General features: G+C 40.6%; 1 protein-coding gene across 3 annotated transcripts; it reads left to right on the top strand.

Annotated features, from left to right (window-relative positions):
• Positions 1-33,559: 33,559 nt before the first annotated feature.
• LOC308073827 (poly(rC)-binding protein 3) lies at positions 33,560-57,031 on the top strand (the record flags this gene model as incomplete). 3 transcript variants are annotated; one of them, XM_080413006.1, is made up of 12 exons in its annotated part: positions 33,560-33,634; positions 36,444-36,467; positions 37,140-37,172; positions 38,577-38,693; positions 39,742-39,873; positions 41,594-41,722; positions 42,922-42,996; positions 45,802-45,843; positions 48,809-48,884; positions 52,173-52,225; positions 53,579-53,748; positions 56,995-57,031. In XM_080413006.1, the coding sequence occupies 12 exons, from the start codon at positions 33,560-33,562 to the stop codon at positions 57,029-57,031; spliced, it is 963 nt and encodes a 320-aa protein (XP_080269132.1). The 3 variants fall into 3 exon arrangements, with proteins under 3 accessions (XP_080269132.1, XP_080269131.1, XP_080269130.1); XM_080413005.1 differs by having other exon boundaries at positions 48,806-48,884; XM_080413004.1 differs by having other exon boundaries at positions 42,922-43,065.
• Positions 57,032-72,089: the final 15,058 nt, after the last annotated feature.

Genomic DNA, 72,089 nt, shown 5'->3' with positions numbered 1-72,089 from the left:
ATATGTATATGTATATGTATATGTATATGTATATGTATATGTGTATATATATATATATATATATATATAAGTAATACAAATAATAACAATCATTATTATACTTATTATTATACTTATTATTATTATAATGAGTCCGACTGGGGCCTCCTTTGTGTAGAAATTGTGTTTGTTCCTTTTTCCTGCCCTTGACCAGAGGCACTGGCCTTAGAGCTGGAGCTGGTCCCTGGGCATCCGAGTGTATAGTTTAGATGCGTTTAATGCAGAGGACAATTAGTTGTTTGGGTAAATGATTACGTGACTTAAAATTATCTGATTCAGGGCTTGTTGAAATTGAGCAACGGTACACGTTCAGTAGACACAGCGTCAGCCTATAACATATTGTCTAGAAATAATGTGCAGAAAGGAAATTAGGTCTGATTTAGGTAACAGGAGCTGTTGTCTGTACATTTTGCAGATGCTTTCCTGAAGCTAGATTAATTGTAGAAAGAGTTGTATGGCTGCCATACTCATTTGAGAGAATATATGCACACGTAGGGAGAGCTGTGATGTACAAAAAAGCAAAACATAAAATAAAGTTAAAATAATGTAAGCGTTCATTAGGTTCCGTTTTTACACTCTCAGAGTTAAATGAACACTACTATGAACATAATGGCATCTGGATAGACATACAAATGTGTTCAGCTGTAGTCTAGTAGCGTTGAGTGAGGGCAAATTAACAGTATAAACCAGACTCCAGCAGAAGGATGAACCTTGGCGCCCTCTAGTTGAGCAACGGCTAAATACAATCCTGATGTATTGAGAGAGATTGAGCGAGCGGGCGATTGAGAGCGAGAGGGTTTCATGTGTAGTACACATCTCTGAAGAAGGAGAGAGCAAGGATGAAAGAGTGCGAGGGAGATTGGAGAAGTGCGTGCGTGCGTGCGTGCGTGCGTGCGTGCGTGCGTGCGTGCGTGCGTGCGTGCGTGCGTGCGTCCGTGCGTACGTGCGTGCGTGCGTGCGTGCGTGCGTGCGTGCGTGCGTGCGTGCGTGCGTGCGTGCGTGCGTGCGTGCGTGCATACATGTGTGTAGAGAGTTACATCCCTCTGCGGGTATTTGACACAAAAACTGAGATATGAATGAAGGGCGAGTCCTCAAGCGGCAGGGTCAGCGCACTAATCTGGGAGGTGCCAATTGTCCTGGGATATTTGGGGAGACAGTGAGAGGGAGATGGGGGGCGTGGGTTATTAGCCTTTTTACAGATACAGTAGATACTATTAAACATTAATACAATGGTTGGTGTGCTGTGGGGGTCATGCTATGTGGTAATAGAGTGTCACCTCTGGGACCCTCATCCCACCCCCCCCAGCCTCTCCAAGTGCCAAGTGGAGGGCACATCAGATTCCTCTAAGGATGAGGTGTGTGTGTGTGTGTGTGTGTGTGTGTGTGTGTGTGTGTGTGTGTGTGTGTGTGTGTGTGTGTGTGTGTGTGTGTGTGTGTGTGTGCTGCACATGTATTACTATACTTGTGAGGGCCAAATGCCTCTGCGAGCATGGTAGAATTTGAGAAATGGACACAGTCAGGACAAATTTCCTGGTCCTCACAAGAGAAATGGCTGTTTTATGGTTAAGGAAGAGAGATATAGAGATAGGCTTTTAATTAGGAAAATATTCAGGTTAGGGTTAATTTAATGTGTTGTGAACTTAGACAGAACTTAAACTTAAACGTTGATCGGCTATTTTCGGCTCCAGGGTTAGGGTTCTGGTGTCCTCCCCCCAAAACCTTTTAACAGGTAGGCTAAATGTAATTTCCTGTGTTCTGGTGAGTTTTGTGAGTTTGATACTTTTATCAGGCTTGCTTTACTAGCTTTGGAAAATGATGGGTACAATTTCATCCATCCATTAAAATGCTAAAAGTAGGCCTACAGAAATGTATTTAATGACTGAAGCAATGTAAGACCCATCTTTAACCCCCACACCCCCCAAGAGGGGTGTCTGGGGGTCCTCGCCAAGAAACTTTTTAACATAGTAGATGTCATTTCCTGTGTTCTGGGGAATTTTGGGAGTTTGATACCAAAGCAAGGTAGCCTCGCGTGGCCAGACAATATCACACGACACGGGCTAAAGTGCGATGCAATTTTGCAAAGGCAGATTCAGGCTAAAATCAAGGAGAAATGACATGTAGTTGAAATCAAGGAGACTCCTGCAGAATCCAGGAGGGTTGGCAGCCCTGTAAACCGCTATCGCATCATTTTAGTCCGCATGGGCCCCAGTGGAGTCCAGTCCGGGTATGCTAATTGGCCTTTAGGCTATAACGTTGTAAAGTCATGTTTGTCCTACATTGATGACAACATGCCATGATACCTTACACCAGTGGTTCTCAAACCTTTTCAATTCAAGGACCCTCAAATCAATATGTATCTGGCCGCGGACTCCCCTCTGAAAAGGTTTTGTGCCAGGGACCCCCAGAAGAGAAGATGTATGTAAAAACAAAACAAACAAAAAAAAATCTAACATTTTCGATATTTTTGAAAAATCTTCAAAAAAATAGAAGTACAAGCTCGCAGCGTGGCACGAAGTGACGTGCTGTGAGCTTGTATATCTGCAATTTTTTTTATAGCCAACATATAAATGAATAAAGTGTTTAAAATTATTGTTAACTACTTTTGCTGGGTAACCCCTGGGGAGAATGTTTCCAGGACCCCCTGGAACATCTCCAAGACCCCTAGGGTCCCCGGAACCCCATGCTTTTTTGAGAGCCAATGCTTTACACGATGTGTTCACTGTGCAAAGCTTTGTCTCCATGCTTCTTTGTCTCTGGTTGCACTATAATGATATAATGGCAGTCCTTCATTATATCCATTCCCCCCCATAGCCCTGTGCCTTTTCATACATGCACACAACCCCAAAACATTGTCATCACATCATGTGATTCACATGCCCCAGACAGACAAATGGAGGGAAATAGGTCTCTCTCTCTCTCTCTCTCTCTCTCTCTCTCTCTCTCTCTCTCTCTCTCTCTCTCTCTCTGTATTTTTTGTCTTTTGTCTTTCTCAGTGGCCTTAGACTGAGCTTCTCTCTGTAACCCACTCAAACCCACAGCTATGTTACTGTTGGTTTTGGTTGGGAACATACAATCTTTGGATAGGTTAAGTTGTTGGTGAATCTTGTCACTATTCGCTATGCTAAGGCTGTTATTGGATACACTACTGACTGTGTTTTGTTGTGCAGTTATCTTTTTTTGTACAGTGGCCCATTGCCTGATTATGACACACTTCTGCCTCTTAAGCATATGCATGCACTATTGTGTGTAATGTTATCAAAATCAGCCAAGACATTGGTCCTACTCAAAAATGTAGGCTTAGTAGAGACGAGACAGTAGAGGGCAGCATTCCCCTCCTTAACAAATCTCTCTCTCTCTCTCTCTCTCTCTCTCTCTCTCTCTCTCTCTCTCTCTCTCTGTGTTTGTCTGTTTGTTGGAAGTGTGGATTGGTGAGTCTGTGTGACAGGACTGATATGTATACCATAGATTGCAAATACTGTAGTGCCACTCACTTATCTCTGCTGAATGGCAGTACAGATAGACACCAATAGAGGGAGCCGTGACCTTAAAGTACTGTAGTAGTCAAACACATTTCTTCAAACTGTTCATCGTCATAAATGATTCTCTTTCACAGGATCCCATGCCGTTCTCCCCCCGTGCTGTCTAAGAACGAGCCAAGCGCTGACAGTGTTCAATGTAAGAAATATTAAGCATTACATTTATATCACTCAAAATGGTGGCACAAATTGATCAAATTTCATCTCCTCTGAAGTGAAGAGGGCAGTGGGGATTGGGGAATGTTGTGGAATGGGTACAATTTAATTATTATTGCAGTCTAACAGACTGCATGATATGTTTTTTCCATTTCCAATGATATTCTGCATACTAAATATGAAATAGTAATAGAGCACAGTAAAATCCTGTGTTAATTTACCTCTGAGAGTGCAAATGGAACCAAATGGATCCTTCCCCATTTCTAACTCAGAGAGTGTATAAATGGAACCAAATGAAACCATTTTGTTCCATGTATACACTCTCAGAGTTACATTAACACTGATGATTTAACAGTGAAGCTTTGCTTTTCTCTCCCCCACAGAGCCTAGAATCCAGCCTATAAGTTTTACTGACAGATCGGCACAGTTCAGCTGCTTGGAAGTGAACAATAAGTGCTGGCCAAGCACGGAAAAGTAAGTGGAAATGACCGAGAATGGACTGGCATAAGCATAAACCCCATCGACCAAATAGGCTTTTTTTTTTTTTTTACCCCAGCACACATCAGAAAAGTCAATGCATTTTGATGAATGCAATATAACATTATAAGAACCCGAGCCATTATCTTTGTGCTGAGAGACCCTTTGAAGGATTCCAAACCTGACCCTAGGCTACATTCAATCATTAAAGATAGCGTGTACTGTGTTGGCTATGTTCTCCATGCAAAAAAATCTGCCTGGGGATCAGCTCTTGTAATGCAAATGCTGCAATTCTAAGTGTGTTGAATAAACAAAACTTTAGACAACACATTAATCCCCTATCCTGAGCTCAGCCCCCCCACCTACAGTTAAAGGAACACTTTACCCATTTTCAACCTCATCTTCATATGAAGATGGAACTATTTATGTCTACTCGCTCTGCATCTCAGCGGTGGGCTGTGGACAGTTCAGAATCAGATTTGCAAATTTAGCACAACACAGAATCCTCTGCATCAGTATAGGCTAGGATTCTGTGTTGTGCTAAATCTGCAACGGGGATTTGGAAGTAAAACTGCTACAATGTTTAGAAGTCAGATGAGGTGAGGAGACATAGTAGTGCACTCCACAGTGCAATAAAATTCAAACTAAACTTCATGTCTGAGCCCTGAAGCCCTCACTGGCACAACCTGTGTTGCAGTGGTTTTATGGAGGGCAATTCAGTGGCCTTCCTCTAACAACTGAAAACATCCGAAACTCAGGCACAAAATGAAATTCAAAAGGCAGGTATTGTACTGCCTGCCTACTGATAGGCAGGTAGTCATACACATGTAGACAGTCTGAATAAAGGTGAACAAAGTCCAAACAGGGAGAAGGAATAACAAATCCAGTACAAAGGAAGGTCATACTTTGTAGTCTGGTTACAAGGCACTAGGATTAAAACATGAGAAAAGGGGAGAAAATCCAATAACCAGGGAAATAAAACAAGATCGAAAACCAGAGAAACAAACACTAGGAATTATGGCTGGAGAGCAATGAACACACCAGGTACAAGGTAATGCATAATGCAAAGACAATATGTTGGTGTAAATATCATCGCTATCGGACAGAAACCTTGTATGTTCAAAAAATAAAACCGTTACTTCTCAGAAAAAATAACCTGTGTTCCAATGGATCCAATGTAGTTATTATTTATTTACAAGCTCTTGTTAATACTTTTAATTCGGTTCAATATTCATAAAACACACAGACAGACTTTACCACTTTCACTTTCAAAATTCATCAAACATAGTGAAAATAGTAGGGCCTTAATTGACCAAAAAAGTTGAAATATGGAGATGCAAGGTTTCTTTCTGGCAGCAACAATATGCAGGGAGGACAGATTACTCATGTGAGTAATTGGAACCTAAGGTGGGCTGTGGAGAGTTCAGAAACCCGCTTACCAATAATATAATCGGTGGGGATTCCAAGTTAATGGAAACTACACCCTTTCTCTTCCTGGAACGTTAGCACGATGAATTAGAAGCCATTGTTCTTGCGTCAATAAAATAAAAAGTTTGATATCTTTGCTGCCAAAATTACTACCGATGATGTGGGCGCAAACTGTCAAAATATATACATTGTAGGTTAGTAGTAAGCAACTTCGTAACAACCTTGCTGCATATTGGCTGTCTCTCTCTCCCTTGAGCAGTGTGCGCCTGCAGGCTACAAACGCTTAGCCTCGCGTGGCCAGACAATATCACACGACACACTGCTAAAGTACGATGCAATTTTGCAAAGGCAGATTCGTCTGGAACCAGGGTAACAAACGCTAGCACTGCGTTCCGCGTGTGAGATTCCACCGTGCCATAGCCTGAAGGGATTGAACCTTCTGATTGGTTGCGAGGCCGTTTCAGACTGAAACTTAAAAATAAAATGACAGAAAAGGTCATTTCATTACGTCTTTAAACCCTATGCACTACTAGTGTCTTTTCTGTTTTCTGTTATTGTGGGGAAATCTTTCGCAGAAAATAACCAATCGAAAATCTCACAAATGTGAAAATATTAGAAAATTGTTGAAGATTTGCACAAAACAGGGACGCAAGGATTAATGTGGATCAATCACTGAAGAATTTCATATCAATTACAAAAGACCACCTATCCCATTTGCAAAATAATTACTGGTCACCATCTCAAGCATACAAGTTATCCTGAGAAATGATGCTGAGATAAATTCTAGCTGGAGAAATTATTCTACTGGCATGTATGCTTATGTTTCATTATAAATGTTTCCAGCCGTCATCCTCATGATAGTAGATTTAATCATGCAATTAAGGAAAGAAAATCTGCGTTGCCGTGAAGGTGTGTGGTCGATTGTAATCAACATCTGAGAGTAGCCGTTGACTATGGTTATGCTCCATAATGGCTCCTGCCAGCTGTCACATCTATTCCACTTGAGTGATTTTTAGACGGGTGACGAAGTCCCACAGTCTCTATATACAGCTTTGAGGAATTTGGCTTTAGCCCCGCCCCCCTATAAGAGGTTTTGGAAGTGCACGCCCACAATTCAACGTCAGAGACAGAGAGAGAGAGAGAGACTCATTTCAAGCACAGACGCAGACACAAGCACAGGTCAGGCAGGCTGGCTGTTGCTGCCTCGCCTGCCTCAAGCGCGCACACACACACAAGGACTTACCGTTGGGCTAGGGTGGGCTGCAGCCCAGGGCCCCCCAACTGGGGGGGCCTCAGATTTTTTGGGTGAAAAAAAATATAAATGATTATTAATATAAATATATATGTATATGTATATGTATATGTATATGTATATGTATATGTATATGTATATATATATATATATATATATATATATATATATATATATATATATATATATATATATATATATATATATATATTTTTTTTTTTTTTCCCACCATTTAGGGTGGAAAACGGAACGCTCGTCCTAAAACACACTGCCCCATTTTTTTCGCGGACCGCGGCCGCCGGATTAGACCCGGGGCGAGGGTGTTTTGGGACGACGGTTCTTCTTCTATTGCATTTCTGAATGGAGAGGCGCGATGCGAAACAATCATGACTGAAGAAGAGTAGACCCTTCACAGCTAATAGAGAATTTTTAATTTTAAGAATCGGTTCAGAATTTAATGAGTATGTATGGCTATAGTTAAATGTGAAGCTCTTTCTGCTATAAATATGCATCCATATACTACTCCACTTCAAGGAGTACATTTTTTTGGACCGAAATAACCGAATTAAACCCGAAATAAAAAGAAAAACAACCCGCAATATATTTAGATATAGATATAGATATAGATATAGATATAGATAATAATATAGATAGATAGATAGATCTATATAGATAGATAGATAGATAGATAGATAGATAGATAGATCTATATATATATATATATATATATAGATATGAATATATATCTATATCTATTTAGATAGATCTAAATAGATATAGATAGATAGATAGATAGATATAAAATATTATTTATTTTCAAGATCTTTTTGAAAATAGCAGATCTACAAGCTCACTGTGAGCTTGCAGATCGGCTATTTTCAAATAGCCAATGTACTGTAGTATAGGTTTAAAGTGCTAATGTAGTCTAGTCGCCTCTTTCGGGCTTGTTTTCATAGAACTGGCTGCTTATTTCTCTCAACACCTGGCAAACGACGACACACGTCTTGCTGTTTCCTCCGTCTACATAGACGGTACACAGAGCATTGTCAAAGAATTCCACTCTGGAGGTGGAGGTTGCTTTCACTTAGTTGCGGATCCAAGCCCCGCAAACACCGTTCCTGTGTAAACGGACGTCCCGTATTTTCGTTTACAGTATGTACACAAATCAGCCCACACCGTCACAGGCAAACGTGCTTACACTTACAAAGGACTTTCAAATACGGCCCCTGGACACTCACACTGCACCTTAAGACACTTAGAGATGGCGGGCGCATGGGATAGGCCTAACTTCTTCATACCACCAGCACGCAACATCCCACAGAAAACATTCTTTATCACGTTATACAATAAAACAACATAACATTATTAATATAATAGATTACATCATTAATACGAAATGTATTATATTATAATATATCATATACATTATAATACATATTATAATATATGATTATAATATAACATTTTATTACAATAATTAATATAATATATCTCTGCTGTCCAGCAGCAACCAACTAACTCCACAATGCTCATTTTTCAGGAAATGAAAAAACAAATATATGTTTTTCAGGAAATGAAGAAATCATTATATTAAAAAAATAAAAAGCAATACTGCCTCATCAAAGTTGGTATAGTGACTTTAAATATTGTCAGATATTTGCATGTGTCATATATTATCACCACTTTACCCAAATCCAGCTCAAGTGGAGTTAGGAGTTTTGTCCAAACAAAGTTAGGTGGAGTTAGGTGTCTGAACAGCTGACAATAGCTCCAATCGCTGCTGAGGGAGAGGTTTCAAATGGGGCTAAATTCCTAAAGGCTAACAATGGATCTTTAAGCTCATAAATTCCTAAAAGCTAACAATGGATCTCCAAGCTCACAATGCATCACAACGTGTGAATTAATGCCCCGATGCTTCATGACACTTATTATATAAGTGTAGGCCTACAATAATAAATAGGACATTAAATATTACAATAACGTCTGCAAAGAGGGGTTCACAGAGTTGGAGTTCCTGTTTCTAAAACGTTGTTGATATTTAGTATGAGTTATTGGTTGATATATTGATTCTTGTACCACACCTCCTCAAGTCCATCTGTGCTTATTACCAAGATGTTTTACCAATTCTTAATAGTTAAATATTGAAATAGAATCCCAATCAATTGTAAACATTACAAATGTAATAACAAATTCTAAACAACTTCTTATCAGGTAACAACTACATATTCTTGTTACTCATGTCTTGCATTACCAATGCTGGCCAAATCAATCAACTACATGGCAGAAAACACAAGCGTCACACATCCCACTACCCACTACATGCCTGACCTCGCCAAAAAAAAAACTCCCACAGACGTACAGGGACTGACCTGCTTCACACTGTCACCCGTCTACACATGACATCTTATGTCATACAGTACGTCCTTGTTATTTGTATGTACATATTTTTTCCTCCAGATGGTGAATATTTCATTTTGGAGAGAAACTCACCACAACGTGTAAGTGAATTAACGTGTGGACATCTAACACTACTCCTAACTTCGCTCTACTGTGCATCCATTCCAGGTGCTTGTGTTTTGGCCAGACATCCAGAAGCCCCCCCCCTAGTCTGCTGGAAGGCTGCCAGCCACGAGTCACATGACCTGGAAGAGAAAACCCTGGAGACTTTTGGGATCCCTCTTTGGTCTGAGACACATTCATGTATACTTTTTATTTTAATTATGTTGTTATGTTATGATCCAATTTCAACACAGACAGACAGGGAAGGATGCATGCATGCAACACAGGTCAGCATGTTAAGTGTATAGTGACACCAGGAGGGCTGTTGAATTAATTAGTTGGCATTTTTAAACATGCAGACAAAGTTTGGCATATATACACTGAGAAATCTGGAGTGTTAATTCTGTAAAAATGTACTCGAAAGTTAAAGTTCTTATCAAGACAGACTCTCAAGTGTGCATTGTGTACATTGTTTGCAACAGGCTACACAAATACTTACACAAATACACACAACTACACTGCACAAATATCAATGCACATTCACATGTAAACATGCATTCAAAGAACAGCTACACTGCACAAATATCAATGCACATCATACACATATAAACATGCATTGAAAGTAATTTACTTGGAATGTACTTTGTCTTTACTTACCCAAAGTCATACAAACTCATGGATGTTTTTTACTAAGTATCTGTGTGCATGAAGGTACAGCATATTGAATGGCTGTGTAGTTCAGCTCAGTTGTCTAGTTCAGCTCAGTTGGATGTCTATGATCACGCAGCAGCGGTAATAGACCTCTGAAGCTGACCGTTTAATATGTATCATTATCAGGCTGATATGCCCATATACAGTATGGGCATGACCATAGCTCCAGAACTGCTCAACCGATCAACTTCAACATGAAGTCGGTCGGATAGGCAGTCGTTGTTTCTGATCCAGAACCAACGACGCGACCGATATACCCATATAGGCATATATGGAGATCCGGTTGTACAGAACGGCATGCCCATTATATGGGCATATAATGTACTGATGATATCAGAGATCTCCATATATGGGCTTTAAAGGGACAAAAGGACCCCTTTTGCAACTTATTGTTTCTCTCTCTTTTCCTGCCAATTCCTTCTCTGGATGTAGAATGGGCCGGCTATCAACCTGAAGAAAAATCCAAAGGCTCATGAACTGATACCCTGTGAGAGACAGCATCAATTGGTACCCCGCCTCACCCTCTGGTGTCATTTATGCCCTGAGAACACACCGTTCGGAGCGTTTCTGGTAAGTAGATGTTGGTTATTTGATGAGATAGGGAGAAAAAAAGGCAATGACTGAAACCTAATCATCTCAGCTCCATCATGCATACTTTTAGAAAGTAGACCTCCCTGGCTTAAATGTGGATTGATACTAGTCATTGTGAGTGCTTTGCCATTGGCTTGTAGTGTCCTGTTTTGTCTGTCATTGTTCTCTTCTTGTTTTTTTGCGTGTGGGGTTGTTATCTGATGTGTTTTTCTTAATAAGCTGGCAGGAGAGAGCCACATCCATTCTTCCCCTGCTGACATTTAACACTGTGCTCATAGATACCATTTTGCTGTTTGGAATTTTGCAGTTAATACCCAGGAAAGACTGTAAGTTTGTATTGACTTTTTGTATGTGGTCCAAAATACTGGACTCTTGGTTTGCGTCAGAATGCAACTAATTAGCTTTAAATTAATCAAATATGCTCTAACATTTATTTGTTGCGAACGCGGAAGGAGGCGCGGCGAAGCCGCGCCTCCGACCAAGTGGAGCTTACTATGTAACCGTGCTCGGGTTGTGTGTGTGTGTCTCTGTGTGCAGCCGCGCTCTCATTGGCTCGCGCCCCCATGTGCGTGCACTGCCTGTGTGCAGCCGCCAGAGTGCGCCAGAGTGCAGGAATTTAGACAATGCTCTGATTAAAATGCACAACAGCCTGCAAAACACACACACACACACACACACACACACACACACACACACACACACACACACACACACACACACACACACACACACACACACACACACACAATGTCAATGTTCTCTCCCCATCACGGTGAAATAACACGGATTACAAGTCCGTAAATACACAATATTTTCGAGCTGCGTTCGCTTCCAGCGTTCGCGCGTCTTACTTGTATTTTTCCTAAGGTAGCTCTTCTTGTTAAGATCAAAACTTCAAAAAGCTTGGGCTAGGATTCTGTGTTGTGCTAAATCTGCAACAGGGATTAGTAAAACTGCAATGTTTAGAACTTATAGATTTAGTCTGAGGATACATTGTAGTGCATTCCAAAATACAGTATAAAGTTTAACTTCATTTCTTAGCCCTACATCATGCATACACCAAGGAATTGCCCTGAACAAACCAAACCCTGCACTGGTCTGTTGCAACCTGCGTTTCAGCAGTGTGGTTTTATGAAGGGCAAAAAAGATGGCCTCTTGTTAACTTGTTGCACACTGGTGTCATTCACCAGAAATAGCAGATCTACAAGCTCACAACTGTCACACTGCGACACGTTGTGAGCTGGTACATCTGCTATTTTTGGTGTGCAAACACCGGTTGTTGCACACTGGTGTCATTCACCAGAAATAGCAGATCTACAAGCTCACAACTGTCACACTGCGACACGTTGTGAGCTGGTACATCTGCTATTTTTGGTGTGCAAACAACAGTTACAGTTAAGTAAAAATGTGGCTTGACAACTCAAAACACATGACACAAAATGAAATTCAAAAGGCAGATCTACCTGCCTTTTGAATTTCTACCTGCCTACTGATAGGCAGGTAGTCGTACACGTGTAGTAGGCTGCATAAAGGTGAACAAAACGGGGAGAAGGACGAAACAAATCAAATGCTGCATCTTTCCAATTACAGCAGGGAGAAAACACAATAAACAGGGAAATAAAACAAGAGGAAAAACTTGGGAAACAAACAGTATAGGAATATGTCTGGAGAGTGATGAACACACAAGGCAGAACAAAGACAATATTTTGTAGGACAGAGGAAAACAGGCTATAATGCAGGGAAGGTGGACTGAATACTAAACTGGTTGGATGTGAGTAATTGTGACCTGGTATGGATGGGCAGGAACTGAAATGACAACACTGTCTCACTCCATGTGAAGTCAACGAAGCAAAACAGCACGTCAAAATAAATCGGGGAAATACAAAACAGACAACAATCAACGGGATGTTACACTTCCCATAACAGGTTTCCAAGCACGCTGTCAATCTGCACAATGATAAATGAGACAGGTGATTGTTTAGTAGATATGAAATTAATTGTACCCATCCAGCTAGCCATGCATCCCCAAAAGATGTGGTGCATTATGATTGGCCACATCATATGTCAGCTGGGGGTTGGTATTTCTTGGCCTTGGATTTAATGGCCGCTTATGTGTTTAATGCTCACTGTCATTGTCTCAGTTGGAGCTAGATTAACACTTGTTGTTGCAGAAAACATGAAGGAGCCCACTGTCATTGTCTCATTTGGGGCTAGATTAGCACTTGTTGCAGAAAACATGAAGGAGCCCACATGCTTCTGTGTGGTTTTATGATTGCCTGGGTAAGTCATAAAGTAATGCCTGATTTATGCCTAGTTACACGCTGCGTTGCGTATAAATCACCCTTAATGTGCTGTGTATTGATCCTAGAAGCATGGGTTCAACTGGCAAGCTTTTGCCCACTACAGAGCATTGCTCTGGGCTGATGCACAATGTCAACAGAAACGACTTCCTGTCCCTTGAACCACACTCCTTGCCTCCAATAACAAGACTCCCAAACCCTGCCCTGCGCGCGCGCACACACACACACACACACACACACACACACACACACACACACACACACACACACACACACACACACAATGAAAATTATTAACTCAATGATTAAGGCACCAGAAATGGAGAGCAGAACTTTTATTTGGTTTGGTTCTTTTATGGATTTATCGCCCGAGGGGCCGTATTAATAGAATATATATACAGATAATCTTTTTTTTTTATTGAAAAGGGGATAGACTCATGCGTTATCGGCTGATACTGACAATTAGCCTCTGCTAGCCTACTTACTTACTTACTCACTCAGCACTCGCATCCTCCAGTGTTTTTGGCTGAGTGCCCAAGATGCCTCGAGTTGAATGTAGTTTAACTTTTGGAGAGGAGCGCCTCTCATCAATGTCACTTTCTCATGCACAGCTGAAAGCACACCTTGACACTGCTTTAGACCTGGCCATATTACTCTGTTTAACCTACTTTGGCTGGCTGAATATATTGCATTTCGAGGTACCCGTGAATGTGAGAATCATTGCCGTGAGTAATGGTTCTTGCATAACTTTAATTCAATGTAGAGCGACATTATGCTACAGTATACAGTACCTCTGTCATCAATATTTGGCCAATGCCTCAATTACTATGTACAGTAACAAGGTCTGCAAGCTATGGCCTTTGGGGGAGCAGTAAAGTTGTGTTGTGAGTCAAGCAGTGTAATGAAGTGAAGTTTTAATGTGCTGGTTGGAGTAACCTTTTGTAATCTGATCCTGGGGACTCATTATCCAACTCCTCTCTTGGTGAGCTGCAGCAACTACAGGCTCTAGCTGGCTCTGATCTCAGCAAAGTACAGCACAACAAATAGTAATGCTGAGCTGCAGTTTAATGTCTCTTGCCGCTGCGCAGAGAACAGGCTTGTAACAGACTTGTAAAGGCCCAGCTGCACAGAAGTTGCAGAAGTTGACGGCTTTGTTAAGCAAGGACAAACTGGAAAATGTGATTTATCCACACATACTTTTCCTGCCATCCTTTCATGGAGGATTGAGTTTATGCTATGTGTTTACAGTCGGAGAGGTTTGACAGTTTAAAATTTCAGTATGAAGGTTGCATTCTTACTGTAAGTCTAGTGACATGTGATACATAAAGTGAATCTTAACACGGATGCATTTCATTTGTTTTATATTGATTGTATTAAATCATGGGACTGTGCAAGATAGACTAACAGCTGATGATTGAGCAATGAAGGGCATACTCAATAAAAATAAATGAAATTACTTTTGGGGTGGAAAGAGTACTAGAATATCCAACTCAAGTAGAAATACTGTACTATAACTTGATATAAATGTTAATCAGGTAGAAAGTAAGATTACTGTACTTTTGTTGAAAACTACTGTAGTAAGTTACAAAAGCAGCCATTTTTTAGACTATCCTACTTATGGTCACATTATTATGGTCACATGCTGAGCACAACCATTTCAAAATGATTACATCCTACCTACTGTATACCAATTTGTCTGCAGTTCAGTGATGCTTTCTGAAGTGGTACGTGCATCTTTTCTTTATAAGAAACTTGACTTATGAGGGGAAATAGCTTCAAAGCAAACTTCAGTGGAATCTCCTGGTGATTGTTAACTGTAGGCTACTCTGTAATTGTTGCATGTCCAAAAATAGTTGAATCTTCATTATAGATCAACTTCAAAGGGAAGTAGAATAAGTGATTTTACAGTGAACTAAAAGTATATGATAAAGCTACTCACAGTAAAAAATAGTACTTGTAATTAGTTACTTTCCTCCCCAGGTAAGCATAGCTGTTTGTGAGAAGAAAAAGCATCAGTTCTATAGAGCTAAAAATATTGCTCATAGTTTTATCTTATTAATTAAATTCAACAACATTCAATATAATAACCCCATACAAGTCAGTGTGTCCAACATAGTTTTGCTGGGCAAATTGATTGGACGTGTGGACATATACAGTAATAACTATCTACAGTACATAAGCCACTATATGTCAGTGTATGCCAGTTCTATATTATTGGCCATGCTTAGAAAGATTTGCCTTCCCCATTCTGGCAAGCTGTTAACAATAACAAATGCCATACAATGAATGTTTTCATTGTTCAAAAGGTCATTTCTGATGTTGTTATGTGATGACCTTAAGCTAATGTAATTAAGTTCGCCACTTCTTCAGAAACCTCATAACATTTTGCTGACTTGAACACTGTCAAAGGTCATGCATTGCAGGAGTGCATTGTTGAGGTGCATTCATGCCGGATGTGATAAAAGTAATTGCGTCGTGCCCGCTATGAATGCACCTTTACAAAAAAGAAAAGAAAAAAGTAACCTTCACCCAATAACCATGAAGAACCCAGGCCCCACTGCATTCTCAGAGGCATTCTCACTGCAAATATTTGGTCCAGAAGTGTGTTTGGCCTATCAGAGGTGATAACTTGGCTGATGTGTTTGTTTTGGAGGTGGAAAGTGATTGCAGGAAACATCAGACCATATAAGTTGAGCCACAAGACACTACTATAGTCACAGAACATCATCGCTGCTGTTGGTCAGAAACCTCATACTATATATATTTCTTTTCTTCCCCTTTTGGCATAAATTAAAGTCTGTGGGTTTGTTATTATTTTACCACTGCAAAGTATTAACAAGAGCTTGTGACTAAATAACTACATTGATTCCATTCGAACACGGGTTCTTTTTTCCATTTCCTGAAAAGTAACGGACGGTTTTGGACAAGGTTTCCACCCGACAACGACAAAAAAGAAGAGCCATTTATTTAGTTCTCCAGACCATTTGTGCCTCTGTCATCCCATGTCCTTCGTCTACTGCCCATTTCGATTTCTGCACTCTCTCCATCTTTGCAAATACATCTCAAACAAAATAGATTTTCATTGCAAATGGAATGACATAAGTTGATTGAAGGTCATTTGTTATGAATCGGTTCCACTCTCCAGGTCCACAGCGTGACTTATTTGAAGTACAACCATATTGTGGCTGAGGAAATCATTCTTGTCAAGTTTGCAGAGGCAATTTATTCTTACATTAGGGATGACTTATGTTTGGACTCTGTAGCAAATTGATCAAGCATGATCTTGGTGTCTCTATATACAGTTTGTGATAAGAGCACAAACCAAAAATGAAATGAGGGAACAATTCAACAATATTGGTGGCAGACGCTGTATTGTGTATATGCTTGTATTGTAACAACAACAAAACCAAAACTATCCATTACCAAAACAAATAATTGCTGACTTGAACATTGTCAAAGGTCATGCATTGTAAAGGTGCATTCACGATGGATGTGATAAAACTAATTGTGTCGCGTCCGCTGTGAATGCACCTTTACAAAATATGTAACCTTCACTCAATAAACCATGAATAAGCCAGGCCCCACTGCATTCCTCTACACCAGAGGAATGCAACCCTTTTCATATCAAGGTCCATTATTTATTCGGCATTTGAGACCACCATTTGATGAGATTTAGACTCTCAGACCCAAGACTTCGAATATTTTGTTATCGTTGGATACGATTCTGTCCATCATTCCATGCTGTATTGATGTTGGTACCATAGGAGCAATGACAGGCAAACGTTGATCAAAATAACTATTCCTTAATTAAGTAATGCAGATGTTTAACAATAATTTAACTCTTGAGAGCGTAAAATGAGAGCGTCTTGAGAGCGTCCAAATGGACCCGTAAGGGTCCATTTTACACTCTCAAGAGTTAAAGATCTATAAGGGTCCATTTGGTTACCAACTCTCCATCATTTAGCTGGGGACCACCTGGAACCCCCTCAAGGACCACTGGTGGTCCCCAGACCACTGGTTGAGAACCACTGCTCTACACCAAAGAGATAAGGTGTAGAGGGGTGAAAAAGCAAGGGACCAGGTAAGGGGCGGTAAAGAAAAGAAAAAAAGATAGCAGCCAGATGAGTAAATTAAAATGAAGCAGAAGCTGATTTTCAAACTATTTTCAAACTAAATGCTTGGTTAAATGACTTGGACATTTTATCAGCATTCTTTCTGTACATCATACAGTACAAGCGTTGACATCGTAGGCGGGGCTCTATAAATTGGGCTGCGACCATAATTTCTGCTTGGATGACTCTCCAAAAAAAACAAGGTTTGGGTCAGTACTTGTTAACACCAAGTGAAAAGATGGATAGAAAGAAGACAAGAGTTTAACATAAGCTTGAACCTTATAGCAGCGGTGGACTGGCCATTTGGCGTACCGGGCAAATGCCCGGTGGGACGCTTTTTTTTTTTTTCGCTCCCGTTTTAGGATTATTACGGTCATTTCCGGGTCGCGCGGCCCAATTATTAGTTACGTTAATGTTTGGGCTGGGGTGCTTTCCAGCAGGGGCCTCAGTGCAGCTGCAGAGTTCATGTGCAGGGCTGGACTGAAGCAGTGAAACGTACCCCCCCCCGTTGACAAAACGGCCCGGGGGGTGGTGGGCCGGTTCGGACCAAAATGCCAGGGCTGAATTTTGGTCCCAGTCCGGCCCTGCCTTATAGCGGCCTTCAGCGTGAGGTGGATGTACTGCATTTGCATCTGTGCGAACTCTGCTGACGTTGCACCTTTCCTCTTGCCCAGAGAAACATGAGCGATGAAAGTGCCAATGACCTCTGACTTCAAAGTATAGCGTCGTGAATCGGTGGAAATAAATGTGTTGCATGTAGCATGAGGAGAGCATCATTTAGCAGTTAATTGATAATACCTAATAATATCCATTCCTGTTTCATAATAAGGCACTATCCTTCACATTCCAGACAGAATATTATAAATTAACTGTCTGTATCTAAAACATTGGTTCTCAAAGTGAGGTCTTTGGGGTGGGGTTACCTGCGGGTCCCCAGCTAAATTAGTTAATGTAGCGTCACAATCATTTAACCATATTTTGTACTTTGGCTATTCAAAAATAGCAGATATACTGTACAAGCTCATAGCGTGGCACCGGGTGCCGTGCTATGAGCTTTTAGATCTACTATTTTTGAAAAATCCCTGGCACAAAATATGTTTGAGATGGGGGGGGGTCCGCAGCCAAATACATACAGTATCATTTTGGGGGTCCTTGACAGGAAAAAGTTTGAGAACCACTGTATCTAAAAGATAAGTGGCTGAAAAGTTGACAAGTCAGTCAGGGGATCTACAGTAGGTGCTAGATTGGACGGCCCAATGCTGTTTAGGCCCCTGCCACTGACACAAGTCCAATTCTGCTGTGTCCTTGAACACAGGCATCTAATCCCCAGTGGACATACAGTTTGTATACTGGCCTGCTTCAAAGTACTATATCGAGTGTCAGTTGCTCAGTAGGTAAAGTCCCGGCTCCCCCTGTTTTAGTATTCAAAGTATCCTTGAGCAAGACACTGAACCCCTAACTGCTCTCGATGAGCAGGTTGGTGCCATCTCTGTGTGTGTGAATGGTGCCTTTCTCCATGTGTGTAAATGGGTGAAGGTAATGCCCATTGTAAAGCACTTTGGATAAAGGCACTATAAATGCACTATTTACCATTTAAGTATTTGAACACGTGCCTGCATTAGACTGCATAAAGATTAATCATGCATACAGTATGTACAGTATACTGTATGTCCCTGTTGGAGTTGGCTTGAATCGTACCGTTTTAAACAGATTACATTAGAGTTCCATTATTAAAAACCACTGACTGTACTGTATGTCCGGTCACAGTGTTTTCCATTATTGTGTTGCAACAGGGTCCTGGGTGGGCAGTTGTGTGTGTATAAAAGGTTTCAGGGGAAAGATAAAATGTAAAAAATGACCTCCTTTTGTGAGACCCCAGATTCCAGCCCCGAGCTCAGTCATTTGTTTCCGCTGTCGGAATAACACAGTGGCTCCATGGCAGGATTTCTTCTATACAAGATTCTATTATCCCGTTAAATTAATCGTCCCTAATTTAACACACGTCACGTACGTGTTAAGCTACGTGCATGTGCACCACCCAACTGTTCTTGGCTACACCTGTGTAGCGCAGGGCTTCTTTCAACCACAGATGCACTGCGCTCTACGCCCATAGTTTCATAAATCATCATTTACTACTCGATCATGCAGGGGTGTCGCTTGCCAGAAAGATCATAAAGTAGTCAGGATGGACGAGTGATATATCTACAAGCTATCAATAGATCTACAAGCTACACCACATCGAGTGCTGTGTAATATTACAGAGAATAAACCAACTAGGCTGAGCAATGTTTCAGGCTATGCATCTTGACTTTGTGCAACTAAAGGTTGAAAGAGATTATGTATGTAGGTACTGTAGGCTAGTAACATGTCATACATGATATTTATATTTTTGTTACTGTCATGTTAACTGTTTCATGATGGCAGCATAGTTACTTGCCTGTGTTCTTCCATCACTTTGCTCCAAAACTTTCTCTCATGTCATTAACAGTGTCACTGTTCTTGTGCACTACAGTAGGCTATAATATCCAAATCAGTTCCAAAGTTGGAGGCGACACATTGTATCAACTCATCATTGCAATGATTTGATGAATGATGCAATTTGTTTTACAAGTTGTACAGTATGTTGTTGTTCAAAATGTTGCAAGGGAAGTCTGTTCCGCTGCTACGCCACTGTGCAGCCAGCTCAGGCCTGTGTGTGTGTGTGTGTGTGTGTGTGTGTGTGTGTGTGTGTGTGTGTGTGTGTGTGTGTGTGTGTGTGTGGTGTGTGGTGTGTGTGTTTATTGCGAGGCCCGGCGCAGGAGAGCAATCATTTTATTTAACGGTTAATTAAGATTTTTATCGGTCAATGGCCGGCATATACTTGCTAACGGAAACCAAGCTCCATGGGGCGATTCAACGTCTTGATTCCTGGTGCCTTTTTCTGGCTCTCAAGGGAGTCTGGCCTGTAATCTTATATTGACAGGTCTTTCTTAACCCATTTAGACCCGGAAAGCCTATACGTTGTTATACCTTTCAAAATGTATTTAGCAACATAATTTTTTCAGAAAACTTACTTTCGGATTTAGATGTTTTTAAAATCTGCCTCAGGTCCAGCTAATCTCTGGTTCCGTTGGCTTGATCGCAGTGAAACTGTGCACACACACTCCCTGGATGCCAATTCAGAACCTCTGCCACACATTTTTCACATGGGCCTGTTATAGCGCCACCAGGAGGTCGCTTTTTGCAAAACCAATTTTTTGACAGTACTCCTATAGATTTTGTCCAAACGTCACGCGAATCGGTACACAGTATCTCTATAGTCATTAAACAAAACTCGTTTTTCATATTTTTCATATTCCATTCCGCTAAAATGGCTTCCAAAGTTTGCAGGAGTGCTCCGTTTTGAACAAAATGCCTCAAATTATGAACACCGCATGCAATTTCCGTGAAATCTTGCACGCACATTCCCATTAGACTTAGGAAGAAATGGCATTTGAACATTTTCAAATCAGCCTCATGGTGGCGCTATAACAAGCCGATTCGTGTTTTTACCTATAACTGCACCGATCTGTGTAAAACTTTGTATGCACTCCCTAGAGGTCAAGGAAAAACCTTTGCCCTGCATTTTTCACATCTGCCTTTTATAGCGCCACCAGGAGGCCGACTTATGTAAAACACATTATTTTATACTACTCCTTACCAAATTTCACGCAAATCGGTACACAGGATCTCTATAGTCATGTGATCAAGACGGATGTATTTGATTTTTCATATTCCATCCTGTGGATGGGGGGGGGGGGTTGTTCCGTCCCTCATGATGTCTGCATGATGTCTGTCTGAGGGCCTGCTCAACACAGCTTTATGAAATCATAATGACGGCATTAGGCCGGTGGTTCTTGACATAATAACATGCATCTAAAAGTTACTCTGCATGCATGCCTGCGCCCACACTCACACACACTTGTGACAAACGCACGCACGCACGCACGCACGCACGCACGCACGCACGCACGCACGCACGCACGCACGCACGCACGCACGCACGCACGCACGCACGCACGCACGCACGCACGCACGCACGCACGCACGCACGCACGCACGCACGCACGCACGCATGCACATAATTGACTTTGTCACAATAGCCTTTCATTCTGCCTTTACTTAAACGTTAGATTAATTTCGTACACAATACGACAATACAATACAATATATTATATACAGCGGCAGGTGGGTAAAAGCCAAGCCAACCTAATTCAAAACGAAAGTCAGAGGGTAACATGAACATGTGTGCCGGCCGATGCTTCGCGAATGATCAAAATCATGATGATGTAATTGCTATTTCATGGTTCTATCCTGTATGATCATGAGGATAGCTTACTGGACTGGACACAGAAAACACCACACACACACACACACACGCACACGCGCGCGCGCGCTCGCGCGCACACACACACACACACATTTGTATAACTAACGTTCGACATTTTGACATTTTTCTTTCCATTTTTAACACCAACCTTAAAGCTACCTTAAGTTGTACTTACGGTAGTTGCGTGCCGGTGTTGCAATGCGTCACAGCATACCATGTTATTATTGGCACACCATAAAACATTAATTTCTATTGTGAGGGCCAGGAAAATGTGTGTCTATTTCTCAAATTCTACTATACTTGTGGGGACAGTTGGCCCTCACAAGTATAGCAATACAGACGCTTGCTTGTGCACGAACACACACACACACACACACACACACACACACACACACACACACACACACACACACACACACACACACACACACACACACACACACACATACAGACGTTGAGCAAGCCACATTAGGTACACAGCAGGTAATAACATGCGGTAGGTACAGCTGGGGACCAGCGGTCTTTATACTGTACTGTATCTGTGACACACAGATGGCAGCTATCTAGAAGGAACACAATGAACATGAAAGCAGTACAGAGACAGGGGGGGGGCGTTGCTGAGCAGGAAAAGAACTGCACGACGTTTGTGTTAGGTGGGAGAGTTTTGGGTGGGGATGAGGGTTGCGTTTGTGAAGCATTTATTTGCATTGTCTTCTCAAACTGGGGTCCAGGGACCCACAGGAGTCCTTGAGCCAAATGAGGAACAGTTTAAACATTAAAGGTAGGGTATAAGTGATTTGCGTTGGTTAAAATAATTGTTAAATAGCTCTATATTCTGATAGTACTCATTGCTATAGAGTGTTTGTTCTGTATTAGGAGTCTCCTTGTCTAAACAGAAAATGCATTTTCGTTTCAGTTTCAGTTTCATTTCCAATTTTATCCAACCAGGACAGAGAACTCAATCAGGATACAGATTAAACAAGTGAAATTGGAAGTGATGACACTAAAAAATGAGCATGCAAAATTGGAACTGGAACACTATAAAAATGAAGCTTAAAAATTGGTACTTTCTCCTGATTGGCTGAGATTTTGACACCTACCGAAAAATGTATTTTCTGTTTATTAAAGAGCTGGAGAGACAGGGAGACATCTGTTACTGAAAAAACACTCTATAGCAATGATTACTATCAGAATATAGTATTTTAACCTTTTAACAAAATACTTTTTGTTTTAACCAAAAAATATCACTTACCCTATACCTTTAAGCCCTATTTCTTTTTTTCTTTTTTGGGGGCTAAAATTGCTGATCTGCAACCTCAAAATGCGCCACATCACAATGCGTTGTGAGCTTGTAGTTCTGTTATTTTGATAAATGCTGACACATGTTCTCTTATGGGGTCTCAGGCACAAAATCTAATCAATCATCAGTCGTACTTTAACAGGAATAGAGGAACATTTGCATGTAACACAGGTTTCGAGGTTGGTTGATCATAATATAATAAGGGGGCAAATAAAGCCACAATCTGTTAATCAGACAGTGAGCAACATTATATAACATGGAATTTTGAACAGCAAGCAACTGGTCAGAACACACACACACACACACACACACACACACACGTATGTATAGACAACTAAGTATATCAAGCCCTTAACCGTTAATATTTTATTTCAAGCTCCCCCTACACACTGACACACACAGCTCCACAAGTTTACTCATAATATTTCTGTTACAAATAAACATACAAGACAGGGTCTTGGGTGGGAGTCTACAAGGGGTGGGAGAATGACTTTGTCTTGCACTTGCGGAATGTGCCTTGGTACATCTAAATTCAAACACGGTTATTTTGTGCATGAAATTATTCATGTAGTCTACCACTTAATCTAGACTATATATTTCTCACTTTGAAATAAACAATATAACATTTGACCAGTCGCTGTTTCTTGCTTTTTCTGATTTGCCTCTGTCACCCGTGATTAATTCTGCTGCCACCCCTCTGTTATCGATTTGTTTTGCCCAAGGGCTTTCTAATTCAAGTCTGTGAAAGCGTTCCATAATTTCAAATGCTGGCAGATTAAAGATGCATGACAGCTGTGTTGATTGGTTTATCCAGTACCCTTCAGACTGTGGCTCACCGCTTCAAACTCTGCCATGCAATGTGGGTTAAAGTTGGTTAAACTGTCTGATGGTGTAAATGGGGTGGAGATTGAAAATATTAAGATGACTGTTTAGGATTGTGTTTCGGGACATGTCGGTAGTAAGCTGCATAGTATGTTGACAACATTTTCGCAGTCTCCGGTTTGATTCCAGCTATACCTGTAGACCTGTGTCACGCGGCCTTCCCCCTCTCTGCCTCTCTTTACTATCCCATCTAAATAAAGAAAACCTGACTAAATAAAATCGAATTAAATACAAGCTCACAACGTGTCTGCGATGCGTTGTGAGCTTGTAGAACGGCTATTTTCGGAGTGCGACACCTGCACGTAACCAAGCATAAGATGACTCGTCTTAGTTTTACTAGATCTCTTCTGCAGTAACATTTTAGTCTAGTTTTTATTTGTTTACGAAATGTACAGTATATTTAATCATAGTTTTAGTCATCATAGCTTAGTTTTTATTTAGTTTTCGTCAGTGAATTTAGTTTTTGTTTTAGTCGTCGAAATGAACACTGGTTTAATGTCATGGAAAATAAATTGCGGACATAAACATTCAACATTGTGGAAGAAATGGGAAAATTACTTAATTGTAAGGAACAAGAATTTACTTGAGTTATTTATTTAACATGAACATGACAATCACATTGGACAGACCAGATGCGTTGCTTAAGTGTTCTAGCACAAGTAATGATACTCAGAATTCAGAAACTCTGCATTGTCATTGCACTAGTACAACAGAATTGAGGTAGCAGCTCTCAAACTGCATTAGATACTGAGCTACTGATCATGTCTGCTATTTAATGCATCTGTTTATACTCCAGAATCCTTTGAGCGTCCTGAATGGCTGCTTTATTATAATGTCTGTACAATGAAATGCATAAAATGTTCTTTTATTATTATTTATTACATTATCTGATACTTCTTTCTCTATTCCATTAATAATATAATATATAATATGTCTTTACAAAATAAATGATCCACTGAACTGTTTTCTCTAACTACACTTACACAACTGATAACTTGATTGATTATTCATGTACTTTTTTTGGCAGGGATATTTAAGCTATAAAGATGCCAGGGAACATTGGTGGGTGGGTGTGCGTGTGTGTGTGTGCGTGCGCACGTGCGTGCGTGGCTGCAGCAATGGCAAACAACTGCATAATCTTGTACTGAGCACAGTCAACCACCTACTGTATTTTTAGATCAAATAGGCATGATGTAACATGACCCCTAGCTAGTATATAATACCTTTAGTCATATTCATGCTTAATCTAATTGAGCTGTTGTTCTAAAGCATGGTTTGCTTTATATCCACTATTTATGGGTACAACAAACGCCTTGTACAGAATGAACATTTTGTGTTATCCTTCAACTTATTGGTCAGCATGCATGGAAAGAACCGTGTGTGTGCTATGCTATCACGGCTGATTAGCACACACCAACAAGCTACAGTATGCTATCTTTGTTAGCTAATGCTATGCCAGTGGCCCAATACAAAAACCTATCAGCTCTTGATTGTTATATAGGCTGTCTGAGAACTCATCTAGGCTGATCGATGTGTGATGATGGGTTTACAGCCACCTATAGTGGGCACAGGGGTGGGGGTGGGATGGTGGCTGCTGTCTGAACACAGGATATGCTTCAACAAAGGGATTTTACAGGGTCCACTCCACTCAATCCTTCATTTTCTCTCTCGGAACATCACCGGCTTAACAACCACTTTTACTTTGTGATTGGAGCAATCACAGGAGCTCTGTGACACAGAGCGTACTAACAGGCTAGCTTGGAGGTGCTGATGAAACCCGGCCAAGGTGTGACAGCTTTCTGCTCAAACAAATTCTTTGTTTTATGCTATTTTATGCTTGGAACAGAGCTGCTCCCTCGCTCCATCAGCTCAACTAATTATACAATGGCCAAAACTATGGCAAACTGCAACAATACACAAAACAATAGACATGATCTACCTCAAAGCCTGATTTGTACTCCGTCACATGCAAAACATTGGGAGCTTGTAGGGCTTCTATTTTCAACGTGTGACACCGTCATACAATATCACAAAACATCATATTAATGAGTAGACGGCTGCCCCAAAGAGAGAATTACATTTTGGGTTAAAAAGGTCAAAGGTCAAGGTCACAATAAAAGTCAAAGTCAAAATTAAGGTTGAATGCAGAAAGTTAAAGGTCTATATTATGTTAGTAATCAATCATTGCTATAAACTAAGTGTTTGTTCAGTAATAGTAATTCTTTTTCAAGTATCGGGGATACCAATTTTATCCAAGAGAGAATGCCACAAATATAATTGATCAGCTTAAATCTTCTAGTGTTGCAGTTCCACATTTGCACTTCCTATTTCGCTTTTGTTTATCCTGTATGAGTTCTCGCTCCTGATTGGATAAAATTGGTATCCCAACCTAGTATATAGTTGGAGAGACGAGAGACCCTGCTGTAGCTTTTACTGAATAAACACACTATAGCGATGCTTACTATTGGAATGTGGAGCTATTTAACACCTTTTATTAAACAAATATCACTTGAAATTACAAAATTACGGTCCTATCTCAGGAAGGGCTAGAATATATAGAACAAGAGAAGTTGTTGCTGACAAGGTTTGCAAGTAAAAAAAAAATATTTGGTGAGAAAATACGAATGATCTTGTTAGTTTAATGACTTGAATTGATTTAGTAGCTGACGTCATCTTTGTAAACGATGGACAGCAGTGAGCAAGCACAGTAAATGTAGTGACTTTATTAGTCACTACATTTGTACTGTATGAATCCATTATCCCATTTAGCACATCATTTCATGATGTCGACATGACAGAACATCTCTGCATCATCAGATCGGCTGAATTACCTGGCTTGGCATTCGTCTCTTCAATCCTTCTTTATGCCAATCTGTCACATCACTGTGATTAAGTCATACTGTATGTTGCTGCTGCTGTATCTTGGTCAAATGTGAAAAGATAATTGCTTTCCTAAAGCTTTTAGTGTCCTCTGGGACAGAAATGAGATTCCCTGAAATAAATTAGTGCCACTTATCTATTCAGGATATTTTAATTAATGTCAAATACAGTAAGCCTTAAAGAAGGTAAAATATAGACCAGTTCATTCACCAGACAAATGCAAAACTAGCCCATAGAAAACCCTTCATATGTCAGAATACAATATTTAAAGGGACTACACCATGAATTTTTACTTTTCCTTCTTTTTTGTGTGTTTTTGGTCTCCCCTACCTCTCTTCTATCCCCCAAAATACCCCAGTTTGAGCACTCAGGCTTTCACAGCATATCTGGGGTTTTATGTAAATTTGTCTCAAAACAGACCAAACTGATTTTATTTTTTACTTTTTCCACACAGAACCAGGAGATAACATGCATACAAACTGGCTCAATAGCGCCACGTGCAAATCAGGACAATGTGGTATTGCAGGTGAAAGTGCTTTATAAGCCAGAGAGAAGTTAGTTGGAATGAGTATATCTGAGGCTTGATTTAGGCTCAAACCTTTTGAAAAACGTTCGAGGGACATAAACAATATGATATTAAATATTAAAAAAAAAAAAAAAATTCATGGTGTAGACCCTTTAATAGTGGGGAAAAAAATCTATTTTTTTAATAATCAATAGATGTGTTTAAGTTCATTCCCTCTGTAGAAAACCATATGTACTTCAGATTAAGTTTACTGCTTAAACCATATCTACTTTTCTTTGGCTATACTTGGTCCCCTTCTCTTTTTTTTAACAACAAATCGTTTGGTCGAACATAGCCGATGTACATTAGATGCCTGTGCATTAGGCATTAGATCCTTTGAAAGCTGGAAGGACCCTTTCGTTTGTGTCTGACGCAGGTAGAAGGAATCAAAGTTAGCTTAAAGAAAATCCCCCACCCCTACAGCCAAGCGGAGCTTAACATGGAAGTCATGCAGCCAGCACAGATGGCAGATAACCCACGATAAAAGATAACACACTTTCATCTATCTGCTGGTGTTAGGAGAGTCGTTGGTGTTTGGATTGTTTGTTTTCAATATTCATTTTCTCGCACCTGAATAAATAAAAGAAAACAGAAGTAACAGCCTTATATTAGGAGAAATAAATCAATGTCACAATGTTACGCATTGACTCATTTGAAAATGTTTGACAAATTTGGAAACATTTGTCCTATGCCCACTTTCAACAGGATGAAAGTGGTTAAGTCTGTCTGTGTTTTATAAATATTTAACCAATGAAAAGTCGAAGCAAGAGCTTGTGACTAATAAAACAGGTTAAGTATTCCATTTCCTGAATAGTAATGGTTTTGGACATACAAGGTTTCCACCTGACAGTGGTGAAATGCACAATTATGCTAGTATACTGTAGGTGTCAATGTCAGTTCCACCTTCATTCATTCATTTTGGCTCAGAAGCTGAGCTGACAATGTTTATTGTCAAAAGGGGGGCATTAACTTTTTGGGGCACTGAAAATAGGCCATTAAAGACAAATCTGGGCATTCTAAAAAAGAGGGGGCTATGATTAGGGTTAGGCAAGGTTAATTAATTAATATAGAGGTGGGATCAGAGTTTCTAGTCCAGGCTGTGACAGTAGCACTACTGGTTGGAGGATACCACTGAAATGCCAATGCCATTAAAGCAAATTAGTCATGAGGCACTCTCTCTAAATTTGCTTAATAATGGGAATTTGTTGTTTGTGTGTGTGTGTGTGTGTGTGTGTGTGTGTGTGTGTGTGTGTGTGTGTGTGTGTGTGTGTGTGTGTGTGTGTGTGTGTGTGTGTGTGTGTGTGTGTGTGTGTGTGTGTGTGTGTGTGTGTGTGTGTGTGTGTGTGTGTGTGTGTGTGTGTGTGTGTGTGTTTGTGCATGTGCACATTGGTGTGCATGTGTATTCAAATTGTGCGTGCATGAATTTCCCTCTACGACTTTCCATATACAGTACAGTATCACAGCCTGATATCGGTTATTGCTTATACAGATACAGTTGTGTACTGTAGTTGCACTCACTCGCCTCGATCGGGAGTGTAATTTGTCTCAAGTCCACTTCAGATGGCATGCCTTTGTCGTTTTAAGTGTTGTTGTTTTTTTGACAGAGTTGTCAACCCGCTAATACCGTCAAATGTTTACGGATGGGTCAGATGTTGTACCAAGCTGTCAGTGTCACCATAGTACTACTTGAGAGTGATGACATGTTGTATATGAAATAAGGAAACGGTAATGGTGTTTCAGCACCATGGACAGTGCTTTTGTTTTGCCTGCTCAGTGCTTTCTGTATTTCTTAATAATAATAATAATGATGCACTAAGATAACAATAAAACAATAATACAATAACATACAACAATCAATGAAGGAAAGCACAGACAGGCATTTCCAACAACCCTAATTACATCACACATTGTCATAATAATCATTATATATTGTTTTGTAATTAAAGTCTTTATTTCTTTCAGTCTTGTGTACAAAGACATCACAAACGCATATCATCTGGCACTTGGTACTTACATATAAACAATAAACAGCCAGGGGTAATGTCACACAACAGAACACCTAGTCACAGCCATACTCAAAATAAGTCCACAATAACATCAGACATTTATGTTTTTGAACTGCTGCAGCATGAAGCAAGCCAGCAAGCCAAAAATGTGCATAAGAACACAGTATCCACTTGAAGTAGTAAGTGGATGAAGTAGTAAGTAACCTCTTCATTACATCATAGCACTGACACCTCCTCATGCATTGTTAGGTTTTGGGTATTGTCCTTCCTTACTTATGCCATGGAGTGACTGGATCATGTTTTTGTAATTACTGCTTTGGCTGTTGACGTGTGAGCAGGCCTATACGGTTACTTTCATTAGTTTATTCAGTATCTGTCAATGTGATGGTGATCTGAAGTATAGTTAACTGTATTCACTCCAACTAGATCTAATGAATGGGCTGTCCATGCATGGAACCCATTCTGCGAGCGGATTTAATTCACGTTTGAGTGATTGCATTCCTTTGTATGCGCCTGACATGTTACCAGTATTGTTGCAGCTTTGTTCCCTACGATTTTCAATATCAATACCTGTCCTTCCCAATACTGCTGTAACTGCGTGAAACAAGGATCTGCCTGTGTGGCTGGTAATTGGAAGAAATTCCAAGAAGCTCCCCGCAACGGCACCTCCAGGGGAGAGAGTCTCATAATCACAGTTAGCTGGTCTATGTTGTATATGTCAGGCATTGACACACAAACACAGGCACATGATGTAAAAGACCTTTTGCGGTGCACAAAAAAGAGGAAAAAAAGAGCATGATTGATTGTGCTCGCAGGCTGCCGGGCAGACCCTCATGAAGACTCTGGCCCTTGGGCTGCAGCTCCATGAGCCCATTTGTTAATGGCCTGATGTGATGTAATTATTTTGAGGGGACGATGTGTTACTAACTTACATCATGAACATGATGACATGATAAACCAGCCTGTTTCAACTACAACTCCCTCAGAGTTTGGACAGCTCAGCACTGGGGCCCTTGTATCTGGAAATACATATGAATAATATATTATTTCAAAGCATAAGCTTTCTTCTTTTTTTTAAGATACTAGTGAATATCAGTAAATGTACAAATATTGTTTACATCATGCTCATCATGTGTCACAGCTAGAAGATTAAAGAAGCAAACTGTCGACAAAAAAATTGCATATTCACATGCACTCTTAATGGTCAATGCTGAGGAACTTAAGGACATGAAATCGGCCAGCTTGGTGATCGTGTTGTGGTTTTGGTAATAGTCACCTTGACTCTCAATTTAGAAGCAAAAAGGAACAGGGTACCTTGGTTAACAACTTAAACCCATAGTGAAACAGACCTGAGTTGCAACTGTACTTGGACTGCTGTTGTTTCCATAACAGAAATAGCTGATCTACAAGCTTGCAACGTGTTGTGAACATGTTTGGCTAATGTTCCCCCCAGAATGTGGATGCTAGGGTTCAAGTGGTTAATGTGCTTACGATCTGGGTTTGATTCTAGCCTTGATTTCCTGCACTTAACGGTTCTATCACAATAAAAACAGAAGACAAAAAAACGAAGACGGTGTCAGAGTAAACAGACAATTGTTTGATTTTTGACCACGCATTAAGTGTGAATAATTTATAGGCTGTTAAATACAAAGGGTCCACATGGCCTTTTGTGGAAAATGCTGTTCTATTCCATTCTGTTCTATTCCAACATAATCATTTTTTAAGAGATCACCCCAATATAAAAGATGATAATATTAGTGATTTGAAAAGGCTGATGAGACCATTGGAGGAAAGTATTATTGCCACATTTTCAGCTATGGGGTATTTTTTCATCACTTTAAAGCGGCAATCCGTAAGTTTCATGTCTGTCTTCCGCTTAGGAGACCAAACTTCTTACCAGTGAGTCTTCCAAGAGGGAATCCCTGGGCAGGGGAGATATTGCACTTGAGCTTCAGACAGTACTACTTGACAACCAGTAGTAACCCAACACCAGGGTTTAAAATTTGCAATGAAAGTGCAGGGAGACGACCTCCAACCACTGCAGATGTGCTAGTTATATTGTAATAGCATACTTTAATGCATATTGTAAAGCATACTTTACCATGCACACTTTTGTTAAAACATTAAAATGTATTCATTAAAGAGGTGATGCCATGGTTTTGCACTTTTTCTGTTTTTCATGTGTCTATGAGGTTGATAGAACTTCATTAAGCCCCCTGGTGGTGTTTTTATGGTGTTTTATGTCTTTTCTGACTATTTTGCCAATAGAGAAACAGCGCTTTAGTGACATAGTAAAAGCATACCCTCCCCCTCATTATCATAAAACAACAGGTGTGGGCATGAGGAGGAGGAGGGACTAGGACAGGTGGGTGGTGCTAAGGTGGTGGAGGAGGTGCTAAGGTGAGAACCAGGTATACTTAATGAACTGGACAATTTCTGTACACTTTTTTTTAAATAATCTTCCTCCTAGTATAACCATAATACCTGATGATTATGTTTTAGGGGGGGGGGGGGGGGGGATCACTGAATATCACGGCACCCCGTCTTTAAAATAAGTTCCGGATGGCATCTTTAAGATTTTGCTGTGCTCTGCATTGTGTGGTGTTCATAGACACTGGATACACAAAGTTAGGAATTCAGTTGATGTATTAGCCTGTCACAATCCAAATTAGGCTGCGGCACAGTCTATTCTTACAAACAATGATGACATTTAGCCAATGCCAGTTTCATTGTCACAGCTGCGGCTTTAAATGTTTCTTTTTTGTTGCCAGGTAGTGCAGAAATCATCCTCTTTGCACTAAGACTCATTTGTCATGGCATGGAGTGTGGTTTTTCGATGTTTGGGGAATGGTAAACACTGGCGTATAATGGCCAGACCATTACTGGTTGAGGAAGAATCCTTGGCAGAGACAGTACAATAACTTGTGAAAGCAATTTGTTTCTGCAGACAGCAGGGGCTTTGCTTGACCTAAGTTAATAGAAGTGCTCCCCCTAGTGTCCTTAACTTTAATAAACAAAGGAGTGTTAAGAAGAACTATGGATAATATCATTAACCACTTGAACCGTGTACTTTTGGCTTTAGTTGACCGGGGTCCCCCAGGGCTCTATACTAGGTACACTCCTTTTTGCCTCTACAGTACACCAAATCTCTTTGCTGAAAATAGCCCATCTACAAGAAGAGTGTAGTCAGGAATTTAGTAGGAATGTAACGATTATAGATTTTGAGGGTATGATTATAGTCAGAGAAATAATCACGGTTTCACGATTATCACTTTATCAATTTCTTCCACAACACTATGGATGTCCCGTTGATGCATGAATTATGATAACCTGAGTCAGGATTTTTTTCCTCAAGTGTCTTTTGACATGAAAAAAACAACTGAACATTGTTTTGTTTTTTAAACCCCAGTTTTTCAAGGAGTTCTTGACCTCTCCACTCAGAAGGACATCATGCGTTTGCGTTTTTATGTTATTTCATTATTTAGTGTAGCCAATGATTTTTTACCACTTTTTCTCCCCAATTTAGTCATTTTGCCAATTGATTGCTCCCCACACACATTTCTGTGTTGTCACTGCTGTCGCACCCTACCGACTGTGAGGCAGTCGGTAGGGTGCCAGTGAGAAGCCCCCACTAGCAGGTGGGGGCAGAGCCTTCGTCCCACTCGTCCCGCCCAACACTCCCCGCTGACAGGTGCCGCCCCAGCCCGTAGGAGTATGTGCAATGACCAATATATCACCCTTCCCGGCTTCCCTGAAGTTGAAGTAGTTTGACGTACCTGTCAAACTACTTCAATAACATAAAAGACACACACACAGGCACAACACCAGAGGGAGCTCCACTGATCTCGTTCAACCCAGATTCGGCACAAACATGGGGTTAAATTTGTTCTACTGCTATGCCACCAAAATGTGGAATGCCCTACCAACAGACATCAAAAAGTGTGACTCCTTACCCTCCTTCAAAACCGCCATAAAAGAGCACCTGTCTGCAATTTGTAACTGTTTACTGTACATATACGTCTTCTTGCTACTAGTGTTGATGATGTCTTGTATATCATTGTACGTCTTTAAATGCCTCGATGAATTGAATACACAGGACCGCAATGGAAACAAGCCCTTAGGGCTTTTTGTGTTATGCTTTTAGCACCATTGTATAATCTTATTTGCAAACTGTTAATAAAGTATTAAATAAATCAATCAAAAGATATGCACTATGCATTGATAACTGCAGTTGAAACATTTTGTTAGAAAATCAAGTACTGGCCTAAATCTGAAATGAAATATGTTAACAAAGTCTCTCCATGTTGTGTGTGTGTGTGTGTGTGTGTGTGTGTGTGTGTGTGTCCTGGCCTCGGCAGGTGACTGGCTGGTTGCTGTACCATCCCATTCCACCCCGAGGACTTCCCATTCCACTACCATCGTGCTCCTGCCGCCCACCCCCCCTCCCCTTCCCCACCTCCCCGCTATGTCCTGCAGCATGGAGCCCAACAAAGTCCAGTCAGAGGGTGGTCTCAATGTCACCCTCACCATCCGCCTCCTCATGCACGGAAAAGTAAGTACACTATAGGCGCCAAACTGTAGATGTGGGCTGCATTACAGCTAATCATGTTATTGCAGGAACATGCTGAGGACTGGGAATGTGATTTGTTCTTTAAAGGGGAATGAAACACTACATTGATTGATTTTGTAGTTAGTTTTCTTGCACATGTTAAAAAACTAGATAGGCAAAAACATGGCAGGCTGACCTTATAGTACACCGTGATGGATGTAAGCATTGCACATTCATAGAATTTGCCACACCTAAATCTAACACCCAATTATTTTTTCTTTTATTAGCTGCAGCTGCGTTGCTTACATCACAGTGTACTCTAAGGTCAGCCTGCCATGTTTTTACCCTTCTGTAGTTTTTAACCTGTACAGGTAAACAAACCACAAAACCGGTTTAGGGTTTCATGCCAGCTTAACCTTGTTAGAAGGTTTTGCGGAGCACTGCATGGCTCTCATGGTTGCATCAATTCATGTTTAATAAACATGAATTGATGCATATCGTATCGTATCGCCATGAATGAACCAATATCGTCCATGTATTGTATCGTCAACCATGTATCGTGATGCGTATCGTATCACTGTTAAAATGTATCGTTTCATCCCCAATGTTTATAATACTGTAACATCATAAGTGTGCACACCTACAGTAGATGTGTACTGTCTCCCTCTAAAAGTTACTGTTAAGTGAACAAAGACCTTAAAATACAGTAGCTAATAAAAAGTATACATATTTTATCAATTTGGATTTTCAATCAAACTCATTGCTCATTATATCGTCTCTAAATCATCTACCTACATGCAAGTATTCTTTTAACCACTTGAGACCTATAAACTACTTGTGATGGACTGGGCACCGTCGGCGTGCTTGACCCTCTGGGTCACTGTGGAGAAGTCTGAGTATTAAGGCACGTACACACATATGCTTCCTACGCGTTGTAGCCAAGGCAAGCTGAGGTTTTAGACGCATCTGTTTCCCATGTTGTCTTGCAGGCTGTGGGTAGTGCCCACATGAGTGCCAGTTTTCTGGTGTGTAGTTCGTTTGACTCAAGAAAACTACAAGCGAAATGGCTGCCAAATGGGGTCAACCACAGTGCTTCTTTGCTATTGGTTGACGCCCAATCAAAGTTGAACATGTCAAATTCCAAGCTTGGACCTCACACGCTTCAATGCCATCAATGCGTTGCAATGGGCAGCTCCACCCCTTTGCTCCCATAGAATGGAAGTCAATGGGGAAGCTTCTGGAACACTTCTGATGCATATGGAACACTTCTGACGCATATGAAGGGCATTTGTGACCGTGCCCTTCATGATCTCAGCCACTGTCACACGTGTCACACCTGTGATGGCCACAGCAGTAGCCACATTAAAAGTCTTTGTCATGGTCCTTCAAACGTGTATAAAAAGTTTTAACTGAAAATTCCACTCTAGTGATCCATTGCAGGTGTTTTTCTCTCACATTTCTAAAGCCTTTTCAACTGCAATGAAAAAATAAATCTTTGCCTGCGGGTGTCGCTGTTGAGGGATTTTGCCTGTCAATCATCACCTCTGCTCCGCCCCCCCCCCCCCCAAAAGGAAAGGATAGGGGAGGGGAGGGGCGAGGAGGGGAGTGGGCGGGATTAATGGCCTGTGACTTCACTATCCAAGGGCCAATCTCAGATTACTTCTCAGCCTAATTATTCAGAAAACCCCAGACCACAGAAAATCCACTGAATGTTCAAAGTTCAGTTTTTTGGGGTGTAATTGAGGTCATTGAGGTCCCAAAAAACATAAAAAATAAAAAAAAGTGAAAATCAATGTCACAGAACCTTTAAGGCAGCAAACATGGTGGTAGAAACTTTACTTTTTTTTCGTTTATTTTTGTCAGTTAGTTGATTTTGTTTAGATTCTTTTCAGCACTACATAATACAAACATAAATTACTACACACTGAACCGTTAAATGACGTACTGTTTATTGCTATTGTTTGATGGAAAGGTTACTGATTGGAGGGCATACATTTAGTTAACCTTTGTCAGGGTCAAGTTGCTTTATCAGGAGTCATTTAATTTTGATTTAAGTTTATTTTTCTTAGAGTTATCTGTTCGAATGAGTGCTGGAGTTGATATGGCTGGCCAAGGAAAGAAGGAGCTGATGGGTTAATTGGACTGGACCATGTACCCTTTGCATATGGGGAGGGACAGGGGTTTATTAGTTACATTTTTTTTGTTAGGATTTTGAAGAAATGATTTGTTTATATTTTTCAGTTGCATTATAATTTAATTTGTTAATAGCAGTTAGTGCTGTATTTGTTGTAGTTATTTGTAGTATGTTTAAATGTTAGTCTTTGTCTATCCCCTTTCATGTTAGTAGTGGTCTGATCACCCACTATATATGACATGTCTCATTTTGGTTACATTAGTCATGCTAAGCAATTGATTAATGTTCAGTTTGTTTAATTTGACCTCCTTTGTTTTTGGGCCCAGAATTATTGGTGGTTGTCACATTTTTGTTCATTTTTGTTGGGATGTTTTAAAATAAAACTACTATCTCCCTGTGTCTCTCTCACCAACCAACTCAGTCCCTGACAACACCCCTCTCATGAAGAGTGATAGCGTGCATACTGTAAGGACGGTCTGACCCTCAATGCTCTTTGAGGCCGGATAAACAATGCTTGTCCTGTAATATTCACTATATGGCAGGAAGACATAACAACACCACCAACAACAACAAACAGAGCAGGACAGGTTATTTAAAGGACTCAAAGGCAAATTTTCAAGGAATTATGTAATAAATGCTTCACAATAAATTGTTTTTCTCCTGTCTGTTTTGTTGCAGGAGGTTGGAAGCATAATTGGAAAGGTAAAGTCTGCCAGCTTTTGTGTTCACTGTCAAAGGGATTGGGAAGCACTGTTGTAATCTCTCAAGAACAGATTCTGCTCTGAGTTTGAATCTGTCGACTGTCGGTAGCCGTGTTGACAACCCGTGCACATTGGCTACAAGTGGGCGTGCCATCAGATCAGGAAGCAGGCCGCGCTTTACCCAATCAAATGTAGTGGGCGGGATTTACGTGTGTGCCTTTAGTTCCCCACTAGAAACAAACCGAAACTCATTTAACAATAGCGTCCTCGAAGCCGACAAAACCACGGAAAGTTAGTAACATTTTAAATTGCTCTTTCATCATAGAAACAAGTGGGCTTATAACCAAAACGATCCATGTTCTTTGGGAGAAATGGTGTTAAGGGTTCCGTGGAGAAATATTGTTAGTGGGAATGAAAACATAGTCGCACCACCGGAAGTGAAAGGCTGAAGGCAGACCAAAATCCCGGTTTCCCTGAGCACGGGTTGTCCATTCAGCTCCGCCCAGAGCCAAGTGAATAAGTAAAAAACAGCATAGGGCGCTGTTTTTCCTTTTTATTTGGCGATGAGTTCCCAGATTGGCACTGTTGTGACTCAACTGTCAAGAAGCATAAGAACATTATACCTTGTTCTACTTCTCCTCTTATGGCTGCTGTTCCTTCACTTTTGTTCCAGAAAGGAGAAACAGTAAAGAAGATGCGAGAGGAGGTAGGTTTCAGTCTAATGCAAAGTACAGATATCCAGTGGTGGAAAGTAACTAATTACATTTACTCAAGTACTGTACTTAAGTACAATTTTGAGGTACTTTTACTTTACTGGAGTATTTCCAATTTCCAGTACTTTTACTTCTACATCTCAGAGGCAAATATTGTACTTTTACTCCACTACAATTATTTGAATTTTCCACTACTAGTCACTTTGCAGATATAAATTATTATATTTTAAAACATACATTAACCACTTCAGCCTTATTTTATACATAGGCTATTTGAAAATAGCATCGCGACACGTTGTGAGCTTGTAGATCTGCTATTTTCAAACATTTTAGTACTTTTACTTTTACTAAGTACATTTTGATACCAATACTTTTGTACTTTTACTAAAGGATTTTTTAAATTCCGGACTTACTTGTAACAGAGTATTTCTACAATGTAGTATTTATACTTTTACTTAAGTAAGAAATGTGAGTACTTTTTCCACCACTGCAGATATCTGTATATATAATTATAATAATAATGCAATAAACCCTTAAAGGAACATAAAGTGCATGTTGTGGCAGTGTCTGTGGCCGGCCAAATTATGGCCAAATTGCCGTTGCTACAGTAGGTAACGGCTGACATCAGCTTCTGTTGTGTGAGATGTCAGACTAGAGCTTGAACTTTACTTTCCAAAAGCAAGGTTTCAATGTGTCTTGCACTTGGGAAAGTAAAAGGGAAACAAACTAAAGTCAAACGGTATTGGCAGTATAAATGCAATAAAGGAAATAATAATAATAACAATAATATTTAATTGCCAAATGAATGCAATTTCAGCTTCAAGTTGACTTTAGCACAATATATATTTGTTTTATATCTTTAAGAGTATGACAGCTTTAGAACAAAATGAATGAGTAAACATCTACATCTGCAGATACTGCAGAGGACACTAGAACAAGAAACATTCATAGGGAAAACTGCAAAAGTTGTAAAAAACAAATACTAGAATACGTTTTCTATTAACAAACAGTGAACCGGTAATTGTGTATTTCTTTCTTTCTTTCTTTTTGGTAAGTAAATAAGTTATTGTACTTCAACACCATCATTTCAAAAGAGCTTGCTTTCATGTTCACATTGGTTGTTGTCCCAACAAAATGTGACTCCTGCTAAATGTTACATTTAAAAGACCTCTTCACCCATTTTCTTCATTATCTTCATATAATTGCTCATCATCATTAGTGAGGATAGTATATGAAGATAAGGTTGAAAATGGTGCTCCTTAAATGTCATTGATGTTGAGCAGCTTATTAAAGAGAACGTAATCGAGATGGAAGGAAGAAATACTTGTATTTATAAAATGTTTTATATTCTTCTTTGAAGTTTTGATGTTTTTTTGTTCCGCTCTGATGATTTGCAGAGCGGGGCACGCATCAACATCTCTGAAGGCAACTGTCCAGAAAGGATTGTCACCATCACAGGTCCTACAGATGCCATCTTCAAGGCTTTTGCAATGATAGCCTATAAGTTTGAGGAGGTATGAGTTTGGGAAATGCTGTCAGCAGCAAGGCAGCAAATCTGTTAACCACGTAATCCTTGCGGTAGTTCGTTGTGCGACAAACGGAGAACTACAAGCTTACAAAGTGTCACGATGTGACGCGTTGTGAAATGTTATATATAAAACATAAAAAATAAATTTGGGGAAACAAATCAATGCATTAAAAAAGTAAGCAAAAGTAGCTTGAATAGCCGATCTACAAGCTCACAACATGTCGCTTATTTATTCATTTAAATCAAAATTGGAAAATCTTTCACCAATGACATGCCCAAAATAGGGACACCAGGTTGAAAGTGATTACGTCCGTCTGTCGGTTTTATAAATATTTAACCAATGAAAACTATTAACAAGAGCTTGTGACTACAGTAAATAATAACTGTATTTCAAAAGTATTTCAATGGAACATTGTCTCCATTGAAATACTTTTCCCCCCCCCCCCCAAAAAGTAATGGTTTTGGAGATACGAGGTTTCCACCCGACAGCGACGAGATGAAATATACTGTACTGTACAGGACATGTGTGTGGTGCATTATGGGTATTAGCTGTTGTCTCAGTGAGTAGCTTTATGTCAATCCTGATCTATCGGCGCTCATTTTTATTTTGTTAGACTGGTTTCTATAGGCTTTCAATATGAATATGAATGTTGTGCTATCCATTATGTTTGACTGTGATCCATCTAATATACTTGATGTATGCAGACAGCAAAATGATTAACTTTATTCTCGCTGATGCCTGCAAACATGGGTCAGACAAGTCGAGCAGTGTGGAAAATCCCAGACGACTGTCTGATTAACCAGCCCCATCGTCTGATCAACCAGCAGATCTAAAGCTTATCTTTGCAATCCCTTCTGACTTTATTCGTATGCCCGTACGTTTCTACACTTTTTACGTGGGCACTTATTACCAGCCAAAATCCTGAAATACCAGCCAAAAATGTACATAGTTGTCACTGCAAAGGATTATTCAAGTCACGTCTCAGATATCTCTGTCTGCTGCCAAAATCACATTTATTTTTCTTATTTTCCAGGACATAATCAATTCCATGAGCAATAGTCCGGCTATTAGCAAGCCCCCCGTCACCCTGCGACTGGTGGTCCCAGCCAGCCAGTGTGGATCACTCATCGGAAAAGGAGGCTCCAAGATAAAGGAGATGAGAGAGGTATTGGATGACGCGATACATTTCTGAAGCCAAATTGATTTGTATTTTTCAAGCAAAACACTTAAGACCCTCAACCAGTGCTCTCATCCATGGAGAAATGCAAGAAATTGCCGTCGTGACGTCACTAGCAAAGAAGGAAGAAATCTGCACACTGTAGCTCCCTTAAGTGCAAATGACTTTTTCGAGCAGACACTATCCTTCAGACTAAGAAGAGCGTGAGCTCAAATTGATGCTTTTTCTGTTCAGATGTGCCAATAAATTTGCACTTAAGGCAGCTGCAATGTGCAGATGAGATCTCCTTTCTTCCCACTTAAATTGTCTTTCTTTGATCCGGCACCTGCCTCATTTGGTCTTTGGATGTGTGGGACTACTTCTCTCTGTTTGACATTACTATTATTAAGTGTAATCATTAGCATGGAGTGCAAGGATCAAAGCCACAGCCCAGATGATAGATACAATAAATAATACTTTGTATATTATAACCATGTGACAATGTTTTTTTCTTTTTTTCCCTTTTTTTTTTACATGTCGAGGTACTGAACCTAGGGGTCGACCCGTTTAGAAGAGGGTCTGTGTGTGTGTACGTGTGTGTGCGCGTGCGTGCGTGCATGTGTGCGGTTAATCTTGCATACGACTGCTCCAGTCAGTGCCACATTTCCCTGAATATTTGAATATACCGTATATTTAAAAAAACTTTTCAAACAAAAAAGGGCACCGGCCTACTCGGGGAGCATGCAAGTCAGGGGCATGCATGGCCCACCCGGATATGCAATACACGTTGTACCTGTTGTCAGAGTATGCACTGTACCCAGTGTTCGAGTACCCAGTGCTCTACCACAGTACTAGTAATGTTAGAAATAACAATTATTATAATTATATTATTACCTTTATTTATAAACGGGCACCGCCCTCTCGGAAATGATGCAAGTCAGGAACAATTCAAGTTGGAAGCATGCTCCAACCCTGTACAGACAGACAGACATACAGACAGACAGGCACACACTCGCAGGCATATCTTTTTGGATTCTAACATCATGATGTGCATGACCACATCCACTCTAGCATCTAGCCCAGAGGTCTTCAATAGGGGGTCTGTGGGAATACTGCAGGGGGTCCGCAAAATTGTTGCTTGATTAGACAAATATATATATATATATATATATATATATATATATATATATATATATATATATATATATATATATATATATATATATATATATATATAAACTATTTTTTATACATATATATTTTCAAAAGTCCATTTGTCTTTAAATATTTTAAAAACATTTTCCACATTTATGTTTAAAAGAAATCCTGATTCTGTCCATTTTAAATAGCTTGTATACATATTACAGATTGTTGATAGTATTGAGATTGGTTCTCAGTTAATAAGTTAATAAGGTATGTTTATAAATGGCAGTACGGCCACCCTACTCACTGTACCTTGTACATGTATGTTTAAAACAAAAGCATGAATATGTTAATCTGTCTATTATTTTTAATGGCTTAGTATTGAATGCACATTAACATGGTATGTTTATACATATGAAACACAATTGTATACATAATTATACAATATATGTTGTAGCCCCCCCCCACCCTACGAGGTAGGGGGTCCCTGCTCCATCTCCCCATCAGTTTGGGGGTCCCTGGCCTGAAAACATTGAAGACCCCTGATCTAGCCGAATGAGTTTAATGCGGTTTTGTTCCTCTGCAGTCCACAGGGGCCCAGGTCCAGGTGGCAGGGGACATGCTGCCCAACTCCACAGAGCGTGCAGTGACAATCTCCGGCACCCCAGAAGCCATTATCCAGTGTGTCAAACAGATTTGTGTGGTCATGCTGGAGGTACTGAACACATTCCGCAATAGAATCAAACAGTAGAACTTTAATGGAGGTGAAGTATTGAATTTGAGAAACAACTTCTAGAATAGAATAGCCTAAACTAGACTAGACTAGATGAACATTAAATAGAATATAGAACTTAGAATAGAATATAGAACTTAGAATAGAATAGGAGAACTTAGAATAGAATAGAATTGAAGGACTTAGAAAAGATTCAAAAGAAGGACAGCAGAAAAGAAGAGAAAAGCTTGAGTAGAATAGTATGACTTTGATGGAGATAGAGTATGTTGGAGACTGAGAAATGCCTTCCAGAAAAGAATAGCAATGCTTTTTATTAGCTCCATTGAGAGTCATTGAGGGTCTTAACTCTTAAGAAAGCCAGCGATCAAGGCAGTCACAGGAGAACAGCAGAGCTTTTAGCAGTTCCTTTCATGAATCCTGATTTAATGAATTGACCTTTTAGAAACACTGTACCAGCCCTTTACAGTCATGTGGGCGTTCTAGCACATTTCCCACACTGATACGTGTGTAAAAGTAATATTCCCTCTGATGTGGAAAATGATGCAGTTGTATTTGCAGGGGTAGTGAAATAAGCATATTTGTTTTCTTTGATTTTGATTCATGACTTTAAAGGTAAAACTTTTTTGTACAGTGTATAGTTATTTTCTGGTTTCTGTTCTTGCTGAGCATTTCCTAAATAGAGCTTTTCATGTACTTCATCAAAGGAAGCTTTACTCAACATACATACTTCTACTGTTGGCCAAATACACAGATCCACTGCAGCAGTTAGGGGTAAAATGCCTTGCTCGAGGACACCTCAAAGTTATTTAAAAGTTTGTTGTGAAGACTGCTCATATGTTCCTGTGGCGGTCCGTGGACTCACAGTGAGTCATGATGCGATCAAACGCGCAATAGCTGGAACAGTTCAATTGACAACTGTATTGATCGCAGATGTACCCCCTTTTCAAACTTTACTCTTTTCAGGAAGGTTTTGTTTTGTGCTCTTAGTTTTACAACAATGCCCTGCCACGGATCCCAACAGACAGTCATTTCCCTAGGGGAAGGAAAGGGGTTGCTATTTTGATCAGGGGTTTTGTCTTTTCTCTCTCGTCGTCTTTGTGGAAACCAAAATAGCTGCAGCGGACTGTGTGTCTCTGTCTAACACTGCCCTCTGCCTCTTCCCTCTCTCCTGGTTCTCCTAGTCCCCACCGAAAGGTGCCACCATCCCTTACCGCCCAAAGCCCGCCTCTACACCTGTCATTTTTTCAGGTGGCCAGGTAAGAGCAGAGCCGCTGGTGCCGTCCGCAGCCAACCTCAACCTTTCACTGCAGCACCAGCCACTGCCTGTTAGTGCACTCAGGTTTCCTTACTTTGACATTCCCTTGCATGCTGAAACCCTCCCACTAGGGCAGCAACTATCCATTATCTTCTTAGCGATTATTGTATTGAGCCAGCGACCATGACATCAGTGCTCAGCCTCAGTGCAAAATACTAATGCATGCTAATGTTTTTTGTTTAGTTTTTTTGTATTGCTTTGCACACTATAAAGCAGCTGAATACATTCAGAATATTTGGAAGAAAGTAATTTCACTTCTTAAAGGGGTATCACTTTAAAGCAATTTTTTGTGTGTGACAGTTTTTAATTTGCTTGATTCAACATTTAGATATTTGATTTTAATTTGATCGGAACGCCCCCTTCCTATATAAACCTTTAAACCAACTTCAAATATTTTAACCATTCACTGAAGATACACTGAAAACAAACGTCCTTGGTTCTGGTGACTGATATTGTCCTTCTGATGTGTTTTTCAATTAATTCTTTCTAATTTGTATATATATTTTTTTTAAATGAAAACATTTCAAATAAAAAAATGTATGAATGAGAAAAGTAATTGAAAAAACACGGCCCCTTACGCATTAGAAGGATGAAAGGGCCTCTTTGTGTGGAGTTTGCATGTTCTCCCCTTGTTCCCTAGGGTAGGTACCCTCACAAAAACATGCAGTAATCCTGGTCACTATACTGCCTCCCCCTGGCCAGCTGGGGCGCCTGATTGAGGGGAAAGGAACTGGTTGGAATAACGTGTTCCTTCCACGCGCTACGTCCAACCAGGGAAACTCTCCCCTGTCAGGTGACAAGAAGGTCAGTTGGCTCTCATGCATTGAAGGAGGCATGAGCTTGGCCCTGGCCTCCCTTGGTTGGCAGAGGGAAGGTAGTGCCCAGGATCACATAGACAATTGGCACTGGGTGTAAAAAATAGGGTTACAAAATCGTGGGATAAAAAAATTATAATAATTAAAAAAAATAAGGATATCAGCAGAACCGGGGATGTGCGTTTTAAAAATAATCAAAATATCAAAATATTTAATGAAGCAAAATCAAACTGTCTGGGGTGTACAGTATGCACACAAAAGACAGCGTAAACATAAAAATCACCACAGAAGTGTTTTTAAAATGAAATACCCCTTTACGATTTTATCTTAATTTAATCTTGCAGATGTTAAATGAAAGAGCCTCACACTGTAAGGAAGTCTAGTCTGAAGTCTCAGACACAAAGCCGTATAAACCTGCTCTGAAGCTTTTAGAGCATCCAACCCACTCATCTCTTTAAAGTGTTAGATTGGATTGGAGTTCGTGTGGACACATCACACAGCTGAAAACACCAAAGTGGCTCTTTAACAAAAACTTTTTGTTAGCTTCATTTCAAAACTGTCACATAACACAAAACTTTTCTTGTCCATAAGAGCATTACAGCAAAAATAGGTCATTTTGATGGAAAAATGCCCCAAAAAAATTACATTTTAGTTAATTTTTGTTTTAGTTTAGTTTACAAAGTCAGCCACTCATACATTGTGGATAGAGTGGCTTGGGAAAGAGTCGCTTGATGAATCACAAATCAGAGCCTTCATTTTGTTGTTGTTGTAACAGTGAGAGATTGGTTTACAATATATTGAGAGATAATCATTGTAATGTCCAAAGTTATACAATTTTACTTTATGGGCATATTTTATTTTCATTACAAAAAAATATTTTGTACATCAATTCCAAAATAATGTATTTATGTATTGGCACTTGTTACACTAGATCCATTATCTTGCTCCACATATAATCTTGTATATTCATTTGTGATTATATGAATTTGCTGAGGCTAACCTTTAAATTATATTTTGGCAAGGCAGTGGTTTGAGATATTGTATCACACGATTAACCATGCTTCACTTACAAATGCCTGCATCTGTAATAAAATAAAATGTTATAGAGTCAAAGATTATAGCATGTAAATCACCTGCATGCAAGTGGACCAACCTTTAGAGTTGTTTAACAAGATACTTGGGTTTAAATTCAAGCCATGCAATCTCATGCCCGTCCATCTTTAATTGAAAACCAGTGCCTTCTGAAGGCTGGTTACTGCTTTCAATATGTGAAAGATGTATCGGTTCATTGCAACCCTTTTTTAGCTTGAGGATATCTCATTATTCACCTATGCAGATTATTGTACTGAAAAGCTTTGCAATTGTTTTTAAAGAGCTGGTGCCATGTTTTTGCACTTTTTCTGTTTTTCATGTGTCTCTGAGGTTGATAGAACTTCATTAAGCCCCCCGGTGGTGGTTTTATGGTGTTTTATGTCATCTCTGACTATTTGGAGTTTCTTCCTGGAGGCTGAAACCTTGAGGGTCAAACGTGTCAATAGAGAAACAGCGCTTTAGTGACATAGTAAAAACATACCCTCCCCCTCATTATCATAACACAACAGGTGTGGGCATGAGGAGGAGGAGGGACTAGGACAGGTGGGTGGTGCTAAGGTGGTGGAGGAGGTGCTAAGGTGAGAACCAGGTATACTTAATGAACTGGAGGCGTGTCCACATAAAAACATAATTTTAACAATTTCTGTACACTTTTTTGAAAATAATCTTCCTCCTAGTATAACCATAATACCTGATGATTATGTTTTAGGGGGGGGGGGGGATCACTGAAAATCACAGCACCCCGTCTTTAAGTATCTGTAGAGCTTTTTATAAACTTAATCTCTCTCTTTTAGGATGTTAAAATGTGATTATTTTGTATTTTTCTTCCACCCATACAGGCCTACACAATTCAGGGACAATATGCCATCCCACACCCAGATGTGAGTTACCAGTCTCTTGATAATCTAATGACAAATATTGCATACAGTACATAGCTTAAACACTGTGAACAGTCAGAGACATTTTTTTACACTCATACACCATTTCTTTTAAATTTCCATCTATAAAACCATAATAAATCATTGTCAGGGAACAGCATACCTAACAATATTACACAAAAATGCATGTCCACTCCATGATTATATTGTCTTACAACATACAATATACAAAATCTCTCCATTGCATAATGCACTTAAAGCTTTAAGTGCACATAATGCACTTAAACCATATACTTCCTTGACTGGGGGCCCCAAGGGGTCTATACTTGTCTGCTCCTTTTTTACCCTCTACATCAAATCTCTTTGCTACAAATACCCGATCGACAAGCTCATGACTCATTGCATTGCGACGTTGTAAACTTGTAGATCGGCTATTTTCACCGAATGTTCGCCGGGGAATAGGGGTGCTATAGGGTTCATGTGGTTAAAGACTCCAAAAACAGGGTGCAACTACAGAGCAAATGTCATGTAGCTCTGGCAGAGTATTATTGTGTACTTACTGCTTACAAATCACAGTTGTGCACGGCACTGGTGCTAATGTTTGACATCATGGATTATCCTTTTATGAGCACATGTGGTGGGCAGCAGAGCAGTGATGGATGGTGAGGACAGAGGAGGCGTTAATGTCGATGCAGACACTTCCTTAATTCCAGATTCATGTCTCCTGCTCATAATTTGACTTCATCCGTCCTTGTCATATAGAGCATCTCCCAAGTGGGAGCCGCTCATTCGAAGTCAGGCAGTGATTGATGGCGGCCGAGGCAGTTCGTTGACGTTAACAATCACTCAAGTAAAGGTTCGACGTCCTCTCCCACCCTCATTAAACCTCCCTTTAACATCAGGAGAGCGACCCAGAGCACCCATGCCCCCCTTAGCTGATGGCAGTGGCGACAGTAACATCACCTGAATGTGTTTCATAAGGGGGACGTGTCAGCATGGCTCTGCCACTCAGACTCCCTGGATGACATGATAGACAAGAGCAGTGGCTCCCAAACCTTTTCTCTCAATACCCGAAAGAGAAATTTGGTGTCCCCCCAGCACCCAAACTTACAAAAACACATTATGAATTAATAATCACTTAAGCCATATTTAATAGTGAAAATAGCAGATGTACAAGCTCAGAAAGCGTCGCAAACATTTTTTTAAATTCTTTTATTTTTTTATGGATAATTTAAAAAACATATATTTTCTGAAATTATTTTGAAAAATGTTGGAAATGTTTTTGTAATATTAAATAATTTGTTGGAAACAAAGGTGAATGGAGGACAAACATGAGCAATTTGAAGTGATGTTAGGTGCGTACAGTAAGGGAGCTTTCCTCGCACAGTGCGAGCGACTGACTCGTTCGCGTTAACCCTAGCGTCCCTATGAGCTAGTAGATCTGCAGTTTTTTGCAACACATTCTCAGAGTATGTTGGTTTTTTTTGCTAAATGTTTGCCTATTATGACACATCCAGAATAGGAACGCAAGGGTTCATGTGTTTAACTCCCGAGGGTGAATTTCAAAGATCTAAAAACAAAATGCAGAGCAACGTAGAAGACCACAGCCGTAAAAGGATGCATTAATCACGTTGGCAACATATTACCGGATAACAGAGTGTCCAATTCTCTCCCTCTTTTTTCCTCTTATCCTACGTTCCTGCCCTCCTTCACTGTGTGTTATGGTGGTGTTCTTCTCCTCACTTCTTCTTCTTCACTGTATAGTTTTGGTTGGCTTGAGTTCCTGGTGAGACCTGTGTCCTGAATTGAAAACCTCTTTAAATGGGTATTTCACTTTAAAACACTTATGTGGTCATTGTAGCGTCTACTTGGGCTTTTGTTTGCACCGCAGATAAGTCTTTAAGTTGCTTGATTCAATATTTATGTATAGGATATATAGGATTTTATATATCCTAATCCTACTGTATATAAGCCCATTGAACTTCAAACTCAGACTCATTTAAAACACATGTTCCTGGTTCTGGTGACTGATATTGCCCTTCTAATGCGTGTGTCTGATCTAATGAATATCAAATATTAAAATGTTGAATGAAGCAACTTTTTAAAAAACTGTCTGTCTAGGGTGCATACAATGGCCTGAGTAGACGTTAAAGGGTTAGTTCTGATTTTTTGAGTATTTTCTGTAGGAAATACTTACCATTAATGTAGTGGTTGCAAAGGTATTAATTGATTGCCCGAGTCCCGTGGTCAGAGTTATGGTCCGTTTCTGATAAATATGAAGTAGTTCCGGTAGATTAGTAGATTTGGTGGGGGCCGCTCATTAAAAATAAATTAATTAAAAAAACTAGCGTTATTTGTATTGTTGACCTATTTCTACCATATAGAGCAGGTTTCGTTCAATTTCGACCCCTCTGTCACATGGTACTATTTTTTGTGTCATATATTTTGTGCGTGAGTAGGCTGCCGCGGCGCAGTGATTCTGGACACAAACAATAGTACCATGTGACAGAGGGGTCGAAATTGAACGAAACCTGCTCTATATGGTAGAAATAGGTCAACAATACAAATGACGCTAGTTTTTTTAATACATTTATTTTTAATGAGCGGCCCCCACCAAATCTTCATATTTATCAGAAACGGACCATAACTCTGACCACGGGACTCGGGCAATCAATTAATACCTTTGCAACCACTACATTAATGGTAAGTATTTCCTACAGAAAATACTCAACAAATCTGAACTAACCCTTTAAGATTACCCCAGACATGTTTTAAACTGCAATACCCCTTTAAGCCTAATTCATGCTTCGGCGGGGAGGGAAAAGCCTGACGTGTCGCTCGCCAAAGAAAAATAATGTTTATTTTTTTGGTGGGGGGGGTCTGGCGGTGAGCGACATGTTGCATGACACTTCTTCACCGACTCATAAATTAAGCTTTAGTTCTACTTTCCCTCCTAACCCTTCAGCAGTTGACCAAGCTCCACCAGTTGGCTATGCAGCAAACCCCCTTTACCCCTCTTGGACAGACCACCCCTGCTTTCCCTGGTACGTACCCTCAATGCCCTTTGGTCACTTCCTTCTCTGCACCTGTAGAAATGTTGTTCTCTTCTCCCCCCCGCCCCCCTCTCCCCACATTCTACCATATCTCTGTTTGTTTGGTCAGCATGCCATGGCTCCTGTGGCTTCTATCCTCCGGTCCAAATACCTTGCTTTTAAAAGTATATTGTCCGTGTAATGTATATAGTGCAGATAGCCGCCAAGGCTTTTACTGAAGTTCACAGTTGTTTATTTCCAGTTAGCCACGCTGCCCGCCATGCCTTTACTTGTTATCGGTTAGCCAAACAGCCACAAGGAAACAAGACAAAAACTGATAAAAACATGCCATGATGACAGAGGCTCTGCCTCGCCCCATAATGTGTGTGGGGATGGCAGATTTAGGGGCCGATGACACAGACAGTTTCAGCCTCTGTGGGCGTCTTTTTGCAATTGCTATGCATGTGAATGAAGCGTTTTGTTTGCTGCTTTTGCGTTTCATGTCGCCTTGTGTTTATGTGCACTATGCGCCTCGCGTATTTCAGGGTGCCTCGAGTAAAAAAACAAAACAAACAAAAAATCAAAGCATTTAAGCGCTCCAGGTCATTGCTGTTTTTCCCCACTGTCCAATCAGATGAGTTGAGAGGCGGGGAATAGACAAAGAGATTGCTCTCCTGTGTTATCAGGGCGGAACCTGAAAGTCACGTGTCAGGCAACATCAAGACAGAAAGGCTCTGCAAGCTGCTCTGCTTTGTAGATTGCACATAAACTGCAGAGTTTTTTGTTTTTGTTAAAGTTTTTTTTTTTTAAGATTTTTTTTCCTGCTTTTATTGATAGTCCACAGTGGAGAGACGTTATCAAATGTAACTCAATATCATAAACGACACAAAGTCGCATACCTGACAAAATTGCCGGGGTGGTGGGGGGCAGTAAGAAATGTTGATGGGTCAACTCTTGTCCAACCCGGACAGGACATTAGGGGCCGTGGTACCATCTGCATTCCATCGGCAAAATTATTTTTGCCAATGGATGACATTTTTACAACTATGCTATTAGTAGTACTGTAGTAGTAGTAGTATGCTAGTGGTAGTAATAGTAGTAGTAGTGCTATTCCAAGTAGTAGGCTAGTAGTAGCGGTGGTACAATTTAGACCTAAGATTTTCTCTTGAAACAAAAGTCCAAAACGAACCATTAAAATGTTTTGGATTTTGCAGGACATGCTGGTTCCCTGGAGTTAGGAGGAATGCAGATTATGGTTTATACACACTACACAGCAGTTCTCACACACACTCAAATCCAGCCTCGAGCTCTCTCTATCACTCAGACGCATGCACACGCACACCCTGCCAAACAGCCCTACTCACAGTGCTACGTTCTCGCCTTAGCCAAAGAAATTCACACTTTTGCAGTTCATTCCTACCATGGCCATGGGTGTCTTTTGACCCAATGTATTAATTATTTGCCATTTTCTTCTCTTTTTGTTCTTCTTTTTTTTAAATATATATGTTTGGGGGCTTTTTCTGCCTTTATTGATAGTCTAAGTGGAGATGGACAGGAAACAGGGAGAGAGAGATGGGGAGAGACATGCAGCAAAGATCGTCGGGAACGGGACTCGAATCCGCAATGCACTGTCAGGCTACACTAGAGCCTTAGTGGCCGGACCGCTACGCCAGCGGTCCGGGCCATTATTTGCTATTTTCAGCGACGACGAGCAACATCGGATTCGTCATACGATGAATTAGCCTATAAACCAAGCTTTAATGTGTTTTGTCACCACTTTTACTAATATTTGGCAAACACTGAACTGAAGACGACTCTACTCTACTCGGACACGCTCCTAACACACACACACACACTCTCCGTTTTCTCTCTCTCTCTCTCTCTCTCTCTCTCTCTCTCTCTCTCTCTCTCTCTCTCTCCCCCCCCCCCCCCCCCCCGGAGAGTCTCCCGGTGTTTCGCCCAGGTGGACAGGGTTTTGTGGTTGTGGTTTTGTGGGTTTTTTTTAGGCACAATTTCTGTGAGGTTAAGGTTAGGGTTAGGCATAGTGTTTGTTAGGTTAGGGTTAAGGTTAGGTTTAGGCATAGTTTTTGTGAAGTTAAATGTTAGGGTTTAGGCGCAGCCTGGGTGACACACCAATAAAAGAGGGAGTCCCCTCTCTTGACTACACCCAGCTGTTGTACAGTAGGTGCCGTTGAGTGCAGAGCGCATTGTTGGAAGTTAGTTGATTGATCGTTAGATTTAGGACACACATACACTGGAGCGGGAGTGATAGACGGGCCATGATTCTCTGCATTTTCTGAAGAAAAGCATGGTTTGTTTCGGCAGTTGTAACATTTCAAATAGTTGAGTTGGTGGGGCAGTCAGGTCATTCGGTGGGGCATTGCCATAGAATTATAATATATCTAGAGGGCGGACGGCCCTGCCCCCACCTATTCATTTTAATGAAAGTTGCTCACCAGCGCATGAAGCACCCGGCGGAAGAACACTCTACTTCAGCATTTTTCCTTGATTTGAGCACCAAATGTTGGTGCTCAAAATGCAGAAGACTTGAGCAAGCAGGCACACTAGGGTTTCAAATGGTAGACGCACGCGCAGTGGCGTTTTAAATGCGGAAGTCCTGCAATCCCTGATTTGACCACCAGGCGACGGCAGCTTCACTGTTATACCGCGGTTCTGGGGGCTTGGGCTTTGCTCCCCGGGCCCATGTCCAGATCCGGGCCTGCATGAGACACAAAGGTCTCGTGAATAAAGATGGCAATGTTGGTTTCCTTTGTCACCATTATCATCTGCAAGGATATGGTGATTACCATTATATCAACTTAATCACTTAATCACAGACATTTAAAAAAATGATGTTGAAAATAGCTGATCTACAAACTCACAGTGCATTGTTGGACTTGTAGATCTGCTATTTTCGAAAGATTCTCTATACCGTACATATAGTATATTTTTTAGATCAATCAGAGTGATTGATTGAATCAGCCTTCATGTCCTATTTGACATAGGTTTCATTTAGTTTTTTAACCCCAAAATACCCTTCGCAGCACCAGCACACAAATCAGTAAGGAGGAATCAGGTAGAAACTATGATTTGAGCTAATTTAAACTTCAAAACAAATCTGGTTGCTCAACATTAACTGTTGTGCAGGCCTCACATAAAAAAAAAAAATTGCTCATCTTTAAAAAGTGCTTCAAGAGTAAACAAGAAGAATGCTGAACCAATGGCATGTTTGAAGAAGTCCTCAAGAATTTTCCTCTGAGTTTTGGTACTGTTGAAGTGACCCTTGACCTCTGATCCCAGGTTTGGATGCCAGTCCGCCAGCCAGTACCCATGAGCTTGCAATCCCCAATGACGTGAGTAATGCCACAAACACACTGCAAGATTGTGTACGGATTTATTGAGCTTAATTAGGCACAAACATGCCAGTATTGGAAAACCATTTATTATTTGGGAACAGGCTGATTGAAGATTTTCAAGACATGTATATTTCAGTGGGATAGTTACAGTATATCTGCAACCGTTGTATCACACATAAGGGGAAAGTTTGTGTTTTGATTTATTATTGATGTGAAAATAACGGTCTGCTTTTAACTGTCTAGTATAAAAAAGTTTTACATTTTTCATGGTGAAAAGCACTTATGGTGCACTTAGTTATTCATACCGTAGTTCTTACTTATTTCTCAGACCACAATAATCGTTTTAACTGGATGGTTGGAGGGCATGCCAACTTAGTTTGTGCTTACTTAAAGGAGAATTCCGGACATTTTAAATGTTATCTTTGATGTGTAGTTACTCACTCACCGAGTTAGGAAGTCGCGTTGAGTGAAATCTCGTGTCTCGCGAGATTTCCCGTCCTCGGCTCACTGCGCTCCTCGGGAAATCTCGCGAGACGCGAGATTTCACGCGAGAGGAAAACATTCACGTCGCTGACCATGAACGCCAGCTCGTGAGTGATAAACAGTGCATGTGAAAGTATCAGGAGACACCATGAGGAGGATTTGTGGGAAAAAAAAGAAGTTTGGAGCTGTGGAATTAGGCGATTTTCACTAAGACACGCGCCTCCCTCTATGCCTATGGTGGGGGTCGACCAGACTCACAGACAGGGGGATCGCTGGAAAAACTCAATGCGACTTCCTAACTCGGTGAGTGAGTAAGTACACATCAAAGATAACACTTAAAATGTCTGGAATTCTCCTTTAAGGCCTTTGCAGACAGGGTGCGATTAGTCAATCAGTTTTTACCGCATGCGAAAAGACGCACGAATCGAACTGGGTTCGATTGGCAAAAAAACGCATCGCCGCATCGCATCGCCGCACGGTAAATTCGGAGCCGGTGTGCATGAGGTCATTGAGAACCATGTGTTCATTAAAAAAATTATATTGTCCGTTTTTTCCGTGCGAAAAATCGCACCCTGTCTGCAAAGGCCTTTAATGTTGCAGTATCTTTCCACCAATAAGGAAAAACAGAGGAATGTTTATAATCTCTCCACCTAGACGTTAATTCATGTTAATTGTGCAGGGAATACACTGACCCACTGACTACCTCACCATGACACCGATTAATCTGAATGACGGGACTCATTTATACTGCCCCAGCCTATTTCATAACCCACTGACTTTAGTCTTTTATGTTAGACAGTCAAATTTATGGGGTCCGACACAGAGCACCCCTGCTTCCTGCCGTGAATCTCTGCTGTTTCTTCCCAGCTAATAGGCTGCATAATCGGACGCCAGGGAACCAAAATAAATGAGATTCGCCAGATGTCTGGGGCACAGATTAAAATTGCCAACGCCATGGAGGGCTCATCCGAGCGCCAGATCACCATCACAGGGACCCCGGCTAACATCAGCCTGGCGCAGTACCTCATCAATGCCAGGTAACCTTTGACCAGAGCACAATTGGCAAAAGGAAAATCTTTGACTCTTTTGAATGAATTACATATCGTTGCTGTCGGGCAAAAACCTTGTATTGCCATATTTCATCATAAATGAATTGCCCTATTTTATACTTTGTTGTATGACAGTGCTGCGAGAAAGTAGGTGATCTACAAGTAGCTAATCTGCAAGTAGCCGATCTACAAGCTCACAACGCGCTGCATCGCGATTTGTTGTGAGCTGGCAATTTTTTCAACGTTTTTGAAAATATTTGACCTAACCAAAATAGGGACACCAGGTTTAAAGTGGTTAAGTCTGTCTGTGAGTTTTATATTTTGTAAATGAAAAGTAATACTAACAGCTTGTGGGTAAATAATACCGTAACTACATTGGATCCATTGGAATACAGGCTCTGTTATCCATTTCCTGAAAAGTAACCATTTTGGTAATACAAGGTTTCTGCCTGACAGAGATGATAATTATGTATCATACGATTGTTCTGGTAATATTTAAAGGGGTATTTCACTTTAAAACACTTCTTTGGTCATTTTAATGTCTCTGCGGACTTTTGTGTGCACCCCAGTTTTTAAGTTGGTTGATTCAATATTTTTATATTTGATATTTTATCAGACAAGCCCCCTATAAAACCGTTAAAAACATAAATGAAAAAAAGTAATTGGAAAAAACATGGCCCTCTTTGGTTTTGCGTTGAACTTTAAAAGGTTTTGCCTGTGTATTTTAGCATAATACTCACAACCACACTTTGCATTTGATTTTTTGCTGCTGTGCTCCACTACCTCTGTCTCTCCAGCTTTCTGTCTGCCAACTAAACCATTTAATTCAAAGGCTTTTTTCACCCCAAGGCTGTGAAATTGGAATTTTCAGAGACATCCGCAGGCTACCTAAAACCTTGGTGAAATGTAGACAGTGACAGGACAGAAGCAGCTCATACACTTGAATCCCTGGTCTATATTTGCATTTTTGGGGGGTGGGTCAGGGGGATTTCAGAGAAGAGTCCGGAAAGAATCTAATGGCTGTTGCTTTCCCACAATTCCAATGGCAGGTTCAGGGACGTGGCCGCCATGTGGAATGACCCTTCGTCCATGACAACGTCCTGAAGTCCACCCCAAATCTGTAACGGCAAAGCCACCATCTCCCCCCACTAAACCCTCTGTGTTCTCCTATGGCAGCGGTTCTCAACCTGTGGGTCTGGACCCCCAGGGGGGTCCCCAGTCTCCCCATATGATTTTTTGAGGGGTCCCCAGATGACAGTGAAGTGACAATTTAGTTTAAAAAAAAAAGAAAGCAAAGAAAAACACCATTACTGCATCAAAAGTAATCAACAAACTATACAAAAGAAACTGGTCATACATTGGCCAAATTGTCAAATAATATAAGATCTTTTTTTTAAGTAGCCGATGCGAGGCGTTGTGAGTTTGTAGATCTGCTATTATTACAATATTTATCTGTTGAACCGAGTCAAACAAAATGGAATGCTTCAACTCCTACATTCCAAGTGCTTATCAGGGTGGAGGGGTCCCTCCCCAGTTCAAATATATTTTTTGGGGGGGGGTCGCGGCTTGAAAAGGTTGAGAACTACTGTCCTATGGTAGCAGTTCCCAACCTTTTCTGGATCAGGGCCCACTTGAAAATCTCAAAAGTGTTTCACGGCCCACCCACCTGACCACTTAACACGGCTGCCGTGTTATGTGGTCAGGTGGGTGGGCCGTGTGCATTTTCAGAGCATGTTTAGGATCAATCGATCGTGTTCCGGCTTTGATCAATGGAACTGACATAGTATTTTTTTTACTTCCTATTCATTTGGTATCACAAGGTTTTCAAGGTTTTAAAGCCCACTTGCAATAGCCTCATGGGCCCACCAGGGGGCCCGGGTCCAAAGGTTGGGAATCGCGGTCCTATGGAATGTCCTTATAGTCCCGTGGACTTTTTGTGTAGCACCTGATGAGTAGCTTTCAGCGTTAGCTTGGAGAAGGAGATGAAATAATTGACGTCAAGCTTACCAAGGTGGAAGTTGTTTTAAACTCACCAAGCCAGTGTGGAGTTAAGTGTTGAACGCATGCCTAATGCCATGAATATTACTGTGATTCTGTTTTTGTCCTTTGTAGGTTAGATGTGTTTGCCTATTTATCCCTGTTGTTTACCTGACTGGAAAGGATAAAAGTATAAAAAGTGAAAAACAAAGAAAAAGAAAAAAAATACACATACAGTACACACACGCGTACTTACATCAACTGAGCAATGTGTTAAGTCTTATTTGCACTTCATCGTACGATGGCGTCACGTATATTTCCTGCGTGTGACACCTTCATTCGATATAGCATAAATTAGGCTTTAAATGGAGGAATAATGGGACTCTCCCGTTAGCTGTATTGTTTTCCCAAGGAGCGTTGGGGAAGAGGAGCACTTGTTTTTGTTACCTCGCCATCCTTAAATCACTTGACCGCAAGGCAGGCGCTTGTGACAGCACGGCCTTGAGTCTCGAGCCGCCACCGAGCGAGCCCCGGCGGCGAACAGCCGATGGCCGCTTGCACAGTCTGAGTTGGGAAGCCGTGATAGGAGCAAAACAAGTCTCAGCCAATCATAGGCAGAGTCTTCCCCAGCCACCCTAGGGGAAATGGTATCGCCTCCCGTAACCGCTAAAGGGACACGGCAGCGTTGATGGCGAACAGAGGTGTGTCTGAAAATCAGCTATCTGCGTTCTATCCACTGTGCACAGGTCAGTGTGGAGGGCGATAACCACACAGAGCATGCTGCGTGTTTCACGTCGCCGTCTCTTTTTAAGAGGCTGTGACTCCTCCTACGTGCAAAAGGGGGTCACCATATTACATTTTGAAATCCAATGAGCACTATATCAGTGGTTTCCAAACGGTGTTCCGACTAGGCACACTAGGTGAGAGCAGGTGTGACTTGGACATTATTATTGCAATACAGTATACAACTATACAAAAGTAACTTTTTAATTTACTATCACTATCAGTACTTTGTGTGGCAATAGCCTATTTTAGGCATGTCATAAGAGAAAATATGACATTATTATTGGTCTCAAAAAGTTTGGAAACCACTGCTCTAGACAGCCGACCGCACAAAAAGCGCATTACACAAAGACCAGCTGCTGCTGCATAATGTTCACGTTTCACGAGAACGTTAGTTTTTCAGAATTGTTTTACTTTCTCTGTCTATTCCCTCCCCCACCACCCTCCCCCCCCCTTCTCCCAAACTGTTTTTAGGCTGACGTCAGAGGTCACTGGAATGGGCACACTCTAATTTCTACCCATCACTCCTCACTCTGCATAACATGGGCCTTGAGCTAAATGGCATTGCACCTTGTTTGATTTTATCCCACTGTATTCGTCTACCCTGGCTTTTAAGTGACTTGAAAAACTTTTTTCATGATTTTTAGTATCTATACTGAAAAGCTGTGTACATCCACTTGTTATTATGATTCTCCTCACCTGTCCCCCAAATCCTTTTGTTTCTCTTCTGAAAAGGACACTTGAGTTTTTTGACACTCTAGTACCCTGTCTTTGCATCTAATATCCTTTGTCATTTGTGTGTTTCGTCTCATGTTTTGACTTTTTATTTGTATTTGTTTTGCACTGCAGGCACCTGGAAGTGATTTTCTTTTACTTTTGTTTGATAGTAATATTTACTTATGAACTAAAATTAGTATTACAATGACCGTTTAAAATGCGATCCATGTTGTTACTCACACGGCATGCCATCAAGTTTCAGAAACGAATCATAATAGTATCAATATTTTGGAAAGGTTCATGTCCATTATTGTCATAATCCATTTTTACCGTTTTCACAACTCAGCCATCAGGAGGATAGTTTATTACAGTTCACTTTATAGTAATTTAACCACATTAACCCTGGCATTCATATTTTGGGCATGTCATTATAGGCAAAATGTCAAAAAAATAACTTGTAGTAAAGTATAAATCAGGATATTCCTTTGGTTTTGAACACATTTTCATATCTGATGGAGGAAACTGAAGGGGGAGTAGTCTAAATCAACAGTACGGAGAATGCTGACATGATTACTTGGATGCATCATGCTGGTTTCAATTTTGAAAGCTGGCAAGGTACAAGTAAACAAAACGCTCCCCTCTGATGTGAGAATATAATGCTGCTCCTCATTTCACGTGTGCGCCTGTCAGAGAGGCTTGATGGAAAAATGGAAATTGGTGATTTAAGCAGTTTAGATTGAGAAGAAATTGACAACATAAACGTTCTAAATGGGTCCAAGTCTATTTCCTGTTGCACTGTTCATGAATGTCAGCGGCTGATAGGAAATGCGCTTGGACCCAAGCTGTTCCCTGGCAACCCGACCACAAAGAAAGGCCTGAAAATTGTCAGTATAATGCTGGTACTGCTGTGAATGATTACATGAATAATGTGGTCTCCAGACAATAACACGTCGTTGCTGTTGTGCAGAAACCTCGTATATCCATATTTCAAAGTTTTTTCGTAAAAGAAAATGTCCTACATTGTTGTACAAGAGTGTCACACAAAACGACCAATCCACAAGCTCACAACACGTTGCAACACGTCGCATTGCAACACGTTGAGAGCTTGTAGGTCTGCAATTTTAGATTTTCTTTTTTAAGTGAGCGTGCATGTGGTTTTATAAATATTGAACCAATGGAAAGTATCAGCAAGAGCTTGTGTCTAATCAACTACATTGGATCAATTGGAACACAGGTTCTTTTTTTCCATTCCCTTTGGACATACAAGGTTTCCACCTGACAGCAACAAAGTATTCATTTCCATTCCACTGTGACTTGAATATAACTTTGAAAATGCATTCTGAACAACTGAACCTTTGCTGTTCCCAGGGTTTTTAGAATGTAATGCAAAAGGGCTCAAAACACGCCCCTCCTTTCACCGCAGCATGTTACAGACCTGGCTTTGTTATGTCACACATCATTATCCGCATGAACCTAGCCTCCCTATTATGGGGTGCTAGGGTTCTGCCATAATAGGAAATGGGCGAACATTCTGCAGAAATTGGGCCTCTACAATCTCACAACGTGCATGTTGTCAGCTTGTAAATCTTCTATTTTGGCTATTGATGTACAACAAAATATGTTGGGTTTAAGTGGTGTAAAACCAAACAAAAAAACAATTGCCACATGCTGGACACATAATTTTTACACTAGTATGACTTATGGAGCAAGTGTTTGTTTCATGGGCTAGTGACCATGTCATCAAGCTATTAACAAGTCTAATCAGACTTGCCAGAGTTGATGAACCCTGACATATCCATCTGTGTTTGGAGATATAATGGTCCATGTCCCCCGCCAGGGTGTGTCTGGGTCAGCTGTTAGTTCATCCACTAGTCCTGACACTGATGATCAAACTGAATGTATTTCCACAGTTATTTCGACCACTAACAGGGACCTGTCAGCTGGATGCTAATGTTTCTATAATTGGATTCTGAAGCTGTGTTATTTTTCGTATTGTCGCTAAGCCTCAGGTACTTGGGTATAGAGGTACAATGTTGGAGTTGATTCTTTTTTATCAGATGATTATGAAGTGATCAGGGTTTGGTGTAGGAGTCTTTCATAACGTACGTGCTTAAAATCTGAAAACTTTCGGTTGAAATTTGTTTTACTTTCCAGACAAAATGTATGGAATATGAGTAAAAGGATTTGCTGCACCGTATATTAGAGAGAATGAATAGGCTAGCAAATGGAAAATGAAATGATGCTTGCAAAATTAAAAAAATAAATCATTAAAGTACAGTCAAAAACCATAAATAAAAAAAAATTCTCTCCAAGCACAGCTCTAATAAGTAATGCAACAAGCAAACTCTTATTAGGATATATATATAATGTATATGTGTCGCCGTCGTACCTGTAAGTGATTACAGTTTTCCTTTAAAATGTGAATGTTTTTCTTCTGAGGAGTGGCTACAACACAAGTATAATGTCAACTTGACAGCAGCTGACAAGAACACATGTATTTAAATTCACCCTGATGTGCGTCATTATGGCGCCTTAAAATCTGCACTGGAATTCCTCATGTCAGGTGTTCTAGGATCCAGATATAGATTTTTACATACATAGTAAAATTCTCAGTGTTAATTTGTCGATTTGTAACTCCAAGAGTGAACAAATGTAACCAAAAGGACCCATACGGGTCCATTTGGTTACATTGGTTTACTCTTGAAGTTGAATTAACACTGATTTTAACTGTGTGGTAGTGCTGTTGACGGAACACGGCACAGACAGCTCAGAACAGAACCCATCCTAGCTCCTTTTGTTTTTACAGTGTAGATTGGGGTCCCAGAGATGCACATCGTATCAAATGGGTGTCCGTAGCCTATTGCATATCAAATTGGGGGTCCTAAACATGTAAAATGTTGTAATTCACTGCTGTTGTGAGCATTATTGAGGACCACTTTAAATGTAGCTAATGTTGGAAAAAAGGTGAAATGTTTCTTTAAGGCGGGTTGACTCTCTAAGGTCGTGACGGCCTGACAACAACTGGATTACATCCGTGACAATGATTCTTTTGACCGCTGGTAATTGCATGAGCATCATGCCACAGCTGCAGCAGACTGCTGGACAAATCCCAGCAGGCAGTTCATCTTCAAAGGTGCAGCGTACGAATATGTATCAGTCTGCTGCCTCACTGAGCAAAGAACAACAAAGACTTTAGGTATGCTAAGGTGCCTTTTATCCATCTTAGATTATTCCTTTTTCCCCCTTTTATGTTCGCTGTTGTCCTTCCAAATCACAGCATAACGCACGCACGTGTTCCAAGTCGCACGTTGCATTAGAGCTCAGAGACACTTGAGTTCTCAAATCATGACAAACTGCCATCACATTTGTCATTTTATTCATGCATTAACACTTTTTTTGTTTTTGTTTTACATTTCCCTTTTCTTTTGAGTGTGCTAGAGCAGCAAAAAATGAAAGGTCTCTTTTGGAGCTGATGTAAATGATTATGTTTGAGAGGATGTTTAGAGTCAGATTATGTTGCAGTTTGAGCCGTTGCTGCTTGCAGGTCTGTACTAGATTTAACTTATTGAGGTTGACTTTGAAATGTTTTGTAAAATGGAGAGAATAAAATGTTGTTTTGTTTTTCCCTTGACCTGGATCATGTCATCTTTGTCATTTGTGTCCTTTCTCATCAGTGCAACAGACCACACAATAAAATCCTCAGTGTTAATAGTGGAACCTAATGGACCGTACGTACAGGTCCATTTGTACACTCATTTGTACAGGTCCATTTGTACACTCAAAAATTATAAAATCTTACTAAGGATTTTACTATGTACTTTAAAGATTACAGTATCCGATATTTTAATAATGTTATACTGACACAAAATGATTACACGTTTGAGACAAAAATCGGGTAATAGCATTCGGTGCTTCAAGTTCCCTGTCTATGGTGCTTCCCTGTCTTCTATGGTGCTTTGTCTTCTATGTCTTCTATTGTGTGTGTGTGAGTGAGTGTGTGAGAGAGAGATCTTTGAAATGGAACCCAACATAGTGGAATGCAACATGAACACAACTTTTTTTAAGTGGAATGCACCATGAACACAACATTTTTTAAGTGGAACCTCACACAATAACCTAACGGTGGGAATAATGGGACATCGGAATTATGAGCGGTGTGTGTGTGTGCTGTTGTAGTGCCACCGTTGTGGGTTTGCAGTTCTTCCTTGGCCTACTGAGTGTGCGTGCAAAGTTTCACAGCCTTTTATTTGCTTTTAAATCTTTAAACGGGCTAGCTCCGCTGTACCTCACTGAGCTCCTGGAACCATACATCCCAGCCATGGCTCTGAGGTCTGCCGATCAGTCGTTACTGGTCGTTCCAAAGACTAGCAAAAAGACCAGGGGCGGCCACGCCTTTGCTGCTGCCGCCCCCACACTCTGGAACAACCTGCCTCTCCCCATTCGATCTGCCCAGTCCATTGAGGTTTTCAGATCCTTACTGAAAACCCACATTCACTTTGGCTTTTAATTGCACTTGATCCTCTAATGTGTTTTTAACAATGTACATATTTGTCTGTGCGCCGATTGGCGCCTGTTGTTGCTTTGTTTGTCTCAACCTTGTATAGCATTTTGGTCAGCTTCTGTTGTTTTACTGTTGATTTGATTTGATTTGATGATTTGTGGAATTTTGTGCAAACTCTGCTATTCATAAAGGAGTCGATACATGTTCAAGGTTTATTCACAGCTTTGGCCATATATCACTCATGAACATCTACCATTTTCATTTATTGTCTCCGCCAGGCCGAAAGGCATGGCGAGAGAGTATGTTTTACCCCCTGTCCGTCCGTACGTCCGTCCGTGTGTGTGTGTGTGTGTGTGTGTGTGTGTGTGTGTGTGTGTGTGTGTGTGTGTGTGTGTGTCCATCTGTCCGTTGGCAGCTAATCTCCGGCACCGTTGGCCCGGTCGCTGCGAAACTGTGCACACTAGAGATGCGCGGATGGGTTTTTTTGTCACCCAAATCCGCGTTAACAAGTTCATTATCCATCCGCCATCCACCCGCGGTACTTATATCATCCTATTTATAGATCCGCACAGGGCCGTTTTTATGCACAGGCAATGTAGGCAAATGCCTATGTCCTGTCGGGGGGGGGGGGGCCAAAAATGCACCAATGAAAAAAAAAATGAAAAAAAAAACTTTTTTTTTTCTTTTTTTTGAAAGACAATACTGAAAGACAAACTACAGTACAGAATTAACCAAATTAACCAAATTAATGTAACAAAAACACCCAAAGAAGCAATAAACCCGGTATAAAACCGCAAATTTTCGCGCGCGCGCTCAGCGCGCGCACATGCACGGGGGGGGGGGGGGGGGGGGGTCTGAAAATTGGCCTTTGCCTAGGGCCCATTCTGACATTAACACGGCCCTGTCCGCACCAACCGCACCAAATAATTGTTATTTTCCTGACGTTAGTTTTCTTATAAACAGTGTTACTCACCACTGTCGCGATGCAGTGACTGTATACAATCCACAACCATGGTAACAACAAGCGCACGTCTTCATTAAGTTACTTTCGCTTTCAACCACTTTGTTGCCATGTCGGCTTTTTATAAGCTTTTTATAAGCGACTTTTAATATAATAAACTTTATTTATATAGCACCTTTCATGACATAAATGCAGCTCAAAGTGCTTTACAGAAAAAGAAAGAAAAAGTTAAAACAAAACACAGAGCAAAAACAATGCTCTGTGTTGCGACTTTTGGGCTTGTTTGGCACTTGTTTTGGGCTTGTTTTCATAGACCTGGCTACTTATTTCTCTCGCAACCTGGCAACACGGCTGCCTGCAAAGCAACATGTCGTGAGCGGCTATTTTGTGCCTGGTGTAAAATGACGTAATATTAAAATACTACAAACGCACACACGGTGAAATGTAGTGCTTTTTAAAAGCTATTATAGGCCTATAGATTGATATCATTATTTTAATTCCCGCATTATTTCACCCGCGGTTTATCCAATATGAATTAATAATGATATTTGATTGACCCAAATCCACCCAAACTGCGGTTAACTGCGGCAACCGCGGCTAAAACCGCGATCCGCGCATCTCTAGTGCACACACACTCCCTGGATGCCAATTCAGAACCTCTGCCCCAAATGTTTCACATGGGCTTGTTATAGCGCCACCAGGAGGCCGATTTGTGCAAAATCATTTTTTTGACATTACTCCTAAAGATTTTATCCAAACATCATGCAAATTAGTACACAGTATCTCTACAGTCATGTGATCAACACGGATTTGTCCGATTTCCCATATTCCATCCCGATTGGCTAAGGTTGGCTTCCAAAGTTTGCAGGATGGGTCCGTTTTGAACAAAAGGCCTCAAATTATGCACGCAGCTTGCAATTTCCGTGAAATTTCACACGCACATTCCCACTAGGCAGAGGAAGAAATGCCACCCTTTTCACAATGGCCTGTTATAGCGCCACCAGCAGGTCTGATTTAGCAAAACACATTTTTGGAACAAAATGCCCCAAATCATGAATGCAGTGTCCGCTTGCCGTGAAAGGCCTAGGAATAAATGGCACAACTTTCACATTGTACTATTATAGCGCCACCAGGAGGCCACAATAACGTACCTGACCTGGCGGAGACCTGTGCTCCGAGGAGAACTTTTTCTAGTTTTTAGATTGTGTTATTCTTGAATGTGACAACTACAAAGCCATTAAGAGGAATTTCCGGATAAAAGCTCAGTTGCCTGTAGGCCTACCTTTTGCATTTGTTCCAGCAGCATCACAGTGACTTCAAGGACAATCTTTCATGAAAGTAACAACCTGTGAGGATCTTGAATGTGATTCCAACCGTTAATATGTTCCTCATATGACCATCTCTGGAGTGTTCGAACATGGCAACCAATTTGTTCTGACATTTGAGAACGGCAGAAGTCCTTTGAGGAATGCTTTCAAGTCCATTATAATTTGAACACACACATGCACGCATGCACACACACACACCCGCGTACGCACAGACTACAATCAATGCATAGCTGATGATGTAGCGGTAGTGTCATTACTGGGAGGTGTCAATTGAATGACAGCTAGACATGGTTAAGGATTGTCATTAGAGGAAAGTCAAGTGAAGGAGTTCAAGTTCTCTCACCAGGACACCATTTTCAGGCAGATAATGAGCATAGATGTCCTGGGGCAACTACTGTCATGTTACTTTCAAGTTTCAAGTGACCAACTAGAGGGAGATCTGACCCCAAGCATGTCAATGTAGTATTTATTACCTTAAATTATGTTATTCCATCCTTCCAAAAATGCCTTGATGTTGTCAATCAATTTTCAATCAGTTCTCAATAAATTCATGCCTTTATTTCTACTTCCCTCCTTGAACCCTAGCAGTCGTATTCTGGGGGCAAACAAAATAGCATATTTATAAGCTCATAATGCGTTTTTTTCATAAAAGGTTTTGGGACTTTTGGTCAAGACATAACATATATTTTGGAGTCAGTTTTAAAACATTTAATTCTGTGTAAGTAATTTGATGAAAATAACCTTTCTAAGGATCCGGTTTCATGTGCAGGCAATGTATAGTCAAGCCAAGTGTCAACAACAACAAGAAAAAAAAATGCCATCTTTAAAAAAAAAAAAAAGACTAATACTGCCCATAGCTATCTGTCATTACAGCAGTGTGAAGGGGAAAGGAATTGGTCTGCAGACTGTGGTGATATGCGTCATCTTTTAGGTCCATTCATTTAAATGAGCAGGCACCCCATAACAATAACATTTATTATAGGCTAAATACTGTATAGCACAATATGCAGAAACACGTATGCAAGTAACGTCACATCTGGTGATATAATCATGGGAGCAGTTTATGTGAAGCTTCTATCAGTTTCTTATCATGATTCCATGCATTTACTCATGATTGGAAACTAATAACTAGTCATTTAAGTCACCACTTTTATAGAGCTGTATATGTTTAGAGAATCTAGCCGTGGTCTTGATCGGGGTTGGACAGGCAGTGTCAAGGTGACCACAGTGTACCCAGTGCATTATGTCAGATGTTGCTCAGCAGTTACTCAAGTTATGCTCGGGGGGTTTGAGGGTTTGTTCAGATCGGGAACATTGCACACACACGCCAAGTTTGAGGTAATTCGGTCGTACGGTGCCCGAGTTGTGCCCGGGACACACAGACAGACACAGATTTTGTGAATTAATAGATAGATAGATGATGGAAAAGTAACAATGTGCAGTATTGTACAACAGTTCTTTGGCCTAGCAAAGGTGAAGTAGACCCCCAGTTGTGGGGGGAGACTGTGCAGAAAGACCCCCCTCTGCTGGACTGAATTTAGGAGTAGCAGAGAGGTGATTTATTTGGCATACAGTATAGGAGAAGGGTGGAAATTTATACTGTGATAGGAAAACTGGAGAGGAATGCTGTTATTTTCTTCCACCATGGGAGACTGGGAGAGCTGTGTGCGACAGTTACTGGACCAGAACGGTGTAACAGTGCAATAAAACATAATCTCTCCTCCAGATCTTGCATCCTGGACTTGTACTGTAGGTAAGCTTCAACTAAACGTCTAAAATGTAAATGGTGTAATTTAACTTGCCTCTCTGTTGGCCCGTTAATGAGCAATATATAGCCTAAATATCTCCCCTGTGTACTCTGTGTGAGAAATGAGGCATGCTGGGTAGGAAGTGAATGAATGCACCCTTGGGTTGAGATTAGTTTATCACAGGAAGGTTGAGTTAAAATCGTGTGGGAAATTGTCCTTATGAATTATTCATGCTATCGGAGCATTGCAAGCCTTTTGGTCCAACAGACTGTATTTGGTACAGAATGTGTAAGGTGAGGGTTTTGACTCCATGTTCTAGCAAACAAGAGCAGCTTCTTTAACAAATATATATGTTATATAATATATATCTAATCAACTGTCATTAGATTAGATTAGATTTTCCATGACTCTGAACAAGATGAAGTAACATCAAACGTCAGTCACATATCAAAATATCAAAAGTCCTAAGAAATCCCAGTGGTGGAAAATATTGAAAAATGCTAAAAATAGGTGATGTCACAATTTCCCATTGACGCCCATGTAAAAAAAATATTTAAGCATGTTTTCTTGTCTAATTTCCACACAAAAGGTTCAGTACTGTCCACAATCAAAATTTTATTGGCTGCAGTACAGTGCTTGTAAAAGATTAATTAAAAAAATCTTAACCCTTTGAGTGCCATTTCTGTATGTTATGCACTCTGTTTTCATGGTCATTTCATATACATTTTTATGTGAAGCACTTTACGCTGCATTTTCTGTATGAAAGTGAAATAAAGGTGATTATTAATAAGATTATTATTATTATTCATATTATACATACATATTTATATCAGAATTTTGTTTTTGTATTAGGCTACTAAACCCCGCAATAGTATCTTATTATAAGTTTATTGTGGACCACATCCAAGTCAATGTTGGACTTGAAAGCCGCATACGACCCCGTCTGACACCGTGACCGTGGAATCCACCTTAAGTTGCTGAGGACAATCCCTGATCGGCATATGGTGAACTTCATCGCGGAGATGCTGTCAAACCGCAGCTTCACTCTACAGACCAGCGATGACCTGGCCAGCCATCGACGGGAGGCTGCTAGCCTCGCCCTGGCAAGGAAAGCCCAGAAACATGATTGGCACATCCTGCATGACACCACAATGACAGCAGCATTTCAAGCAGACTCATGTCCTGCAATCCCTTCAATAAGGCAGCACAAGAAATGCTCCGTTCTATCCCTGAGGATCTGTCTATCAATGCATGCATGGCTGACAAGATCTTGTAAGCAGGAGTGGGAGACGGCCGGGCCAACACGAATCCATCACTACATCCGGGACCCAGGGGATGTCGTCACAGTTGAAGACCACGCTGGCAGTGGACCCTCCTGAAACCACCTACCCACTGGGGTCGAATGATTCAAATCATCAATGAAGAAGTGCGGGGCTTGGCAAACAGCGCAGCATGCCAGTGTGACGAGGATGAGCAGACTGCCAATAATTACCACCTGTTTCCTATACGGACCACCCGCATAAGCCTGCCTCTTCGACGTAGGACCAGAGACAAGGGCATGGCTACGTGATGTTAGGCTGGACATCTGACAATACACCAGATCCTCTTGAGTAGCTTGAGTGATGGTGCCACTATTGGACATATTGGATGTGGTCCATTACAGTACATTTATACCACACAGTTACTGTTAAGAATCCTATTATGGGGTTTAGTAATACAAAAACGAAATGGATTATTTTTCTAGGTTCACCCCTTTTTATATATATAATGCCTATACTATAATAAAGAGGCTTAAAGTTGTCCGAGCTGCTCCAGTGCCCCCCCAGTCATCTGAGTGTGCAGATGACTGAAAAGACCAATCCGAGCCTGTCCTCTGTGGTACACAGGACAGGTCAGGGACGTATAGAGCCCTGAATGGCAGGCACAGTTTATTTCTTGGTTTTGCACCGCTGCCTCTTCAACATAGCACAGGAGCTTCACATAGCTGTTCTTACAGAGGACTGCACCTTCTTGGACTTTTCTTCTCCAGGCCAGTCAGTCCTGGGTTAGGTGTTCCCAGTGTTTCAGGTCATTTTCAAAGCTCTTCAAGGAGGATTTCAGAATGTCCATGTAGTGTTTTTGTGGGCCACCTCGTGCTCGTTTGCCACTTTTCAGTTCACCAAAAAAACTTGTTTTGGCAATCTTGTGTGGGGCATTCATGGCCAATCAGCTGTGCTTCCGCAAGCAAGGTGGGGATGTTGGGTAGATTGGCCTTGCAGAGGACTTCACTGTCAGGAATTCTGTCGTGCCACGTGATCCTCAGCAGCTTCCTTAGACAGCTCAGGTGGAGACGGTTCAAGTCTCTGGCATGACACTGGTAGTCCAGGTTTCACACAAACCTGCACACGCACGCGCACACACACACACCCTCCAATTCTAGTATTATGCCCACAAGTAATCCGTTTTGCGTTTATACAAAAAAAAGTATTTTCTTATGCATTCTTGCAAGGTCCAACTTGAATGCAAATGTTCCTGTCACAATAAGACTTTGAAAGGTATACTTCATGATCCGTATAATGATACCTTGCCAATGGTTACAAATGAGACCAAATAATTGTGAGGCTTGGTAGGTATCAGATATGAAAGAGATAATTGGTACCCAGGAACGAGGGGAACTTGTCTTCAAAGGGAGACAGATTTCTATTTTTCCCTACCTCAGCATGGCCGTGCGGATTAAAGCACAAGCTGTTCAAACTGCTGGCACAAGGTACAGTATGCAATGTACTTTACAGCTGCCCTTTGTGTAAAGTACAAAGGCACTACAAAGACATTTTAATCACCCAGTTATATAGAGAGCTAACTTCCCATTAGTACAGGATGACTAGTATAGCCTTCTTTTTTGGACTTGGAAAAGGTTTACATTTCCTCAAATATCCTTATGTGAGGAAATGTGTTGGTGCCATTGGTCCAGGCATAAAAAACACCATACAGTACAGCACAGTAAAATCACAACAATAAGCTTGTAAATGGCCAACAATAGCCTGTATTGAAATAGATTAAGATTGTGTTTGTGGATTGTTAACTGTGTGCAACTAGTATTGATTCTTTCTTTGAGTGTGTACAGTGTACAGTAGGCTATGTGAATGTCTGCCCATCTAAAATAAGACAACTCTTAACTAACAATTGTCTCATCTTGGTGGGATATTTAGATTATGCAAGGCCACTAAAACAAGGGCAAAACACAGTGATTATATTGCCTGAAGGAGCCTGATGGACAGTTCATGTAACCCAATCAAAGTACTCTACATTCATGCTGAGTGGTTTTAAGAAGTGAGAGCTGTGTCCTTGTCCCACCACAGGGCAGAAGATAGTTTCAAAAACACATTCACATAGCAAATGTTGTCTTCACTTCTAGGTTAAATTAACACATCTGAATTATATAACTCACAATTCTCTCACTCAGTCACTGCCAACATTTCAGTTTTTCCCAGGCTCTGCCATGCTGTTGTTTCTCCCGGAAAACTCTCTAATTCCCCTAATCGTCAAAGATTTCAGTAAATCACTCTGTCCATTTAATTGATGGACAAGTGAAGTTGCCATATCAGAATGTAACACATTCTGTACACAGTCAATGACGCAATTATTCGAGACCAGAAAGTTACTGTAGGTAATATAGTTGTAAATACTCAATCTATACTGCACTGTCAAATCCACAGTGTTAATTCAACTCAGAGAGTGTTCAAATGAAACCTTCCCATTGCATTAGGAAGAGGACTTTCCCATAACTTCCTGTAATTAAAATGATGTTAGCGAGTTTTAACAAGCCAACAGCTCATTAACCACTTTCCATCTGGAGTATTTTGGGCATTTTCATAATACAAGTGGCTAAACAGAAGGTACATTAGCACTGCAAGATCAAATACAGCCCTGCCAAGTTTGCCCAGTGCCAAGCAATAAACCAAAAGGAGTACACACACTGAGATATCACGGCTAACATGTGTTCACCTGAGCTGGGTCAAATGCAGAAAAGTTATTTCTCCACAGGGATCAATAAATACCATTTCATGAAGATAACTGACTTGAAACCTCACTTCCTTGAGAAATCAAATGGAGACAAATGAGTAGCTTTCATATTATATCACCTACAGTATATAATAACTGTGTCATATGAGGGCCTGTGGTGTAGCATAAATCATAATTCTGAAGGCCTATGTCCTGACATACATAAGTGCCATGTAGGGCAACAGTTAATCGAACAGAACACAGTGTTACATAAAGAAACGTGTTCTCGATTATTTGATTGATCTACAAAGTCATCAATAGAATAATCACTAACAAAATAATCGATAGTTGCAGCCCTAGCGCCATCTTGCATTACAGAAACACACAAAACAAATCAGACACTGGCATGTAATAGGCCTCATATTCTGTAAGTCATATTCTATAAGCCTGTATTTTTATCACTGCTGTACATTTGCTATTTGTCATTTTATTTGTCACTTACTACTAAATCCACTATTCACAGCTAAACGGTAAACATTAAGTCAGGATAGAGCCAGGGATCAAAGCGGGAGCCTTCTGTTTCACAGACGGCTGTTCTACTTATTGAGCCAGTACAATCGATGCAGAGCAATCAATGCAGCACTAATGACTTGCCTCCTGTTTCCAACTTTTACACATAAAGGACATAAACGTCACAGTTTTAGGACTGACGGTAGCAGGTCTATTGCCAGAAGCTATTGACTACAATCACTGTTGGAATATGGACCTGTGTGTATGTGTAACACACAAACCTTTGGCTATATAAAAACGGCTAACCCATTAAAGGAGTAGTTCACCCAAAAAACGACTTATTTTCTATCAATTACTCACCCCATGAAGCCTTGAATTCATGGAGATTCTTTTGTTTTTGTCGCACTACTCAATTGAGTCTCCGCCGGTCATCAAATTATTGGCTCAGGAATGCGAGAAAAACCTCCATGAATTCAAGGCTTCATGAAGTGAGTAATTGATAGAAAATAAGTATTTTTTTTGGGTGAACTACTCCTTTAATGCCCAGAAGGTAATTTATGATCATTTGAACATCCTACCTATATTGTGCAGTTGTTTTCCCCCTGCATTTTCTTCTTTTTTTCTTTTTACCAGTTGAACCATATAGTATACCTATTCTCGATGGAACGTTTGCCAAAAATAGTAGATCTACAAGCTCGCAATGTGTCACTTTGCGACACATTAAGACCTTTACTCATATCATTTCATGAAACACTTAGTGTATAAGTATATAAAACATTATGAAGCGATTATAAAATACTTACAAATACTGTTTGTCCTGTGTCTTTGAATCAACGTTTAGACTTTCTCAGTTTCAGATTCGAGCGTGGAAAACCTTGGAACATCACATTTCTTGCATTCAATAGAAGTGAGGACAAGACAATTTACCTCTTTTACTGTCTCACTGTTTTTGCTGTCGAATCTCCGGGCATCAATTCTCTGCATTGCAAAACTGGACATCCTTCCATCCCCATGTGATTTTTCCCCAGGCGTTTTGGAAGACTCTGGGCTCATCTCTGAAAGCAGAGCAGGTGTTGTTCTCCCTGCATGACTGACAGACAATAGTACCAAATGTACCATTGTACTGTTCAGTGCTCAGCGGTACAGTAGAATGGCCACCAAACCTTTTGGATCTGATACTGATCTGATTGTGCCACACATTGGTCATCTACACCTCCCTCCCATATACATGGTATACTGGCTAAAGTTGCATTCACACAAAACATAAATATTACACAGTGATACAGTATGAAGCAACGTCATTTTTATTCTATTCTATTAAGGTACATTTTTCTGAGTTTCTGCACTGCGAATAACAGCTGTAAGAATTGAGCATTTTCTTATTTATTTATTCATCACATCCTTGGTGTGTAAAGGCCCTAATGCATGTTGGCTGGGGTAGGATTTCCATGGTTTCCTTTTGTTCCATCTTTGAATGCTGACCTTTGATTTTGACACTGTTTCCATGTTTGTACTGTCTCAACAGTACAACACTGTTGTGACATTCCTTCTCACACGACATTTTCCTTTTTCAAAAAATAATTCCCTTCTCTTGAATCTCAGAACTGGTGTCAGCAGACCATGCTGATGTGGATATTGCTGAAGCCTTCTTCTTATTTATTTTTTGTATCTTATCTTAGTTTTTCTTTTATATGATTACTATTGTCATTGTACAGCTCAGTACTTTTTGGACCTCACAAAATTGCATTTACTGTAGCTTCTTGTACCTGTATGAGTAGTGACAAATAAACATTCTTGATTCAAGAGACAGTTTTCACAGACAG

Source organism: Gymnoscopelus braueri, assembly GCF_963280865.1.
Source record: "Gymnoscopelus braueri genome assembly, chromosome: 18".
NCBI lineage: Eukaryota > Metazoa > Chordata > Actinopteri > Myctophiformes > Myctophidae > Gymnoscopelus > Gymnoscopelus braueri.
The sequence above is the reverse complement of the archived record's forward strand: the minus strand, read 5'-3'. Positions and strand labels throughout refer to the sequence as shown.